At 39.6% G+C, this 72,089-nt stretch overlaps 2 protein-coding genes across 2 annotated transcripts; both read left to right on the top strand.

The window, feature by feature from the left end:
* Positions 1-35,940: 35,940 nt before the first annotated feature.
* Positions 35,941-38,340, top strand: LOC147009819 (uncharacterized). Its single transcript, XM_085862424.1, has 3 exons — positions 35,941-36,340; positions 36,438-36,614; positions 36,712-38,340. Exons 1-3 carry the CDS (start codon positions 36,248-36,250, stop codon positions 37,744-37,746), a joined length of 1,305 nt encoding a protein of 434 aa, XP_085718550.1. The 5' UTR covers positions 35,941-36,247; the 3' UTR covers positions 37,747-38,340.
* A 17,947-nt stretch (positions 38,341-56,287) lies between these two features.
* LOC147009818 (uncharacterized) lies at positions 56,288-59,595 on the top strand. The gene is made up of 3 exons (XM_085861150.1): positions 56,288-56,530; positions 56,863-56,875; positions 58,150-59,595. The coding sequence occupies exons 1-3, from the start codon at positions 56,468-56,470 to the stop codon at positions 59,121-59,123; spliced, it is 1,050 nt and encodes a 349-aa protein (XP_085717276.1). The 5' UTR covers positions 56,288-56,467; the 3' UTR covers positions 59,124-59,595.
* Positions 59,596-72,089: the final 12,494 nt, after the last annotated feature.

Genomic DNA, 72,089 nt, shown 5'->3' with positions numbered 1-72,089 from the left:
TGCCGGCGAGGGATCGAGGGAAGGCTGATGGGAGTTGTCCTTGGTTATTGTCGTAATGGTTATTGTCAGAGTGATGTTCATAGTGGTTGTGTTGATTGGAGTGGTTGTGATGGTGATGGTCAAGTAGAATTTTAATTGTATTCACTGCATTGATGATAAGCTTGCAGTAATTTCCCTTCATTGTTCAATTGAACTTGATTGCACTTTCCTGCACTTTTGAGATGCCCTGGAAAGAGTTTACACATTAAAGATGCAAAATAGTGGGCGTGGTCAAAGTTTAGCATTGGTTGTTTGTGGTAACAATTAACAAAGGGAATTCTAACAACAATGGAAAGGGTGATATAAGTAAAGGGCGTGGTCACTGTCCATTGTGACGTCAAACAATGAAAAACAGAGCGTTGAATCGCCAGTTCGTGGGTTGGCGTGCAAAGAGATGCGGATTCCTGTTGCAGTCTTGCTTGTCCTCAGTTGTGGAATATCTCAAACATCCCAAAAGGTAATTGGAGGTTGCAAAAGATCATGTACAAAAGAAAAGTACAGATGAAAGGGCACAACTTGGGACTTCTTCAGGTGGTTTAACAGGAATTCTTTTTTTGATGTTTTTCCAGGGTCGGTGGGAGGGCTATTTTGTTTTCACATATCTGAGTTTGATTCACCATGTAATCGGATTCGTCCATAACCTGTCAGGGTGGTGCTTCATCATGGAACGGTCAGCTTTTCATCCCATCCTTTCAGAGAACAATCAAGTTGGCTGTCCTAAAGGCTCATTCTTGTCGAAAGCAAAGATTCTAGGAGTAGCCTTTGAAAAGGAGAAGCCCATTGTGTGTCGGTACCCAGTTTAAATTGCATATTTCTGCTTCGTGGTTTGTCCATTCAGTTGTGCAATCTCTCTTTGTTGTGATATGAGTTTATCTTTGGTTTGATAATGCAGGTAAACTTTCCCCACTGCACAAAGTTTGAGTTTCTCTCTTCAAGACAATACTCTCCTTCATGGTCGTGTTCATCTTCACAAGACACTTCCATGTAACAGGTTCCACATGTTGCACTCATTGGACATGGGCTGGCAAGGAATACCTGGAAAAGGCTTCTCAAAGTTGGGTCTGAACTCCGATTTATAATTAAAACTTAATTTCAAACTGAACTTTTTCATGAACATTTTGTGAGAAAATCGAATCTTATTTCCAACCAGCAAATAGTACAACCCTTTGCTTCGCTGACAGAGAGAGAGGGAGAGGGTGAGGGAGAGGGAGAGGGAGAGGGAGAGAGGAGGCCGAGGAGAGCGGGGAAAGGAGGTGGCCGAGGAAAGCGGGGAAGGAGGAGAGCGGGGACGGAGGAGAGCAGGACCCCAGGAGGCCGAGTAGAGTGGGGACAGAGGAGAGCGGGGACCGAGGAGAGCGGGGAACGAGGTGGCTGAGGCGAGTGGGGACGGAGGTAAGCGGGGACTGAGGTGGCCGAGGAGGGTGGGGAACGAGGTAGCCGAGGAGAGCGCGGACCGAGGAGGCCGAGGAGAGTGTGGACCGAGGAGGCCGAGCAGAGCACGAACCGAGGAGAGCGCGGACCGAGGTGGATAAGGAGAGCGGGGACCGAGGAGGGTGAGGAGAGCATGGAATGAGGAGGCCGGACAGAGGAGGTCGAGGAGAGGTTGAACCTTGGAGGCCGAGGAGAGCAGGTACCGAGGAGACTGAGGAGAGCATGGACCAAGGAGGCCGAGGAGAGTGGGGACCGAGGAGGTGGAGGAGATTGCTGGCCGAGGTGGGGGAGGAGAACACAGGCCGAGGAGAGCACGGACCGAGGAGAGCGCGGACCGTGGAGGCCGAGGAGAGTGCGGATCGAGGAGGCCGAGGAGAGCGGGGACGAGAAAGTGGCTGGCTGCCTGGCCACGAGCACGCGGCTCGACGTCCACACCTTCCCGGAGCACCAGTCGTCAAGAACGGACCAAGGGCAGCCGACACACACCACGCCAGTGACGAGATGAGCCGGGAACCAGAGCACGCCGGCGACGAGATGAGCGCAGAGAGCCAGACCACGCCAGTGACGGGATCAGCCGGGAAGCAGAACACGCGCTGGTGAAGACGGAGCACAGATTCTTTTCTACCTGCTCGAGCAGATCCACCCGATTATTTGCTCTCTGTTCCTTTGTCCCCTTTTCGGACGCCGTTCGCTCATCGTCACCCGCTCTCCTTGGGACACGACACATTCTCTTATTTGGCGCGCAGCCAAGCGAACTGGTTTATGACCATATTTGGGAATGGAATTCCATCCCCGAATGAATTCCGAACACACCCGCATACCAGCGAGCGCGCGGAGAATGCCGGGAGCAGAGGGTTGTCGTTGCTGTTGTTGTAGATGTAAAAATCCTAACTATCAAAATAACTCTGCAGCGCATGAACATTTAATTACCCATTAAACAAGGGAAAGGGAGCTATCTATCCACATTTACTTATCGGAATAACTGAGCTATTATATGGGGACCTGAATATCTGTGTGCACAAGGCTTCCAAATTCGTTACAATATATTGTGATAAATCACTTAATCTCACCAAGTCATTCGCGTCAGTCGGGCTTGGATAATTTATTAATTTATAAGCATTTTTCATGTTAATATTTTTTGCTATCCTATATTTCTGTTGTTCAGCCTGTTCCTTTGTGTAATAATTTACACAATCAATATCCAGTTTTTGGGATACACCAAAGATAGAACCATCTTTTCCAACATAAGTCGCTTATTTTACATTAAAAATAATGTCATTCAAAAAATTATTTTTGTTGAGTTGAAATAACACATACAGACATAATTGACCACAACACTTGGAATTTAATTCTTGGACTTGAAATGTTTCATAAACACCATTCTGTAAGAATTGTATTACTTAAACAGGTGGTGGAAGACCAAATCTCTCAAAATAATATTTGTCTTGACTATTAAAAATATAAACCCAATGAGAACCGTTCCCACTATTATCTTCTAAGTTCATAATAATATTCTTTGTATGTTTAGACACGTTTGTTAATTCATCTCTCATACAAATAACCACATTATGAATTTTTAATTTATTACAATATTTGATGTTCTAAATTTGATGTTGTATTCTTTCCAAATTCTTTAAACCACCCATCAATGCTCATTTATTTATTACAAATACATAATCCATTACCACTTTTAGTTAATGTTACACCTGTTTGTGCGATAGAAGAAAGTATATCTCCAACTAACAATCTCGCTTTATCAGGCAGACTTTCAAGTTTTTCAGCAAAATCTACAATTACACCACTTGCACTAATTTGTTTCTCCAACTCTTTGTTCTGTCTTTCCAATTCTTTTTGAGCCTGGAGTTGAGCCTTCCTTTCGTTGGCAGTTTTCACCGCTGCTGAATTACCACCCGTCAATGCTCCAGCCGCACTTAAACCAGCAAATAAAGGAATTAGAAATGGGAGAAATCCTCCACTTGTCTCTCTTATTGAATATTTCTTCAACATTGGTTTTGACATTTTAATTTTAAGTGAGGCAGTATCGTTAAAGATTTTCACCTGTTCTCTTGTGAGCAAAACATCAATTCTTACTGCTCCTTTTCTCTGAATTGTATTAATGTTAATCATACAAGGCCTTTGATTTTGAATACAAGATGATAGTTTATGAAGATTGATTTGATTAACATATACCCCAGTTGGCACTTTACTACTCATTTATTTATCAAAAAAATTATGTGAGACTAATCATAACACCATTATCTGTATTAATCTGTAATTCTGTTTCTTCCAAAAGCAAATAATATGCATCAACTTCTTCACTTGGATTGGATTGGAGTCAGGTCAGGTTCGATCTGTGACCTGCTACAGGTACCATGTAAACCTGTACTAACCTGTTCCATGGTCGGGTTGTCGGCGACTAAACCGTCTCCCCCACCAGGTTTTCTGGTGAGGAGGGTGTTTGGATATGGACACCCAGCAGGATTAAAAACAAAACCTGTCAAAGGGCGGAGGAGCTCCTTGTGAGCCAACGGCCATCCATATCTAGTGCCCAACTGTGTCTGCGGACGTCCTCCTGCAGTTGGGTTACTTCTTATTAGGAGGTTGGTGGCAGGATTTGCACTCCAGCCACTGTAAAACCCTTCATTCCGCAAAACGTAAAAACGCAAAAAAATCTGAAAACCCACTCCGTGGGAGTACCTCCTGTGCAGCTTCCCTTCGCAGGGCAGCTCACCGGATGACGGGATTGGGGCAAAGCCTTCGGGACCCCCAATCTTTGATCGGAGGGAAACCACGGGGTAACATCCCTGGGTCAGATTACGGGAGAGTGTGTCGGAGTGGTGCTGAGGTGTCGTCCACCAGACGGCGGTCTCCTTGGGTTAACCTGAGGTGGTCCCTTCGGGTGGGTGCCTGGAATGTCCTATCCCTAAGAGAGGATGATCACCTGTCTCTGTTATCATCTGAGCTCAAGCGTTTGGACATCGGGATTGCAGCTCTCTCTGAGGTTCGGAGACCGGATTGCGGCGAGATAATGGTGGGTGGTTACACCTACTATTGGTCTGGTCGCTCTGATGGTTACCATACCCAAGGAGTTGCTGTCGCTGTGTCCAATAAGCTGACCCCAATGATAATTGAGGTAACACCGGTCAACGAGTGTATTATGAGATTAAGGATTCGTCACTCCTTGGGTGTCATTTCCCTGGTCTCTGTTTATGCTCCGACTGAGGCGAGTGATCTCACCGTGAAGGATGCATTCTACGCCACACTCGAGTCTGTGGTTGATCAGTGCCCCAGACGAGATACACTTCTAGTCTTGGGGGATTTCAATGCATCGACTGGAACTGAGAGGAGGGTTATGAGGTGTGTGTTGGTCCCCATGGGTCAGGAACTATGAACCAGAATAGCACTAAGTTCCTTGACTTTGCAAGAAGTCATGGACTTAGGGTGGCTGGTTCATGGTTTCAGCGCCCACAAGCTCATCGCTGGACTTGGTATTCCAACGCTGGCGGTGTGGCAAAGGAGATTGACCATGTCCTCATTGACGGTCGTTGGAGGATGATCCAGAACTGCAGGGTCTACCGGAGTGCTCAGTTCCTCAATACTGTCCACAGGCTTGTTGTAGCAACTCTAAAGCTGCACCTTAAATCCTGGAGAATGGTACCATCCCAGCCTAGGCTGGATGTTGCCAAGCTCAGGGATGAGAGAGTAGCTGAGGAGTTTGCGAACAGGCTGAGTGGACACTTGGGGGGTCTGGGGGGTCCTGAAGAGTTGTGGAGCGCCTTCAAGACCACCGTCCTTGATGTTGCCGGTGGATGTCTTGGAACTCACCGCAGGGCAAAGAAGAATTTTGTCTCTCGAGGGACACTGGATACCATTGATCAGAGTCGCAGGGCCAGGCTGAATGGCAGAGCTGAGCTGTTCAGGGAGCTGAGGCGTAAAACTGTACGTGCACTGAGGGTGGACAAGGAGGCCTATGTGCGAGGAATCTGTGAGGGGGTAGAGCATCACCTGTGGACAGGTGATTCTCGTCCCGCTTACAGGGGAATTCGCGCATTACGTTCATCCAAGCCAATCCCTCGGAGCACTGCAGTTCGAGCAGAGAGTGGTAGGCTCTTGACAGAGGAGTCTGAAGTGAAGGCCCGCTGGGCCGGTTACTTTGAGCGGTTGTACCAGGCTGATCCCCCAGCTATCGAGTTGGACGTCAAGGTTTTTTACATTCCCTGTTGCTGACCCTCAAATCAACTGTGGTCCACCTTCGCTTGTGGAAACACGGGCTGCGGTGAACCAGTTGAAACGGGGCAAAGCTCCAGGGATCTGTGGCATCCTTGCCGAACTTCTCAAGGCTGGTGGAAATGCTGCACTCGTGTCGTTGCATGCAGTTTTGTGCTCTGCCTGGAACACAGGCATCATCCCAACTGACTGGAAGAGGGGCCTTGTTGTCCCTCTCTGGAAAGGGAAGGGTGATCGCCAAGACTGCAACAACTACCGAGGGGTGACGCTGCTCTCAGTGCCGGGCAAGGTCTTTGCTCGGATAATTCTTGATAGGGTTCGCCACCATCTGCTTGAGCACCAGCGTCCAGAGCAGTCAGGCTTTACACCAAAGAGGTCAACGATTGACCGTATCCTTGCACTTCGTGTCCTCACCGAACGCAGACGAGAGTTTCGGCAGGGGCTGCTTGCAGCCTATGTTGATCTCTGTAAAGCGTTCGATTCAGTGAATCGGGATGTCCTCTGGAGGATTCTTGGTCTTCGTGGGGTGCCACCAAAACTGATCGATCTGATGTCTAACTCTACTCTGGTACTGAGAGTGCTGTGAAGTGTGGTGGTACCACCTCTGACTTATTTCCAGTTGTTGCAGAAGTTCGTCAGGGATGTGTACTTGCCCCCACACTTTTCAGCACTTGTATGGACTGGATTTTAGGGAGGATGTCGGAGAGATCAAGTTGCGGTGCATCGTTTGGGAATGTCAAGATCTCGGACCTTGATTTTGCAGACGATGCAGTCATCTTTGCGGAGACTTTAGACATCCTTTTGGGGGCCCTCGAGGTGCTGAATGTGGAGTCGGAGCCGCTGGGATTACGGGTTTCTTGGGTCAAAACTAAGATCCAGGCTTTCAATGACATTTTGAATGCTGCTGTCCTGTCTGTGTCTGTTTGTGGTGAGGATGTTGAGGTCGTGGAGAGATTCACTTACCTTGGCAGTGATATTCATGTCTCTGCTGGCTGCGAGTCAGAGGTCAATAGACGTCTGGGTCGGGCCTGGGGAGTCATGGATTCACTGGATCATGGGGTGTGGCGCTGCCGGTACCTGTGCGGGAGGACGAAAGTCCGAGTCTTCAGGTCCTTGGTACTTCCAGTCTTGCTCTATGGGTGCGAGACTTGGACTCTGACCAAGGATCTGAGACGGAGACTTAATTCCTTTGGTCCAGGTCTCTTCGGAGAATCCTTGGCTATCGCTGGTCGGATTTTGTATCCAACGAGCGGTTGCTGAGAGAGACTCGGATGAGATTTGTTACCTGCATAGTCCGTGAGCGTCAGTTGCGGCTGTATGGACATGTGGCTCGTTTTCCTGAGGGTGATCCTGCTTACCAGATTCTCTCAGCGAGGGAGTCTCATGAGTGGAGGAGGCCAGTGGGCCGACCACGTGCCTCATGGTTGCAGCAGGTTGACCATCATCTCAAGGAGATGGGGATGGGCCTGGCATCTGCCTGGGGGATGGCCAGACGGAGGCCCCTGGAGTACCGGCGGAAAGTGGACGCAGCGACGCGCTGTTCTGGCACATGCTCCCATACCTGACCTGAACTTCTTCACTCTCTTCTCTTTCAATGTATAGGGAAGTATCCACTCGATTAGACTTTATAGTTTCCTTTTGAGCACTCAGGTCAATCGCATAGATTGTATACAGACTTTTAAATGCTGTCATATCCAAAATGGGTTCTTTATTTCCATTGCTTTCACACACCTTTTGGTAAGACTTGTATGCTTCAGCATAATCATTTTTTTCCCAATTAATTTCCAATCTATCTCGTGGATAAAATGTTCCATCTAGAGAAATGCGAAGTTGTTTCACCTTAGCATTATTACTCAATGCATTATTCTTATCAGGAGCAGTATCACCATCTGGTTTTAAAAAAATGAGCCACAGATATCGTGGCTTTCCATCCAGAACACCCAAATTACACGTGTAAGTGGTTTGGTTCAGTTTAACGTGTTGGCATCTTCTTTAAAGGTATGATACATTGAGTGGCTTCTTTGAGTTAAGTCTTCCATTCAACATCTCTTCTGTTTTAAGATAAGGAATATATTCACTAACATACGAACTAATTTCATCAATTAGCAATTTATTCTGATCAGCAAAAGCATTAGCCACACCAAAAAGTAATCTATTTTCATTATCATTCCTTTGCAGTTGAAATCTAATTTTAAGACCATACAGAACTTTATCATGATCACAAAATTCAAATATACCTTTAAGAGGAACTGCCACAGTAAAACTATTAGCTGCTTTTGTATCATCATTATACATTCCTCTCCTTTGACTATATCCAGGGTCTGTGTTTGTTCCCGTTGCCATATCAGGAATAAAAACTTCGACAGCTCCCTTTCGAGCACTAAATGAATATAGTGTAAATTTCATCATTTCAGATGTAGCAGAAACATAATCAACTGCTTCAACTTCTTGTGTTATAATGTACAAACGAACACTATCAAACATTTTCCAGAAGAAATCATTTACGAGTGTAGCATTTGTGTTATTCGCAGCCTTAGTGAATGTAAATTTACACAATAAATTTTTGGCGAGATTCAAATAAGTTTGTTGATTATTTATTTCAAAACTTTTTGTTCAATTTGCATTCCAGTCTATTCCAGTTATTGCATTTACCTTGAAGTAGTCTTTTTTAGTGGAGTTTGAGATAACAATGGTATCATCCAAAGAATAGATACTATCAATTGCTTCCATACTTGTATTTATTTAGGAAAAAAGATGTTAAAACTTTTGAAACCCTGATCCAAGTATTTGAATTATTTTCTGTCATTCTTGGGGAGACAACTGAGTTTTGCCTTTCTTAATTTATTTTACTGCTTGCAATTTATGAGATTCCTTTTGGGCATCTTTTATACTCTTTATAGCACCTGCTACATTTCCCACAGCAGAAGCAGTTGAACCAATTAGGTCTTTATGTTTAAGAATAGTTGAACCTACACCCATTGGAGTATCAATTATCCCATCTCCTTTTTTTCTAAATTGATGTCTGACACCCCTTTGTCTCTTAGGTTTATAGTATCCTCTACCAAGATACATACCTTCACCCTTGTAGTATGGGGAAAGGAACATCCCATCCCCTGTAATTATTATATACTTTCCCAACTCGTATTTCCTCACAATAACCATCCTATTTATTTATTGGAAAACTTCACGTAGGTGAATTCTGATGGATATAATTTCTCCATTAAAAGAAATCATGCGATTATCTTGGTCGGTTATCCTAAACTTTACTCTGTATATGGATTTTACTGATACAGGTAGATAAACCAGATCTTTGGGTTCCATATTGAATTTATAACCAATTGGGGTTGCGTATGCACTGAATGAAAATATTGTATTTGTTCTTATTCCATCATTATAAGCGCCATCAATCAAATCACAGTGAATTAATACCGAATTTATGCCTGACGATATTTGAATGACATTATCACTGTAAAACGTCCCATTAGTTTCAATCTTTTTTGAGGAGAAACCCAATAAAGTTTAATCGTTGATTTTGAAGTGTGTTTTTGAATATCTAAAACAATATTTTTTGGTTCATCGCCCTGTTCTTTCATAAGGCGAGCAATTTCGGAAGATATTTGAGAAATATCATATGCTCTGGGTGAAACTGTTATCGTTTTGTATCCACATCCCGGATTATAATTGAACTTGTCATTTTTCTTGATGATATTAAATAAGGTATTACACGTTTCCATAGACAATAAAGACGCCTCATATTCTTTTGTTGCGTCAAGTTGTAGTGGGTATGGGAATGAAGATGTGTGGTCGCTTGTTGTGAAATTAAAACTAAGGATTGTGCTTCTCATCTTATTTAACATGGGATAAAATGTCTTTTAATTGACATTTATTAATTATTTTCATGTTCATAAACTGGTCTAAAATGACTGATGCTTCATTAAAACAATTGTTATTTCCAACCTTCTTCCTACCTCACAGCAATAACAGTCTATTAACTATGATGGGTCATTTGGAAGAAAACTAACACCTGAACCAAGCCTACTTAAAGCCTGAATAATGTTTTTCTCCTTCTCATTCTTCCTACTTTTACTAGATAGACTAACCCTATAATTAAGAGAGTCCAGCAGATCAATATATACTCTATCATCCTTATTTTTCATATCCAATGGTTTCTCAAAATACTTTGATTCATCCCTCACAGCTGAACCTTGTTTTCCATCTTTTGTTGGAAGAAACATTAATCTCGGAGTTAGTTTAACAGGGGGTTGAGCAGAACTCAAGAACCTTAATTCATCATTAAATATCAATCCCTTTTCTTGAACAAGATGAAATATTGCCGGTTGTTCTGTTGGAATGAGTCCTGCCTTGGTTTTTGAACCTGCTGAATATTCATTGTTTTGAAGAGCCTTCACAATATAATCAGGGGGTTGATTAATCTCTTTCAGTTGTTGAAATAATCCATCATCATATTCTAATTATCCTACATGCTCTAATTCTTCCTGTCATTTGACTGAAATCTTTTAACATTTGAAGTTTTTTTAGGAGTATATTCTATTGTGGGAACTGTGGAAGCATCTATAATTTTTTCTTGGGAAGTTTTTAAAAGTGGTTAAAAAAATTTATCTTGTTTTTTTTCAAATGCTTCTTCTCCCTTTCGTTTTTGCCTGCGTTTCTTCTTTATGTCTTCCTGTTGTTTTACAACTTTTGAAACCAACTCTTGATGCTCCTTAAATCTTGCTCTTTCTTTCACATCCATTTACTTATTGGAAAATATCATTCACTGAATTATAAAGGTCAACAGGGAAATTTTCCTTTTCTTCATCATTAAAGTAGATGTGTTCCAATTAATCCTTTTCTTTAAATATTTCATCAGGTTCTTTATTAACATTAATACGAGTTGTAATTTCTTCTTCACTAAAGGCCCAGTCACACCTTGACGTTTTAGCCAACGTATGCCGATTTTTTAATTTTTTTTCTAAAACGCTGGCACACGTTGAATACGTTATGGGTAAGTTTTGATAACATTGAGAGCACGCTGAAAAACACTGCCATACGTCGTTGTACGCTGGCTTTAAACGTTGTACTTTTCGGTTGTCCTCAAATTTTTGCATGCTTGAAATTTCACGACGTATGCCGGCGTATGACTCACACGTTCCGCTACGCTGGCCACAAGTTGTATGCACGGTCTGCGATCGTTGACAGACGTCAACACATGCTACTTGTAAGTTAATCATAAGTTGAGACATGCCGAGGTAATGTTTAGCGTACCCGAAACTTATTTCTAACCTATGATTAACGTGTTGTTGGCACGTTACGCGATCGTTGCCACACGTCGACAGACGTTACTTTTAAGTTACTCATAGGCTGAAAGACGTCGGTATAATGGATTGTCCTTGCGTCAGCGTCCACGGCCACGGCCAGGACACTTATTTGCAGCATTCTTCAAACTTTTCTTCGGCATGACGAGGATGTTCACACTTCGATGTCTAGCTTGGCTATGATTCCAATTGTCCATCGGCAGCGTCTATTTAAAATAGTCGAGTTTGAGCGTTTCAACACGTTCAGAAGAAACGCTTCAAATTTCCAAACCCCAACGTCAAAAAACAAAGGCGAGTGACAGCAATTTAAATCGTTCAATGTAAACAATGAAAATAGTTGAGTGGTACCGTTTAAAAGTCGTTGAGTGTAAAAAAATCCAATTGTTGAGCGCAAGCGTCTACTTTCAATAGTGGAGTTTGAGCGATTTAGCACGTTCAATAGAAACGATTAAAATTTCCGAGCGCCAGCGTCAAAAAACAAAGGCGAGTGACAGCAATTTAAATCGTTCATTGTAAACAATGAAAATAGCTGAGTGGTACCGTTTAAAAGTCGTTGAGTGTAAAAAAATCCAATTGTTGAGCGCAAGCGTCTACTTTCAATAGTGGAGATGCAGCCATTTAAATCGTTGAGTGGCAGCCTATGAATAGCAAACCCCACGTCACCGGCAAAGATAAACTGCCGCACGATATGGATAAGTTAGGCTATCGTTGGGCATAGTTTGTGAACGCCGGCTACACGATAATTATTCGTTGGTATACCGTATCTATAAGTTATCGAAGCGCTCTATGCACATTATTAGTTCATTGTGCATTTGTCCAACCCGTTATGAATAGACCTAAATCGTAAAAACAAGCCATAGCTCATTGTTGAAAAAGCCCCATAAAAAATTAGCCGCGAAGAACTTCGAACAATGGTGCAAAGATGTCTCCTACCCGTGGACACACAGACGCAAGGAGGATCCATCATAACCCACACCCTCCCCCTCACACTCACCTACTACTGCCAACATGAACAAACTACTACTAATACTGATACTGATACTGATACTGTTACTGCTGACATGGACATCGACTCAAAAAGGACTCGAAAACACTGTTGGGTTCCCCTTTTATGAACACCATTTTTATATACCAATTCCCAAAATCGCTGGGAACACGTCTTTATATGGCAGTTGTAAGTTAGAAACACGTTCATTTATTTTTTTTGTCGACCGGAAGACGTCATTGGAATACATCTACATACGTCAATGTGTGTTGGGACTACGTAAAGAATTGGTTCAAAGCACGTCAAACATAAGTTAGAAATAAGTTTCGCGTAAAAAAGACATTACCACGACGTGTTTCGACTTATGAGTAGCTTATAAGTAGCCTTTGTGGATGTGTGTAAGCGTCCGCATATCGTGTGTACAACTATTCCCCATCGCATGCGGAACGTGTGTCATACGCCAAGTACGTCGTAAAATTTTGAACATGTTTAAAATTTCTTGACGTACTCTACTTACTACGACGTATGATAGCGTACTTTAGCGTTCTAGTCACGTATACCAAACTTACTCATACCGTATTTGACGTGCGCCAACGTTTTAGACACATTTTTCTTAGGTCGGCATACGCTGGCAAGATTGCCAAGGTGTGACGGCGATGTTGACACTTCCATTTCTATGGCAGTTATGATTCGAATCGTTCTGCATCAGCCTTTTAATAGGCTACGTCACGACATCGTCGGCGATGCGTGCAACGCGCTATGCCTAAGTTAGACTATCGTTGGGCATAGGTTGTGTAGGCCGCCAACAGGTTCAGCATTCGTTGGTATAAGTTATCTATAACACAACGAAACGTTCTGTGTCCATTACTAATGCGTTATACATAAGACCAAGTCGCTATGAATACGTCCGAATCTTTAAAAAAAAAAACATCAAAAGTTCAACGTAAGCCAGTGTTTTACATAAATTTTAATACGTTGCCATCGCTGGCTAAAATGTCAAGGTGTGACTGGGCCTTAATACTTGTATCTCTGCTTTTCATACGTTTGCGTTGAGTTTCTTCATCAACATCAAAACCGAATGATAAAATCTTAACCTCATTTCCACTTAGATGTTTAATAATTTGTCTCTTTCCTTCTGGATTAGTTTCGAATATCCCAAGACCCCCAGATATTAGTTTCTTTAACTCACTCTTACAATGTGAATATTTTGTTGTACCAAGAGAAACCTCCTCAAATATTTGACCTTCATTCCTCAATCGCATATGTTCCTCGACTGAAATATAGTAATAATCTTCACCTTCTACTTCTCCAGGTCTTATTGATCTAGTTGTTGATACAATACGAACTACATGGTGCTTTTTAAGCAAATTTACAATATTTTCACTTCTACTATTCAAGAACCTTGATTTATGAGTTTTTTCCAGAAGCAATTTACCCACAAGATTTATAATAATAGTTGTCATTTATATATGTAATTGTTTGTAAAATAAAAAATGTATCCCTTAATATCTCATCTTGTTTCACAATAATATATTTATATTTTTCAGTCATGTGCTTCATATAATCCCCAAATTCCTTTTTACTACATAATGTAGAGCAATTGTCTCTCCAAAAATTGTTTATATCTATTGAATTTAACTTGAATAAACTAAAAGTATTAGCATTGTTTCTTATTGAGCGACGAGGGAGTTGAAAGTATGATTGACAAAGATAAATATAATTACAAGAAGAATGTCTCCCTCTTGTGTAGTAGCTATCCATTACTATTTGGTTTCTCTCATTAACACAATCATCAAAGATAACGAGGTTCTTTTTTGATTTATCCAAATCTTGGGGAGAAGGTATATCATCCGTATTATCACTAAGAATACAAGTTATCGGTTTTGATTTCTTTTTGTATCTCTGTGTATCACAAAATAGTTGTATTATATCTTCAATGTTGTAATCATTTAGTTTGTTTTGAAGTTTAAATAAACCGATTATATCTTCTTTTTGAAGACCAGCATTAAAACCTTGTGAGAGTAGTTGATACTCAGGTTGAAAACTCGACTTTGTAAAAATTATTAAATTATCATAATACAAAAAGTTGGGAGTAAGGAGCATCTTTAAAAGTAAGCAGGTTTTTCCACACCCGCTTGAACCAACTATGAGACATCTTAATGAATTTGGAAGATTTTTATGATTGTTAAAATATTTTCCCAAATGCGTAAAAAATCATTCATTTATTAATTTGGAAAACAGGTTATTTAATTTGTTGTTGGCTTTTTTGGAAACTCTATGTTTTATCCGAATTTCAGGTTTAATTTCAAGATAATCCATTATTTTATTTACACAATATCTTGTTTTGATATTTCCCTGAAAATGACAATCGTGAATAATATAAATCATCAATCCACGAAACATGGTCGTCATTTGTTCAGTCTCTTCTGTTGTAAGAAAAGGTGTATTATCACCCTCATACTTTACATTCATTTCTCAAATCAATCTTGAAAAACAATTCATTTTTGCTGTAAATCTCGAAGAATTGTATTCCTTTTTACATTTTTTATTATCATTAATTAGAAGATAAGCACAGAACATACATTGTTTATCGGCTTTTGACTCTGTGTTTAATCCCCATCTTTCACACGTAGGACAATTCTCAAATTTGTCATGTGGAGAATCAGGAAATTCAAGAGGCTCAAAATCTAGTAAACTATTCATATTTATAAAGTAAAACTTTACTTCAAATAAATTCATCTTCGGTATCATCTTCGGTACTTTCATTGGTGCTTTCACAATCATCTATAAAACTACTTTCATAACTATCATTTGAACACAAACTCTCGGTGTCATAACTGTCTTCTGTTCCAACAGAGATACTATCATCACTCTCAAAATCTTCAGTTGAATAATGACTCATTTAATTAGTGGAAAAAACATTACCATATATATATATATATATATATACTTTTTTTCATTAACAGATGCAACTACTACATTTTTTTATATCAAAGGTAATTTTAAAATGGTCCTTAACTACTATTGAACGAAATGTCATTTTACCTGATATATTAACATCCTTTATTTGATCAGGATTTACATCTTTAGGGTTGTTGAAAAAAATACAAATTTCTCCTTGCATATTACAGATGGTCTTATCTTTTCTTTCTAAAGCTTCATCCATAAGGTTTTTATTTTTTGATACTTTTTCTTGTTTCATTGCTTTTTCTCGTTTTGAATATATTGCCAGAAGGAGAGGAGAAAGCTTTGTTAGAGATACTTTAATTGATGTTCTTCCAGATATACTAAAAGCCCCTCCATTGAAGGAATTTAAGAACTCATATTATTCACCATAATTGTTTTTATCCAATAGTTGTTATATTTATCTTTATTCAATTTTACATCCTCGACATATTTCTCAGTATCTTTTACAAAAGAAGTGATTGATTGAAACTTGTCTTTTGTGTCTTGATACATTGTATTTATTAAGTGAAAAAAGTTGGAGGATAAAATGGGTTTAAGCACAGATTCACCTATAAATTAAACAGAATTTTCTTCAAGAAAATTTTATTTTAAGCAAAGTTTTGTTATATAAATATGGTGAATACAACATACTGTGATGTTTGTAATCATGAATATAAATGTTATAAAAACACCTTCAAACCAACAAACACACATTCAATCTTTTCAGACAAATATCTCCACTTGACGAAGAAACAAAACATTGTGATAGATATGATAACGATATTCTTTAAAAATATATAGAATAAACACCTTCAATCACGCAAACACATGAACAATGAAGAAAGGGAAGGTGCCACTAAATTCTCCATTGAAAACACTGATGGGGGCATTTAAAGGACATATAAAAATAAGATTGTTTCGCTTTCAAGACCCTGGACCATCTTCAATCATGGAAGTTGTTGATGTGATTAAACAAAGGCTTGAAACTATAATTAAAAACACATTAAGTGAAATTAAAACTTTTAAGTTTCATATGGGAGTAAAATTAAATATGGTAAGAGAAGGCGATGAAACTACTCCCTATATGAGGACAAACCCTCACTTTATCTCATCATTTCAAGATTTTGTAAGATGTGAGGTTTACAATGAACTCCAGAGACAAGAACAATATGTTGATAACACTGCAGTAGGTAATTGATTTACTATTACAAAAATAATATTTTCAGATATACACATCTTAAAATCAGATCCTCTTCAAGCTTCTTCTTATATTGATTTACCAAAAGAGATAAAACTTTAGAAAGCGGTTGTTAATATTCAAAACAAAGATAATAAATGGTTTCTATGGTCTGTTCTTGCTCACATCCTCCACAATGGAAACCTAAAAGGGTTGAACATTAGAAGAAATACGAAAATACATTAAATGTTAAAGATTTAAAGTTTACAATGTCATTGAGAGATATTCCTTAATTTGAGAAAATGAATAATCTATCTGTTAATTGTATATGGATTATTGGATACAAACAAAGTTCAGATATTAAAAATTTCAAACAACTAGAAAAATGATGAAACACATATTGACCTTCTCTACTTTACTTCAAAGGAAAAAAATCACATTATGCTTTCATCAAAAATTTATCAAGATTAACCAAATCACAACGATACACTAGAAAATGTAAAACGTATCCTTATAAGAGATGTCTCAACTCCTTTCATACAAAAGAACGATTAAATCAACATTCAAAATATTGTAGTAATCATAAATCAAGCATAATCAATTTACCAAAAGCAGGTTCAAACATATCATTCAAAGATTTTAACAAATCTATAAAACATCTGTTTGTGATATATGCTGATTTTGAAAGTATTCTTGAAAAGATAGATATTGTTTCTCCAAATCCAAATAAATCATATACAAATAAATATCAAAAACATACTCCTTGTGGTTTCTGTTTTTATATCAAATATTCTGTTGGTGATGAATACAAGTTAGAACTTTATAGAGGAGAAGATGCCTCAGAGGAGTTTGTAAGACGATTGGAAAAGACTGCATAAGACTAAAATAAATAATGGTTAAAACCTATAAACTAATATCATTAACAAAGGGAGAGAAAAAGGAATTTAGAAAGAACAGTATCTGTCATATTTGTGAGGAGAAAATTGTAGGAGAGGTCAAACTTAGGGATCATTGTCATCTTACTGGAAAATATAGAGGTCCAGCTCATTCCCATTGTAATCTTAATTACAAGCCGCCAAACTTTATTCCTGTCTTTCTTCACAACAACGCTCACTATGACACACATCTATTTATGAATGAACTTTCAAAGACATCTGGAGATATTTCTGCCATTCCAAACACAGATCAAAATACATCTCATTCACAAAAACAATTCATACATCCCCCATAATCCATATCAGATTTCTTGACACATACAAGTTTATGGCAAGTCCATTATCGAACTCAACATCAAATATTAAAAGCTTACCGAATCTTAAATCACATTTCTCAAATCAAGAAGAGATTGATCTCTTATCACAAAAGGGAATATATCCATATGACCACATGGATTCATTTGAGAAGTTTCAAGAAACACAACTTCCTTCAAGGGGAAGTTTCTATAGTAAGTTGAATAAAACTCATATTTCCAATAGAGATTATACACAAGCTAAAAGGTTTGGGAGAAGTTTAGTTTAATATCAGTTTAACATCAGTTTTAAGATACAAATCATGGTATTCTCCAAGATTCTTTAATCTTGGAGAATACCATGATTTGTATCTTAAAACTGATGTATTGTTATTAGCTGATGTGTTTGAAACTTTTACAAGTCTGTCAGAATAAAAATTCTTATGGATTATACCCCGCTCACCATTACACATCCCCGGGTTTGGCTTGGAGTGCTATGTTAAAAATGACAAAACAGAATTTGGAATTAGTCAGTGATATAGATATGCTTAAATAGATAGAGAAGGCTAAAAGAAGAAGAATATCTCAAGTATGTTCCAAGATATATGCTAAAGCAAATAAATATCTTCCTGATTATAATAAGAATGAGGACAACTCTTACCTGATGTATTATGATGCTAACAATTTGTATGGGTGGGCTATATCTCAATCTTTACCTTATGGAAAACTTAAATGGGTTAAAGAAAAACATTAGGAAAAAGTTTTACAAGACATTGTTGTCTCCTCTCAAAAATAATTGGATGAAGCTGAAGTTGGATATTATTTTGAAGTTGATTTAAAATATCCAGAAGAACTTCATCACAAACATAAAGACCTACCTTATGCCCCTGATAAAGAAAGTCAAAGAAAAGAATGGTTAAGTGATTACCAACAGTCATTTAATATAAAAGGTAAATCTCCAGAAAAAAAAACTACTTACTACATTAAATGATAAAGAAAGTTATGTTTTGCATCAAAGGAACTTGAGACAATATTTATCTGCTGGGTTGAGAGTGAGGAAAATTCATAGGATTTTGAAATTTAAACAAAGTCATTGGTTAAAGAAGTATATTGATTTTAATACAAAAAGGAAAACAGAAGCAAAAACAGATTTTGAGAAGGACTTTTATAAATTCATGAATAATGCTGTATTTGGAAAGACTATGGAAAATTTTAGGAATCGACAAAACATAAAACTTGTTACATCTTGGAAACAGGCTTCAAAGTTAATAAATAGACCACGTTTTGAGCAAGCGGAGGTGTTTTCAGAGAACTTTTGTGCTATTCATTTGAAAAAAAGAGAGTATTGAAATGAATAAACCTATTTATATAGGACCATCAATTCTTGACTTGTCAAAGTCGTTAATGTGTGACTATTACTATAATAATTTAAAATCAAAGTATAAGGATAATGTGTCATCGTTATATTTAATGACAAGTTTTATATTTGAAGACAAGATGACTGTTATATTCCCAAAGAAGAAATTAAGACAAGTGATGTATATGAGGATATGATTGATAATATTGATATATATGATATAAGTAATTATAAGTCAGGTGATGTGTTGTTTTCATCAAAGAAAAAAAAGGTTATTGGTAAGTTTAAAGATGAATTGGGTGGGAAGGTCATGAGTGAATTTATAGGATTGAGATCAAAGTCTTATGCTTTTACGTATATTGATAATAATAACATTGAAAGGTGTGATAAGAAGCTAAAGGGAATAAACAAAAATATAATCAAGGAAACAATAAACTTTAAACATTATTACAACTGTTTAACTTTAAAGAAGGAAGAGTACAGAAAAATGAATACATTAAGAAGTTATAAACATCAATTATATGCAGAAGAGATAAATAAGAAAGCATTAGGAGCTTTTGATGATAAAAGATATATATTAGAGAATGGAATCAATAGTCTCCCTTCTGGTTATAAGTATAAGTGTTAAGATATTGGGTTGGGAATTTTAATAGGCTACCGCCATCTTTTTACTGATTTATAAATGATAGAACCAAGCAATAACCAAACCAAAGAGTGGAGGTGTAATCAGCCATGGTATTTAAATGGGAAACAAAGAATGTGAGAAATATCAAATAAGTCTTATAGAAGAAATAACCTGGGTAAAAGTAGATAAAACAAATAAGCGGATAAATTTAATTACAAATAAGTTGGAGGATGTAAAGAAAAAAAAATCCTTGAATGGACTGAAAACTTTGATGGTTATCAATTGAACAATGGAAAAACAATTTACTAGAATCTCAAAATGATATGTGGCTCAGGAGGTTCTCAAATCAGAGCATTGAGAGAAGTTTATCATTTCATTTCTGCTCAACAAAGACACATACCAAGAACCAAGTTCCAAGTTATTCTTTGTAAATATACTCGATGGAAATGAATGTTATAGAAAAATTAAGTTATTCCCTAAAGTAGAACATGGGCAAATATTTGTTGGTTCGCTCTTTGAGTGGAATGAAAATATGAAGGGGAAGAAGTGCTTTAATCAGAAAGTCTCAATTTTACATTTGCTTTTATGGGAGGGAAGGGGATAGGGAGAAAATCAGTCTCAATTTTACATTTACTTGTATGGGAGGGAAGGGGACAGAGAGAAAATCAGTCTCCTCTTTTGGACTTTTGGGGCTTGAGTCAGAAAGTTTTCCTCCTTTTCCCCATTCATTTGAATGGGAGTCCCAGAAACCCCATTTATCATCCACTCACCAAGGACCTGAAGACTCAAACTTTCGTTCTCCTGCACAGGTACCGACAGCACCACACCCAATTATCCAGTGAATCCATGACTCCCTAGGCCCGACGCAGACGTCTGTTCTCCCTCGGCCTGACGCAGATCCCAGGAGATTTACCCCCTTTCAACTGGTTTACCGCAGTCTTTTTCTCCAGAAGCGAAGATGGATCACAGTTGATTGGAGGGTGAGCAAAAGGAATACTAACACCACTAACATCCAACTCAAAAGCTGGTGGATCAACCTGGTGCAGCTGCTTAAAATAACCAGACCAGTGAGCCATTGTTTTGGACTCCTCTGTCAAGAGCCCAGTACCCTCTGCTCTAACTACAGTACACCGAGGGACGCCCTTGAAGGGATGCAATGCTAGAATTCCCCTGTAAGCAGGATGTGAATCACCTGACCACAGGTTATGCTCTACCCCCTCACAGATTCCACGCACATGCGGAACGTGTGTCATACGCCAAGTACGTCGTAAAAAATTTTTATGCCTTAGGTTTTATGCCTTAACTTCCTGAACAGCTCAGCTCTTCCATTTAGCCTGGCTCTGTGACTGGTCAATGGTATCCAGTGTCCCTTGAGAGTCAAAATTCTTCTTCAACCTCAGGTGATTTGCAAGACATCTACCAGCAACATCAAAGATGGTGGTCTTAAAGGCACTCCACAACTCTTCAGGATTCCCCAAAGCACCTCGACCCCCCAAATCCCCACTCAGCTTGTTCGCAAACTCCTCAGCTATCCTCTCATCCTTGAGCTTGCCAACATCCAGCCGAGGCTGAGTTGGTACCATTCTTTCAGATTTAAGCTGCAACTTCAGAGTTGCTACAACCAGCCTGTGGTTACTATTGAGGAACTGAACACCCCGGTAGACTCTGCAGTTCTGGATCATCCTCCAGCGACCCTCAACGAGCACATGGTCATTCTCCTTTACCACACCACCAGCGGTGGAATACCAAGTCCAGCAATGAGCCTGTGGGTGCTGAAACCATGAACCAGCCACCTTAAGTCCATGACTTGTAAAGTCAAGGACCGTAGTGCTATTCTGGTGCAGAGTACATGTCTCAAAACCATCCCGATCAGTTCCAGTCAATGTATTGAAATCCCCCAAGACTAGAAGAGTATCTCGCCTGGGGCACTGATCAATCACAGACTAGAGTGTGGCATAGAATGCGTCCTTCACGGGGAGATCACTCGCCTCGGTCAGAGTATATACAGAGACCAGCAAAACGACACCCAAGGAGTGACGAGTCCTTCGTCTCATAATACGCTCATTGACCGGTGTTACCTCAATTATCATTAGAGTCAGCTTATTGGACCAGCTGCAGAAACTCCTTGGGCATGGTAACCATCAGAGCGACCAGACCAACAGTAGGTTTAACCACCTGCCATTATCTCACCACAATCCGGTCTTCGAACCTCAGAGAGTGCTGCAATACTGATGTTCAAACGCTTGAGCTCAGATGACAACAGAGACAGGTGATCATAATCTCTTAGGGATAGGACATTCCAGGCATCCACCCGAAGAGACTGCCACAGGTAAACCCGAGGAGACTGCCTTTTGGTGGACGACACCTCAGCATCACCCTGACACACACTACCACAATCTGACCCGGGAAGGTTACCCTGTGGTTTTCCTCCTATCGTCAAAGAGGGGGGTCCCGAAGGTTTTGCCCCAATCCCGTCATCCAGTCAGCTGCCCTGCGACTGGCAGCTGCACAGAAGGTACTTCCACGGAGTGGGTTTTCAGATTTCTTTGCTTTTTACCCCTCAGCCCGAATTGGCTAAGGGGTATTGTCATAGGCGTTGTCCGGGCGGGGTCCGTCCGTCTGTCAACTTTTGATTTCCGTCAATTTCGAGGAGAACGCCTTGTCTGATTAAATCCATTTTTGCAGGGTATGTTGGGGTTGAGTAGAGGAAGGTTCCTTTCGAAAATGGGCACGCTGCGATTTTCAATGTGGCCTCCATGGCAGCCATCTTGAAATTGGTTTCCGTCGATTTTGAGGAGAACGCCTTGTCCGATTAAATCCATTTTTGCAGTGTGTGTTGGGGCTGGGTAGAGGAAGGTTCCTTTCGATATTCAGTGCGATGCAATATCCAATTTGGCGGCTAGGGCAGCCATCTTGAATTTGGTTTCCAGACAATAACTTGAGAAATGCTTGACAGATTGATTTTATTTTCATGGGGTTATAATGGGGGTGGTTAGAGGAAGGTTCCTTTCGATATACAGCACAATCTGATATCCAATATGGCGGCTAGGGCAGCCATGTTGAATTTGGTTTCCGGACAATAACTTGAGAACGGCTTGACTTATTGATTTCATTTTTGTGTGATATAATGCGGGTATTTATAGGAAGGTTCCTTTCAATATTCAGCGCAATCCGATATCCAATACGGCGGTGAGAGCAGCCATCTTGAATTTGGTTTCCGGACAATAACTTGAGAACGGCTTCACACATTGATTTTATTCTGGTGATGTATAATGGGGTTGAGTAGAGGAAGGTTCCTTTCCAAAATGGGCGTGCTGCGACTTTCACTGTGGCCGCCACGGCAGCCATGTTGAAATTGGTTTCCGTCAATTTCGAGGAGAACGCCTTGTCCGATTAAATCCATTTTTGCTGGGTGTGTTGGAGTTGAGTAGAGGAAGGTTCCTTTTGAAAATGGGCGTGCTGCGATTTTCAATATGGCCACCATCTTGAAATTGGTTTGCATCAAGGGGCTGAGGGGTTACGCCCACTTTGCGGTGCTATTTTTCATGTTTTGTGGAATGAAGTGTTTTACGTTGGCCGGAGTGCAAATTCTGGCACCAACCTCCGAAAAATAGTAACCCAACTGCAGGAGGATGTCCGCACACACAGCTGGGCACTATATATGGATGGCCTTTGGCTCACAAGTAGCTCCTCCACCCTTTGACAGGCTTTGTTTTTAAGCCTGCTGGGTGTCCATATCCATACACCCTCCTCACAAGGAAACCTGCTGGGGGAGACGGTTTAGTCGCCGACAACCTGACCATGAAACAGGTTAGTACAGGTTTACATGGTCCCTGTTGCAATCACAAATCTGATCTGGCCTGACCTGAGAAAAACAGGCCTACTTCAGACAGACACATAGCAGCCTCTTCCCTCTCTTCAGACGTTTGCACAAACTGGTCAAACATTTGGAATATATATTTTAACCCTGAAATGTTTCTGTCTCTGTCTGTCTCTCCTACTTTATTAATAACCCTCTGAAAGAAATTCATTCACTCAAACTCTTAGGTCTCTCCCTCTCTCTCAGCTATAATCTTTCTTGGGCAAACCACATTACAAAGTTTGCCTCCAAAGCCATTCACTGACTTCATTCACATACTGCTCTCCCCTCTGGGCTGGCACCCCTGCCTCACACCTTTCTCAACTTGATGCTGTGAAAAGCAAGGCCTTCAAGATCATTGGAATCTCCTGCGATGAAGCTGAGTCTTTACGCCTCTCACTTTGCCATCGCCGACAGGTCGGTGGTCTGTCTTTTTCTTCCTCCTTTCTGGTCTTGCATCTTGCACCCATCTCCATGTTTTGTCCCCCCTTTCCCCCAGGTATCTGCAGACCGCACACGGTCTACCACAATCCCCTCCTAGTGAGATTCCCAAACTCCAGAACCACTGCTCACCTCCACTCATTTGTTCCTCTTTTTTTCCTCCCACTGTGGAAGATATTTCCACACTCTCTTCAATCTCATTCTTCCCTCCACGTCTTCAAGACAGCTATTCATCACTATCTCGAATCATTCCCCATCCAAAACCATGATCTTTTCTACAGCCATTAAACCACCCACCCACCCCCCCTCTCCCACTCTCCCAAAATTTTGCTTTTGCATCCATCTTGTCCACCCCTTGCATTTTCCGCTACCCATCAGCATTGCCTGCATTCCTTGTTTGTCTGTCTGTCTTTTTTCCCCCTTCTCTTGATGTTGGTTTGGTTATGTTGTGTCCTAATCCATTCTGTGTTCTCGCTCTTCCAACGACCCTTGACTATGTACACAAAAAATCTTGTCCACCCCTTGCATTCTAGTAGGGGAATTTTGTTGGTTATGGTCAGGTCAGGTCAGGTATCGGAGCATGCACCAGCGCAGCGCAACGCTGCATCCACTTTCCGCCGGTACTCCAGGGGCCTCTGTCTGGCCATCCCCCAGACAGATGCCTGGCCCATCCCCATCTCACTGAGATGCCAATCAACCTGCTGCAACCACAAGGCATGTGGTCAGCCCATTGGCCTCCTCCACTCACGAGGCTCCCTTGCTGAAAGAATTTGGTGAGCAGGATTAGCGTCAGGAAAATGAGCCACATGTCCATACATCCGCAGCTGATGTTCACGGACGATGCAGGTAACACATCTCATTTGAGTCTCTCTCAGCAACCGCTCGTTGGACACAACGTTCGACCAACGATAGCCAAGGATTCCCCTAAGAGACCTGGCACCAAAGTAATTAAGCCTCCGTCTCAGATCCCTGGTCAGAGTCCAAGTCTCATCCAAAGAGCAAGACTGGAAGCACCAAGGACCTGAAGACTCGGACTTTCGTCCACCCGCACAGGTACCGACAGCGCCACACCCCACAATCCAGTGAATACATGACTCCCTAGGCCCGACCCAGACGTCTGTTGACCTCTGGCTCACAGCCAGCAGAGACATGAATATCACTGCCAAGATAAGTGAATCTCTTCATGACCTCAACATCCTCATCACAAACAGGCACAGACAGGACAGTAGCATCCAATATGTCACTGAAAGCCTGGATCTTAGTTTTGACCCAGGAAACCCGTAATGCCAGCGGCTCTGACTCCTCATTTAGCACCTCGAGGGCCCCCAAAAGGATATCTTGAGTCTCCGCAAAGACGACTGCATCATCTGCGAAATCAAGGTCAGAGATCTTGACATTCCCAAATGATGCACCGCAGCTTGATCTCTCTGGCATCTTCCTCAGAATCCAGTCCATACAAGTGCTAAAAAGTGTGGGGGCTAGTACACACTCCTGACAAACTGCAGTAACAACTGGAAATGTCAGAGATGGTAACACCACATCTCACAGCACTCTCAGTACCAGAGTAGAGTTCAGACATCAGATCGATCAGTTTTGGTGGCACCCCACGAAGACCAAGAATCCTCCAGAGGGCATCCTGATTCACTGGGACTATCTCATTTCCCCCATTGACTTCAATGTTAAAGGGACTGTCACACCTTGACGTTTTGGCCAGCGTATGGCAAGGTCTCAAAATTTATGTAAAACGCTGGTGTACGCTGAACTATTGATGTTTTTTTAAAGTTTTGGACGTATAATAACGTGTTGGACGTTTGCATAATGTATTAGTAACGTACACAGAACGTTTTAATTGCATATAGATAACTTATACCAACGAATGCTAAGCGTGTTGTTGCGTTCACAACCTATGCCCAACGATAGTCTAACTTATGCATAGCGTGCTGCAGCGTATCGCAGATGATCACGTGTCGTAGGCTACTCATAGGCTGCGGCTCGACGATTCAAATCATAACCGCACCAGACATCGAAGTGTGAAGCCGCTGTCACACCTTGACGTTTTAGCCAGTGTATGCCGACGTGTGAAAAATTTGCCGAACCAAGCTGGCACACGTCGAATACGTTATGGGCAAGTTTTGTATAAGTTAAGAGCACGCTGGCATACGTCATAGTTTTCTGGCATAAGTCGTCATACGTCGAGTACGTCGAGAATTTTTCAGCATGTTGAAAATTTCTCGACGTATTTGATGTATGACACACGTTCCACATACGCTGGCATAAGTTGTAGGCATGCTACGCGATCGTTGACACACGTCGACACACGTTACTTGTACGTTACTCATAAGTCGAAACACGTTGAAGTAATGGTTTGCATCAGTGTTCCAGACTCCCTGGTTTTTTTTCTTTTTTTTTTCTTCGGTATGACGGTGATGTTGACACTTCAATTTCTAGTGCAATTATGATTTAAATTGTTGAGCGGCAGCCTATTAATTATATTATATTATAACCACACTAGAAATCGAAGTGTCAACATCACAGTCATACTGAAGAACCCCCACCCCCCCCAAAAAAAACCAGGGAGTCTGGAACACTGACGCTAACCATTACCTTGACGTGTTTCGACTTATGAGTAACGTACAAGTAACGTGTGTCGACGATCGTGTAACGTGCCTACAACACGTTACTCATAGGTTAGAAATAAGTTTCGGGTACGCTAAACATTACCTCGACGTGTTTCGACTTATGAGTAACTTACAAGTAACGTGTGTCGACGTGTGTCAACAATCGCGTAACGTGCCTACAATGGCCAGCGTATGCGGAACGTGTGAGTCATACGCTGGCATACGTCAAAAAATTTCAAGCATGGAAAATTTGTCTAACACCTCGGCGTACAAAGACGTATGCCAGCGTACTACGAAAAAAAAAAGCCAGCGTACTACGACGTATGCCAGCGTGCTCTTAACGTATACAAACTTACCCATAACGTATCGACGTGTGCCAGCGTTTTAGCCAAATTTTGCATACATCAGGCATACGCTGGCTAAATCGTCAAGGTGTGACAGGGCCTTAACTCAGGGAAAAACGATTTGACCCTGTCAATAAAAAGGAGTGAATTTTTCTCACAAACAGATCTCTGACACCAACTTCTCCTTCTCCTCCCCCTCCCCTTCCACTCATCCTGCACCAGCTTCTCCATATTAAATTGTTTCTGGGACCAAGCTCTTTCATGAGCCTCGACTAAGCATCATGGATTGTTGTATGTTTTCCTTTTTCCTTTCTCAGTTGTTCTCTCCATGTCCTCTAATCTCTGTTTCCATGGTGGTGTTTGGTTACCCTTGACAATCACAAAGCCATCGCTGAGGGTAAGCCTCTCCCGGGTTACCCTTGGTGATCGCCTGCGACTTGCCCTTGGCCCACGATCCAATAATGGCCATATTTTTTCGGACCACCATGTGACCTTGATCTTCAAAATTTAGGGAAGGAGTGTAAATAAAGAAAATATGTTCGCATGTACAATGTATCTATAAAACTCAAAATCATGAAGATCAGAGGAAAATTGTCCAAGTTATGATGACAAAGGTGTTTTTTGTTAATTTGGTCACAATCCGAAAAAGGTAGGTCAAGAACACGGATCAAATATCAGGTGCACAACTTCAGCGCAGGTACGCTACGATGATGCAATATCATTTTGGAAGGCCAAGCAGTCTTTGAGATGCCACATTGGCAAAATTGAGCGATGACAAAAAAAGTATTTTTTGTCAGACCGCCATTTGACCTAACCTTTAACCCGGATAGATACGATGTAAATTAAGCTTAAAGTCAAGCTTGAACTCGGCTCTTTGGAGAAGGCAATTTCGTTCTGATCAGACAAACTTCAGTCGAGTTATGGTGACAAATGTTAAAATTTCTATAATTCGGTCACGATCTTAAAAAATTGGATGAAAGTCAATGTGTGTCAACCTTGCAGACTTTGTTTTCGCATTATTGATGCAAATTTTATTCCAAAATTCTCAGCCGGCTCCGAGATACAGGTCGTGAAGAATTGGCAGAAAAGGAAGAAAAAATAAACTGAATCGGTGGTTTAGTACTCTGAGGGGTTGAAGAAACTCTGGGGCTCAAATTTAATAAATAAACACTACAAGAATTTTAAGCCTCCCTCTATCCTATAGGAGTATAGGGGGAGGTTTAACTGATAAAGCTGACCATCAGGCAGGGATCACATCTGATGCTTCTTTGACCACCGACCCGAGTGGTCTTGTTGCCTTCAATTTTGGCTTGGATCTTCCCAACCACTACCAGCCTTTGGTGGATATACGATCAGTGAGTCACTCGTCTAAATTTGGTCTCGAAATTTAACTATGTAGCTTCCTGTCACGTTTTTACTTTAAAATGTCAAACTTGTTTGAAGGTCCTTCACATCTAGTGCCTGAGGATCTCTGAACTTTAAAATAAATATAAGGCGTGTCCTGGGTGTGTTAGATTCATGACATGATGTGGCTGTTTGACAATAATAATAACACCACCACCACCAACAACAACAGGCGGAGAAGAATTGCTGACATCACAACATGAAGATAGGGATAAAATAAGGGCAATACCCCTGGGTGCTCACCTGGTAGAATAATGATACTGACGAGGAAGTCAGCATGGGACGGTATCAGCAAAATGTACCAATGAAACAATGTTGTGGACTGGTTTATTTATTATTAATTTTTACTGTTGTGAACAAACTTTGGTACATCATGGGTGATGAAGGTTGTGGTCAAGTTTCGTCGAAATCGTGTGTGCAGTTTCTGAGAAAAAAGCAAATACCTATTTTGGGAGGCAACTCCCCCCTAACCCCCATCCCCGCTAGACGCCATTAGGGCCCGATATTTTTTTATGTTGTGAACAAACTTTGGTACATCATGGGTGATGAAGGTTGTGGTCAAGTTTCATTGAAATTATGTGTGTCGTTTCAGAGAAGAAGTTGTAAGTGTTTACGGACTGATGAACGGACGACATTCCATCCCAGAACGACGTTCCAGCTGAGATAAAAAACAAAAGATAGGTGGACGTGGAGACCTTTAAATTTCATCCCTGTGGGGGGCACGACCATCATGGAAGGCACCTGACCATAAGTATATTGAACTATGTTCTGGCTACTTCTCAGGTGTGAATTAACTTGAAAACAAAATGTGAAAACTGCCAATGGCCCATAGTCTAAATTAATTTATACACTCAAGCAAGAGTTCTTCGATCTTTATCCCAAAGGATTCTTAGTTTGCATGACAGTAACTGTGTCAGAACAAAAGCATATGGTGAACAATCAATTTCACATATTGCACCCAAATTATGGAACTCACTGCCAGAGACTTTGAGTAATGAATCATCACTGGACACATTCAAGAGCCAATTGAAAGCAGATTATTATTATCTTGCCAAAACGAAGTTTTTGCAAGATATGTTAGTCAGCTTGTATGTTTTTTTTATTTATAATTTTTTTGTTTGTCTCTAATCACGTATAAAAAATTCTGCACAGCACAGTTATCGTTGGAAATTTTTGTAACTTCGCATATCAGAGGCCTATAGAGGTCCCTTTCAGCACATAAAATTTTGAAGGTCAAGGTCAAAGGTCAAGGTCACTTTGTCGCAAATCAGGGGAGTCGACGAAACCCTTATTTTTTGAGTAATTTTAATCTAATCGTCTCCAAACTTTATGGGAATGTAGTATATGGTCTGGCGCTCAGCTAATTAGTTTTTGGTGGCGATTGGCCTTGACCTTCATGGTTAGCGCCTGAGGTCAAACTTTCAAGTTTTAGGAACCATATCGTGTAGTACCTCAAATTGAACACCTCGATGAGTGCTTTCTAGAAATGTCAAGCTTGAGACATTATGACGTCATTTGGTGGCGTTATGAGGCAAACATATTTTTCATGGTTACTCTGTAGAACGATTCTCATCGGAATCTCTCGTAGGCAGATATTCCTCAAGGAGTCGCTCCTGGTGGATAGCAGCTCTGCTCTATTCACCTCAGTGTGACCTTAAAGAAGTCACACGTGGTCACCTTTTGGCAAGATACGGGTCACCCTGCGGGTGACATTGGTTTATTTTTTTATTGCATTGTTATTTTTTAAGATTGTACATACGATGTAAAATGTGTGTTTGAGTTTGTTTTGCTATAAACTGTTTCATTTTTTATTTTCATTCTCACGAGAGGGTATTGTATTTAGGTCCATTTGTTAGTTTGTCTCTCTGACTGTCTGACTGTCCATCCGCACAGAATGTGCTCACGTTGGCCGGAATCGCCTCCTGATGGTAGCAAGTATTACATGTTATCTTAAAAAAACAAAAAACATGATGTACATTGAACAATAATAATACATGTATTAAATATGTACAATTACAACGTGAGTATGTCTATAAAGTATGCACAATTAGAATGTGAGTGTCTATAAAGTTTGTACAATTAGAATGTGAGTATACAATTAGATATCTATAATGTACGTACAATTAGAACGTGAGTATATCTTTAATGTAGGTACAATTAGAAGGTGAGTATATCTATAAAGTATGTACAATTAGAACGTGAGTATATCTATGAAGTATGTACAATTACAACGTGAGGACATCTATAAAGTATGTTCAATTAGAACGTGAGTATATCTATAATGTATGTACAATTAGAATGTGAGTATATCTATAAAGTATGTACCATTAGAATGTCAGTACGTCTATAAAGTTTGTTCAATTACAATGTGAGTATGTCTATAAAGTATGTACAATTAGAATGTGAATACGTCGATGAAGTTTGTACAATTAGAACGTGAGTATATCTATAAAGTATGTAGAATTAGAATCTAAGTATGTCTATAAAGTATGTACAATTATAATGTGAGTACGTCTATAAAGTTTGTACAATTAGAACGCGAGTATATCTATAAAGTATTGTTGCGGGCCAGGGGTCGGGTGAGAAGACCACCAGGGAGGAAGCTATCTCAGGTTCCCACCAGACTCCATGGAATTGCAGGTCATCGCACATGGATAATTCCGTGATGCGGCGGGTCACTAACTGACCATGAACGCCAATAACTCAACCACGTGACCTGGGGTCCTCCCGCGAATGGGTTACCTAATTAATCACGTGACCTAATTACCGGGGGACACGCCCTCGGTACGCCTTGTCCGAACCGGATCACTTTACCAGACCGGATGCAGCTGAGCGACACTGCCAAGGACATACCGGCTAAAAGAAACGGATCGTTGTGAATAAAGTCTCGGCTCGGTTAGGATACGGACCATGCTGGATCAATGAAAGAACAGACAAAACGAGCTAGGAACATTTCTACAAATGATTTATTAACAGGCAGGCGAGGAAAGATATGTGGCACAATGAATGTTGTTTCTTGTTGTCTGTAGCAGGAATAGGAAAAAATGTGAAAGGTGTGGCAAGATACAAGCAACTTACAAAAGCAGACACAGAGCAGAGTTATCCCGATATAATTCTTGTACAATCTTAAATTAAGCGAGCACAGAAGCCATGACATACGCACGCACGCACGCACGCACACACACACACACACACACACACACACACACACACACACACACACACACACACACACACACACACACACACACACACACACACACACACACACACACAACCCGATGAAGACGAGTTAATGAAGAGAAAAAAGGGGAGGAGATGAGGCTAACGGTCTCTCAATACCTTGCACGATTGCCCAACCATGCCACCAATATGTTTTGGGGGATGCTTCGCCATGCAATACCTCCCTGACAGCTGGCGCATCGTCTCTTGCTTCGTGGCACTCGTGTAGCTAGCGTCAGTCCAGAGGATGAGACATGACCATCGGGCATGAAGGGAGGGACTTGGGTGGAGTCAGAAGCCAATGGGCCCCCCCCCCCAGGACCGAAGCAAGTGGGCAGAAAAGGGCGGCGAGGTGGTGAAGAAGGTGGAGTCAGCAGGCGAATTGGTAAAGAAGGGCGGAGCCAGCAGGGGAATGGGCGGACTGTCGATCCCAAGCCAGACAGAACGAGCCGACAGGAATGAAGACAGGAACAATGGGCAGGAACGACCAGCAGGAATGATGAGCAGGAACTACGAGCAGGAAAGACACACACTAGTGGCTCCGCGACCCGTCCTTTTATAGATCCCATGGTGCAGGCGGGGGTGACGACCCGAAGCGATGTGTCGTCATCCGAAGCGGGCGCTCTGATTGGGCCCCAGCCAGCACACTGGCCGGCCGCCATGACCGGAAGTGGCTCCACTTTACTTCCGGTCAGATGGTTCCAAGCTGCGGAATTGTCTCCCAGCACAGTGACACAAATCGCCCTGCACCGAACTCCGTGATATTAAATCGCCTTGCCTTACCCCGTGCCTTGTTCCGGCGACCCGCAGTTGCCCCAGTCAATGTGCCTGCTCCGTGCTGCACCATGCGACCCAGGTGATCCGGCTGCACAGCATGCCTCTGCCTGGTAGCAGCTGCATCGAGGCGGAGGTGCGGGAGGATGTCTGCCGTTTGCGGGAAGCATTTGTGGCCATCATGGTGAGCGAAGACCGACGGTAAGACGTTATTGTAACCCTATGCGCAGACCCGACCAAAGATGTGTGTTATTCGTGCCCCATTCTTTACAATTATAAAGTATCACGGGCTGCGCGCGAGTCCGCTATTGTACACGTGGTCAGTGTGCAGGTCTGCCCGCCATCGAGCATGCCACGTACAGTGCGCGCGAGTCCGCCATTGTACACATCGTCAGCGCGCAGGTCCGCCCGCCATCAATCATGCCCCGTACAGTGCGCGCGGGTCCACCATTGTACACGTAGTCAGTGCGTGGGTCTGCCCGCCATCAAGCATGGTGTTTGCGGTTATCAGAGGCAGTGGGATGCACGGTGTCAGCTCTGATCTGCGTCAGGGAATTGAGGGAAAGGATTGGATATAATTATTAGATGGAGATTCGGATTGAAAAGGGGACAGATATATTTATTAATGGAGATTTGGATTGAAGAAGAGTGCGCCGCGTGCATACTTTATGTTGTTTACATTTGGTGTGTTGGTTATGCCTCTGATCGCCTGAACAGTGGGTGGGGGTCATCGTTGTGCTGCACATGCTCCATGCAGCGCTGGCGTTTAATGTTGGCTTCGACTGCTGCCCTTGGTCTTCTGTGAGGACGCATTCTTACGTGAACGGCGCGGCTGTGGTTTTTACAGATGGGTCTTGAGCGTAGCGCCTGTTGGCTCACGCGAGGACCATTTGGATTTATCTCAGGAATAGAGAAAAAAAGAATAGGAATGAGGTTCAGAGGTTTAATCACACTTGGCTATGAGATTTACACAATGCACTGTAGGGGAGTATCTACGGAGGGTATCCGTGAACAACCCCCCCCCCCCCAGGACTTTACCAAACCAACTTTTTACCAAACTTTACCAAACCAAACCAACCAAACCAACACACCCCTCAAATGTGTAATAGGTCAAGGCCAGGAAGTTGTTAACTTGTTGGTTAAAAAGTTGGTTTGGTAGAGTTCTGGGGGGGGGAGAGGGGTGCACGGATACACTCCGTAGATACTTGACGACTGTCCCGTTCGATCCACGAGACAAGAAGGGACTATCTGAACGTACATTGATGAAATAACTGACTGGGGACCACTGCACGTTGGCTGCTATTGGTGTTGGAGGGATGCGGGTTCCAGAACCGCAACAGTATGTACAATTATAATGTGAGTATATCGATAAAGTATGTACAATTAGAATGTGAGTACTGTATATCTATAAAGTATGTACAATTAGAATGTGCATACATCTAAACTCTAGAATGTGCAGAACGTGATTACGTCTATACATACTATTGGAACATGAATCTCTGCAATATAACCGAAAAGGTCTAAAAAATACGCCACATAAAACCACACAAAACAAGTCTTGGCGAGGATCTGCAATATCTAATTGCTCTTTCTAGTTACCCTTGCCTAAAGAGAGGGTATTGCATTTGAGTCTGTTTGTTTGTTACCTGTGCCAAAGAAGAGGGTATTGCATTTGAGCCCATTTGTTTGTTTGTCTGTCTGTTTGTCTGCACAGAACTTTCATGTTTTTCTCCACAACCGCTTGTCGGACTGAGACTAAATTTTCACCATTGATGCGAATACTCATGTAGAATGTTTCATGGTAATTATGACATCATAGGTTACGTGGTGTGGCAGCCAAATTGGAAAAATGGAAAAAGTTTGGACCTCTGTATTTCTGAAACAGCACCAAGGAAAAAAATTGAAACTTGGCACACAGCAAGTACTCCTCATGGGGGATCAGTGTGGTTTTTTTTTTTTCAAGACGTCATAGGTGCCTTCATTATGACGTCATAATTGCATTTGCAGAATGCCACATGCGCTCAGTATGAACATTTTTGAGGGTCATCTCGGGATAAAATGGTCCACAGAAAAAAATGTGATGACGTCATTGGTCACGTGTTTCCGCAGCCATATTCTTTTTTTTAAACCTCAAAAAAAATCTTCTCTGAAATGGCTGAACAGATCACGCCAAAACTTTTCATGTATGAGCGCCTATACATGAGGAACAAAAGGTTCACACACGTGATGTCATAAGTCACGTGGTTTGGCAGCCATATTGGATTTACCCTAAAACATCTAAAAAATCTTATTCTCCAGAATGGCTGGACAAATTGAGGGGAAACTTCACACAAATGTTCCCCCAAGCCATCAGTATACAAGTTTGTTGAGGAATAATTGAGAGGTCACATGGTTTGGCAGCCATATTGGATTGAAGTAAAATATTAAATAATGTTTTCTCTGGAACTGCTTAATCAATCGATGTGAAACTTCAAACTTATGATCCAGTGGTGATGATCTTTCTAGTTACCTGTTTTTTTTATTATTATCCCGCCCCCCAGAGGGAGGGAGCGAGATATTGTAATCGTTGAGTTTGCTTGTCTGTTTGTTTGTCTGTCTGCTAGCAACTTTACGGCAAAACGGCTTTAACAAACACTATCAAATTTAATCCACAGGTGGGCAATGAACCTTGGACGACCCCATTAACTTTTGGGTCCAGTTGGATCAAAGGTCAAGGTCAAGGTCGCGAAAAGATCAAAATCGTTTTTCACTCATAACTTCGTCAAAAATGATCTGATTTACTTCAAACTAAGCTTATAGTGAACCTTATTCTATTTGTCACTTATAATCTTACCCATTCCTATAGTGAAAAATGCATATTTGTGAAGATCGGTAGGGTCCGAAGTTTTGGGGGTCATGGTCATCGGTCAAAATTACAAATTTTCCATTAAAACTAAAACATGGTTACGAAAATACAACTTTACGGGAAAACGGCTGGCTCAAACACTGTCAAATTGCATCCACAGGTGGGTAATGAACCTCAGACGACCCCATTACCTTTATGCTCCAATTAGGTCAAAGGTCAATGTCAGGTCACAAAAAGGTCAAAATCATTTTATGGCATAACTTCGTCAAAAATGGTTTAATTGACTTCAAACTAAGACTAAAATATTCCTTATTCTATTCTTTATAATCAACATTCAGGTTAAGGATGTATCAAATTTAAATTTGATCCCCAAAATAACTTTATGTCTTAAATGGGCGGGATTTGTTGTGCCTAGCACCACTTTTTGGTTCACGAAAAATATTTTCACGAAAAATATAATTGGTTCACGAAAAATATTTTCACAAAAATATAAGTGACCACTATATTCGTTATTGTTGTGTGTCTGTCTGTCTCGAGCATAGCTCCGTGGGTTTTGATCCGATCCTGATTAAATTTTGGTGTGAGGTTTATATCATGATCTAGTTGTTTTTTTCCTGAAAATGGGCATGAGTAGGGTAAGAATACTGATTCTGGCTCACTTTTCCCCATGTAAATGAATGGGGGATTTTCAGCGATTTATATTTTTTTTCCCTAAAAATAAATCCCCTTTTTATCCCAAGGTATATTTATTTGTCTCCCCTTTTAACTTGGAGGTTGAACCTCATTGAATTGAACAGCTCACTCATTGAACCTATAAAGATTTGTTCATTCTCAAATTCCTTCAATAGTTTAATTTTCTTTGCACAATAATCCCCATCTAAAATATTAACAAACAAAACATTTGAATCTTTATATTTTTTAAGATACCCCATTTGTGCCATTACGAAATGATAAACTTCTCTTAATGCTCTTGTTTGACCACCTCCTGAGCCACAGGTTATTTTTTGTTAAGCCCCGCCCACTTTTCTTTAAGCCCCGCCCACTTTTGCTAAGCTCCGCCCACTTTTCATAAGGTATTTTTTCTAAGCCACGCCCACTTTTGCTAAGCCCCGCCCACTTTTGATAAGCTCCGCCCACTTTTCATAAGGTATTTTTTCTAAGCCACGCCCACTTTTCCAAAGCTCCGCCTACTTTTGCTAAGCCCCGCCCACTCTTACATCATTTCCAGTTCATCTCTGACTCACAAAGAAATCACTAGAAAATTACAGGATGTTATGGTTTTGAAAAATTTCCCAATGAAGGCTTGCCTAGGCTTGCCCAGGGAATTTCCAAAGGAAACCACACCCACCAGTCTTTCTCTATAAAAGCTTCAAACCCAGGCTCCATTTTAAACATTTGTTCTTGCTGGCAATGGTGTGCTGTGTGCTTGTCTCAAACTCTCTGTCTTCTATGGAACTAAACCTTCAAGTTGATGAACTGGATTCAAACCTCTTATCTATTGAGGTAAGATTTTTTATTTTCCTATTTTCAAACTTTGATTGAAGCATACTCATTTAATAATTAAATAACTTAATTAATACATTATTATTTTCTCTCACAGGAAATTGTGTCTGAAATACGAAATGAAAATACTGCTTTTGCTACAACTTGGGGGGAAATTGTTGGCTTGGTTGAAGACCTTGAGTGGGATGACTTTAGTGTTCCTTGGAACTCTCTGTCTTCTATGGAACTAAACCTTCAAGTTGATGAACTGGATTCAAACCTCTTATCTATTGAGGTAAGATTTTTTATTTTCCTATTTTCAAACTTTGATTGAAGCATACGCATTTAATAATTAAATAACTTAATTAATACATTATTATTTTCTCTCACAGGAAATTGTGTCTGAAATACGAAATGAAAATACTGCTTTTGCTACAACTTGGGGCGAAATTGTTGGCTTGGTTGAAGACCTTATGAGCGACCAAGACCCACAGAACGAGTTCGTCCTTGATGACCCAACCAAAGAGTTATACCTTGGAGACCAGCAAAATCCTGAAAAAGAGTTTTACAGCAATAGTACTCATTGTGAGTTATCAAGACAATACCCACTGAACAAGTTATACGTTGATGAGCCAGAATACAAGTTTTACCTTGGAGACTCACAAATTTTGGAAAAATCAGTAAATGAGTTCTGCCTTGATGGTTTAAATAACTACCTTGGAGACTCAGGAAAAGGGTTCTGCCAAGATGGTTCTAAATATGGGGTCTACCTTGGAGACTCACAAATTTTGGAAAAATCAGTAAATGAGTTCTGCCTTGATGGTTTAAATAACTACCTTGGAGACTCAGGAAAAGGGTTCTGCCAAGATGGTTCTAAATATGGGGCCTACCTTGGAGACTCACAAATTTTGAAAAAATCAGTAAATGAGTTCTGCCTTGATGGTTTAAATAACTACCTTGGAGACTCAGGAAAAGGGTTCTGCCAAGATGGTTCTAAATATGGGTCCTACCTTGGAGACTCACAAATTTTGAAAAAATCAGTAAATGAGTTATCCTTAAGAGACTTTGTAAGTTGGTTTTACTTTGAATACTTGAAATGTGGGTTCTGGATTGATAACTCACAATGTGATACATATCTTGGAAACTCAACGGGAATGTGGTTATACCTTGAAGACTTGGAAAGTTGGGTTTATGTTGGACACTTGAAACTTTTTTGGGGGCTTTTATTTATTTATTTATTTATTTATTATTATTATTATTTTATTTATTTATATTTTGGAGACTTTTGGAGTTGCTATCACTCTTTGGGATCTAAACCTATCAAGAAAGTTCTTACTCCCTCTTTCTATGTCATCAAACCTGAAAGCCTTAAAAGACAGAATTGGAAGAAAAAAAAAAAAAAACGTAAAATATATATATATATATAGGTGGAAATCTCATTTTGAAAAAGACTGTGTTGGGTGAGGATTGAGTTGGGGTTGAGATTTTGAATGTGAGGGTTGGGGTTGAGATTTTGAATGTGAGGGTTGGGACACACACACATACACACCAACAAACAAAGTTAAGCCTTGACTATTCAGTTGAGGATTCTGTGTTTGGGGTTCACAGATCTAAGAACGTCCCCCTTGACACACATTATATACTGTTATACACCTCGGACTTGGCCCTCGAGTGTCCACAAAGGTGTATTATCTGCTTAGTTTTGTCTTTTGTAATTCCTGTGAATAAAATGAACCTAAAATCTCTTCCCCTTCCAAATCATATATTTTATAAGTCCAAGGAACTGTATCTATTACATCAACAATTTTAAAAAGTTCTTTCGTCCATCGTTCAGTAAAACCCTTTTCAAAATGAGATTTCCACCTATATATTCTTACGATATCACCAACTTTGAACTTAGGTTTTCTGACATTAATCTCTTTTTCATATTTTAATTTTGTAAATGTTTCTGATGGCTTCATATTCGTTGATGTGTGAATCGTGTCATTATACTTATCCACAATATCCTGAATAAAAGATGACCATTGTTGTGAACCGAGTTGTGTGAATTTTTTATATAGTCTCTCTTTTAAGGTACGATTAAAACGTTCAACAACAACTGCCTTCCCTTCATTAAAGGTACTGTATAATGTAATACTGTTATTTTTTAGAAAATTCATAAATGTCTTGTTATAAAACTCTCTACCCTCATCAGTCCACAATTTCTTAGGTTTTCTCTTACTTTTATTAAATATCTGTTGAAAAGCTAACATAAGAGTATTACCTGTTTTGTTTTTTAAAGGGACAACCCACGCATATCTACTCCTCAAATCAATAACGGTTAAAGCATACTTGTACCCCTTATCATTATTGAGTTCAATCAAATCAGCAGACCAGATATAATCAACTTCCTTGGAATAAACTTTCCTTCTCTGAAACTTTGTGAATATTGGTTTATGTAATTCATCAGCTAATTGCTCTTCAGTCTTAATAGCATCATTAGAGCCTATAAGTTTTTTGAATTTCCAAGTCCAAGTTTCAATTTAGCACTAATCATCTTCTTCACGATGAACCTATCAACTTTTTCTCTCAAGGTTGGATTTTGTATCAGAGACAAATTATATAACATTTCTCTATCGGCTTCATGCTTTTCTTCCAACGTTGTGGTATTCCCATAATCAATATCGTGTCTCATGCACACTTCATCAACTCTATTGATTGGTTTACTCCAGGATTTAGGATTGTCTGCCTCATCTAATCTTTTATCTAAGTTTGTGCCTGGACCACAGAAAGAATAACCTGGAAGATGTAATTCCCCTGGTATTCCAGTAGTTGTAAATTTACTTCCTGATAAAAACTTTTGTATATCTCCTCCGAGTTTGTGTTTGGAGATAAATTGATTTTTTTTTGAACCACACACCGAACATATACCTTTTTGTATAACCCTGTTATTTTTACTTTTAATATATGAAATATTTTTAGTATTAGTTTTCTTTTTACATTTGAGACAATAACTCATTTATTTATGAGAAAAATTTCTGTAGAGTGCAAAAACCTTTTTAGTTTCCAACATGCACATTTGAATCTTAATTTTTAAAACATAAAGAATCCTTAGAAATGCCTTCACTCTCTCCTCCATTTATTTAAGAAAAAACTTGAATTAAAATCTATATCTTGTCGATGTTAATAGTCTTGTCGAAAGTATTGCAAATAGACTTGTCAATTCTTTGTTTTCCTCCTCGGTGGGTTGAGTTATTTTCTGTAATACCTCTATTCTTTTTTGAATCTCACTGGTTTCCATATTTTGATATTTATTCATTCTCTCTCTTTCCTCCCTCTCTCTCTTCTCCTTTTCCTCCTTCTCTCTCTTCTCTCTTTCCTCCTTCTCTCTCTTCTCCTTTTCCTCCTTCTCTTTCTTCTCCCTCTCTCTCTTCTCTCTTTCCTCCCTCTCTCTATTCTCTCTTTCCTCCTTCTCTCTCTCCTCCTTCTCCTTTTCCTCCTCTTCCCTCTCTTCTTCAACTCCTTCCTCATCCCTTACTATACTTGAATCGTTTACACCCCATAGAATATTATACATATATTCATCAGGATTTCTTGTTATTCCTGTATCTAAAATAATTTTTTTACAACAGGATACCAATAAAATTTCTTTTGAATTTCTAAAAGAGCCTTACCTTTTCTTAACCTTATAATTTTTTCATTATTTAACATTCTAATTAAATCTAAAGTTGTTGGTTTATCAACATCAGCATAATGCCAATCTTTTATTGAAAATACCTCATTCTTATGTTGTAGAACATATTTATTAAAATACCGAATACCCTTTTCTTGAAGGTATGCTTGAACACAGAAATGATAATTTTCTTGAAGCCTTCTTGCTGTCATTTATGTATTAGAAATATATGTTAGAATAATATTATGGCACGAAACACCTCCCCATCTTCCCATAGTTAAATCATTTTGTATTTCCTTACTTATTATATATAATCCTGTTTTTTCTGTTTTCATGAGATAAACAAGGGCAAAACCATTATTATATTTACCCTTATTAAATTCTTTTATTTGTTGTTTACTAATCGTGGCTCCACAAAACTCATTCTCGATACCAAGTGGATAATATTCTTCCTTACGAGACTGATTTAATTGTTCCAGGTCTTCGAGGTTAATTTTAAATGACCAATTATACCCTAAATCATTCATATCATACCCCCATTGTTCTATTCTCATACAAACGATACGCCCTTCTTTATAAAAATTTATTTTAATTCGAACTGTGAATTCTGTATGACCTGGAGATAATATCAACACTTCTGTATCTTTAGAATACACAGCCGTTTTATTTAAGTATATATATTGTGATAAATCGCTTAATCTCACCAAGTCATTCGCGTCAGTCGGGCTTGGATAATTTTTTAATTTATAAGCATTTTTCATGTTAATATTTTTGTTTATATTATATTTATATCGTTCAGCCTGTGCCTTTGTGTAATAATTTGATAAATCAATATCCAGTTCTTGAGATACACCAAAGATAGAACCATCTTTACCAACATAAGTCATTTATATTAGATTAAAAATAATATCATAAATTTTTTTATTTTTGTTGAGTTGAAATAACACATATAGACATAATTGACCACAACACTTGGAATTTAATTCTTGGACTTGAAATGTTTGATAAACACCATTCTGTAAGAATTTTATGACTTCAACAGGTGGTGGAAGACCAAAACTATCAAAATAATATTTGTCTTGACTATTAAAAATACAAACCCAATGAGAACCGTTCCCATCATTATCTTCTAAGTTCATAATAATATTCTTTGTATGTTTCGACACATTTGTTAATTCATCTCTCATACAAATAACCACATTATGAATTTTTAATTTCTTACAATATTTGGCAAGTTGTAAATTTGATGTTGTATTCTTTCCAAATTCTTTCAACCACTCATCAATGCTCATTTATTTATTAGAAAGATATAATCCATTACCTCTTTTCGTTAATTTTACACCTGCTTGTGCTATAGAAGAAAGCATATCTCCAACTAACAATCTCGCTTTATCAGGCAGACCTTCAAGTTTTTCAGCAAAATCTACAATTACACCACTTCCACTAATTTGTTTCTCCAACTCTTTGTTATGTCTTTCCAATTCTTTTTGAGCCTGGAGTTGAGCCTTCCTTTCGTTGGCAGTTTTGACCGCTGTTGAAATACCACCCGTCAATGCTCCAACCGCACTTAAACCAGCAAATAAAGGAATTAGAAATGGGAGAAATCCTCCACTCGTCTCTCTTATTGAATATTTTTTCAACATTGGTTTTGTCATTTTAATTTTAAGTGAGCCAGTGTCATTCAAGATTTTAACCTGTTCTCTTGTGAGCAAAACATCAATTCTTACTGCTCCTTTTCTCTGAATTGTATTAACGTTAATCGTACAAGGCTTTTGATTTTGAACACAAGATGATAGTTTATGAAGATTGATTTGATTAACATATACCCCAGTTGGTACTTTGCCACTCATTTATTTAACAAAAAATTATGTGAGACTAATCATCACACCATTATCTGTATTAATCTGCAATTCTGTTTCTTCCAAAAGCAAACAATATGTATCAACTTCTTCACTCTCTCCTCTTTCAATGTATAGGGAAGTATCCACTCGATTAGACTTTATAGTTTCTTTTTGAGCGCTCAGGTCAAACGTATAGATTGTATACAAACTTTTAAATGCTGTCATATCCAAAATAGGTTCTTTATTTCCATTACTTTCACACACCTTTTGGTAAGACTTGTATGCTTCAGCAAAATCATTTTTTTCCCAATTAATTTCCAATCTATCTCGTGGATAAAATGTTCCATCTAGAGAAACGCGAAGTTGTTTCACCTTAGCATTATCACTCAATGCATTATTCTTATCAGTCGCAGTATCACCATCTGGCTTTTTAAAAATCATCCACAGATATCGTGGCTTTCCTTCCAGAACACCCAAATTCCACGTGTAAGTAGTTTGATTGAGTTTAACGTGTTGACATCTTCTTTTGAGGTATGATACACTGAGTGGTCTCTTTGAGTTAAGTCTTCGATTCAACATCTCTTCTGTTTTAAGATTAGGAGTATATTCACTGATATACCAACTCATCTCCTCAATTACAAATTTATTCTGATCACCAAAAGCATTACCAACACCAAAAAGCAATCTATTTTCATTATCATTCCTTTGTAGTTGAAATCTAATTTTAAGACCATACAGAACTTTATCATAATCACAAAATCCAAATATACCTTTAAGAGGAACTGCCACAGTAAAACTATTTTCTGCTTTTGTATCATCATTATACATTCCTTTCCTTTGAATATATCCAGGGTCTGTGTTTGTTCCCGTTGACATATCAGGAATAAAACCTTCGACAGACCCCTTTCCCATTCTATCACTGAATGTATAGAGTGTAAATTTCATCATTTCAGATACAGCAGAGACATAATCAACCGCTTCAACTTCTTGTGTTCCAATATACAATCGCACACTATCAAACATTTTCCAGAAGAAATCATTTACAAGTGTAGCGTTTGTGTTATTCCCAGCCTTAGTGAATTTAAATTTACACAACAAGAAACTTTCGGAGAGATTCAAATAGGTTTGTTGATTATTTATTTCAAAACTTTTTGTACCATTTGTATTCCAGTCTGTTCCAGTTATTGCATTTACCTTGAAGTAATCTTCTTTTTTAGTGGAGTTTGAGATAATAATAGTATCATCCAAATCATAGATACTATCAATTGCTTCCATACTTGTATTTATTTAGGAAAAAAGATGTTAAAACTTTTGAAACCCTGATCCAAGTATTTGAATTATTTTCTGTCGTTCTTGCGGGGACAACTGAGTTTTACCTTTCTTAATTTCTTTTATTGCTTGTAATTTATGAGATTCTTTCTGAGCATCTTTTATACTCTTTACAGCACCTGCTACATTTCCCACAGCAGAAGCAGTTGAATCAATTAGGTCTTTATGTTTAAGAATAGTTGAACCAATACCCATGAGAGTATCAATTATCCCATCTCCTCTAAATTGATGTCCAACACCCCTTTGTCTCTTAGGTTTATAGTATCCTCTACCAAGATACATACCTTCACCCTTGTAGTACGGGGAAAGGAACATCCCATCCCCTGTAATTATTTTATATTTTCCCAACTCGTGCTTCCTCACAATAACCATCGTATTTATTTATTGAAAAACTTCACGTAGGTGAATTCTGATGGATATAACTTCTCCATTAAAAGAAATCACACGATTATCTTGGTCGGTTATCCTAAAATTTACTCTGTGTATGGTTTTTCCTGACACAGGTAGATAAACCAAATTTTTAGGCTCCATATTGAATTTATAACCAATTGGGGTTGAGTATGCGCTGAATGAAAATATTGTATTTGTTTTTAATCCATCATTATAAGCACCATCAATCAAATCACAGTGAATTAACACCGAATTTATTCCTGAGGATATTTGAATGACATTATCACTGTAAAACGTCCCATTAGTTTCAATCTTTTTGAGGAGAAACCTAATAACTCTCTAAATGAATTATCAATTGTGAAATCAACCTTGTAGTTATTTTTAACTTTAATCGTTGATTTTGAAGTATGTTTTTGAATGTTTATAACAATATTTTTTGGTTCATCACCCTGTTCTTTCATAAGACGAGCAATTTCGGAAGATATTTGAGAAATCTCGTATGCTCCGGGTGAGACTGTTATCGTTTTGTATCCACTTCCCGGATTATAACTAAACTTGTCATTTTTCTCGGTTATATTAAATAAGGTATTATAAGTCTCCATGGACAATAAAGATGCCTCATATTCTTTTGTTGTGTCAAGTTGTAGTGGGTATGGGAATGAAGATGTGTGGTCGCTTGTTGTGAAATTAAAACTCAGGATTGTGCTTCTCATCTTATTTAATATGAGATAAAATGTCTTTATATTGAGATTTATTAATTATTTTCATGTTCATCAACTGGTCTAAAATGGCTGATGCTTCATTAAAACAATTGTTATTTCCAGCCTTCTTACTGCCGAACAACAATAACAGTCTATTAACTAATTGCGATGGGTCATTTGGAAGAAAACTAATACCTGAACCAAGGATACTTAAAGCCTGAATAATGTGTTTCTCCTTCTCATTCTTCCTACTTTTACCAGAAAGAATAACCTTATAATTTAGAGTGTTCAGCAAATCAATATATACTCTATCATCATTATTTTCCATATCCAATGGTTTATCAATATACTTTGATTCATCCCTCACAGTTGAACCTTGTCTTCCATCTTTTGTGAGAAGAAACATTAATCTCGGAGTTAGTTTAACAGGGGGTTGAGCAGAACTTAAGAACCTTAATTCATCATTAAATATCAATACCTTTTCTTGAACAAGATGAAATATTGCTGGTTGTTCTGTTGGAATGAGTCCTGCTTTGGTTTTTGAATCCGCTGAATATTCATTGTTTTGAACAGCATTCACAATATAATCAGGGGGTTGATTAATCTCTTCCAGTTGTTGAAATAAACCTTCATCATCATATTCTAATTCTCCTAAATGCTCTAATTCTTCCTCCGTCATTTGACTGAAATCTTTTAACATTTGAAGCTTTCTAGGAGTATATTCTACTGTGGGAACTGTGGAAACATCTTTCATTTTTTCTTGGGAAGTTTTTAAAAGTGGTTTAAAAAATTTCTCTTGTTTTTTCAAATGCTTCTTCGCCCGTTAGTTTCTGTCTGCGTTTCTTCTTTATGTCTTCCTGTTGTTTTACAACTTTTGAAACCAACTCTTGATGTTCCTTAAATCTTCTTGCTCTTTCTTTTGTATCCATTTATTTATTGTAAAATATCATTTAATGAATTGTAAAGATCAACAGGGAAATTTTCCTTTTCTTCATCATTCAAGTAGATGTGTTCAAATAAATCCTTTTCTTTAAATATTTCATCAAATTCTTTATTAACATTAATGCGAGTTGTAATTTCTTCTTCACTAATCCTTGCATCTCTGCTTTTCATACGTTTGTGTTGAGTTTCTTCATCAACATCAAAACCGAATGATAAAATCTTCACTCCGCTCAGATATTTAATAATTTGTCTCGTTCCTTCTGGATTAGTTTCTAATATCCCAACACCACCAGATTTTAGTTTCTTTAACTCACTCTTACAATGTGAATATTTTGTTGTACCAAGAGAAACCTCCTCAAATATTTGTCCTTCATTCCTCAATCGCATATGTTCCTCCACTGAAATATAGTGATAATCTTCACCTTTTACTTCTCCAGGTCTTATTGCTCTAGTTGTTGTTGATACAATGCGTATCACGGGGTGTTTTTTAAGTAAATTTACAATATTCTCATTTGTACTACACAAGAACCTTGATTTATGAAAGTTTTTTCCAGAAGCAGATTTACCCACAAGATTTATAATAATAGTTGTCATTTATATATGTAATTGTTTATAAAACAAAAAATATATCCCTTAATATCTCATCTTGTTTCACAACAATATATTTATATTTTTCAGTCGTGTGCTTCATATAATCCTCAAATTTCTTTTTACTACATAATGTAGAACAATTATCTCTCCAAAAATTATTGATATCTATTGAATTTAACTTGAATAAAATAAAAGTATTAGCATTGTTTCTGATGGAACGACGAGGAAGTTGAAAGTACGATTGACTAAGATAAATACAATTACAAGAAGAATGTCTCCCTCTTGTGTAGTAGCTATCCATTACCGTTTGGTTTCTCTCATTAACACAATCATCAAAGATAACGAGGTTCTTTTTTGATTTATCCAAATCTTGGGGAGACGGTATATCATCCGTATTATCACTAAGAATACAAGTTATAAGATTTGATTTCTTTTTACATCTCTGTGTATCACAAAATAGTTGAATTATATCTTCAATGTTATAATCATTTAGGTTTTTTTGACGTTTAAATAAACCTATTATATCTTCTTTTTGAAGACCAGCATTAAAACCTTGTGAGAGTAGTTGATACTCTGGTTGAAAACTCGACTTTGTGAAAATTATTAAATTATCATAATCTAAAAAGTTGGGAGTGAGGAGCATTTTTAAAAGTAAGCAGGTTTTTCCACATCCACTTGAACCAACTATGAGACATCTTAATGAATTTGGGAGATTTTTATGGTTGTTAAATTTTATCTTATTTTCCCAAATAGGTAAAAAATCATTCATTTATATATTTGAAAAACAGGTTATTTAATTTATTATTAGCTTTTTTAGAAACTCTATATTTTATCCTAAGTTCAGGTTTAATTTCAAGATAATCCATTATTTTATTTATACAATATCTTGTGTTGATATTTCCCTGAAAATTACATCCATGAATAATATACAACAACAATCCTTTGAACATTTCTCTTATACGTTCAGTTTCTTCCCTTGTAAGGAAAGGTGTGTTATCATCCTCATACTTTACATTCATTTCTCTAATCAATCTTGTAAAGTAATTCATTTTTGGTGTAAATCTAAAAGAATTATTTTCCTTTTTATATTTTTTATTATCATTAATTAGAAGATAATCACAGAATATACATTGTTTATAGGCTTTTGACTCTGTGTTTAATCCCCGTCTTTCACACGCAGGACAATTCTCAAATTTGTCATATGGAGAATCAGGAAAGTCTAGCATATTTATAAAGTAAAACTTTACTTAAACTGAAATTCATCTATACTTTCAGTTGTATATTACCATCGATATCGATATACTTTTTTTCATTATCAGATTCAACGACAACATTTTTTATATTAAAGGTAATTTTAAAATTATCGTTAACTACTATTGAACGAAATGTCATTTCACCTGATATATTAACATCCTTTATTTCATCAAGATTTACATCTTTAGGGTTGTTGAAAAAAATACAAATTTCTCCTTGCATATTACAGATGGTCTTATCTTTTCTTTCTAAAGCTTCATCCATAAGGTTTTTGTTCTTTAATACTTTTTCTTGTTTCATTGCTTTTTCTAGTTTTGAATATATTACTAGAAGGAGAGGAGAAACTTTTGTTAGAGATACTTTAATTGATGTTCTACCAGGTATACTAAAAGCCCTTCCACTGAAGGAAATTGAAGAACTCATATTATTTACCATAATAGTTTTTATCCAATAGTTGTTATATTTATCTTTGTTCAATTTTACATCCTTGACATATTTCTCAGTATCTTTAACAGATGAAGAGATTGATTGAAACTTGTCTTTTGTGTCTTGAAACATTGTATTTATTAAGTGAAAAAGTTGGAGGATAAAATGTTTTTAAGCACAGATTCACCTATAAATTAAACGAAATTTTCATCAAGAAAATTTTAGTTCAAGCAAAGTTTTATTCTATAAATATGGTGAATACAACGTACTGCGATGTTTGTAATCACGAATATAAACATTATAGAAAACACCTCCGAACCAACAAACACACATTTAATCTATTTCATCAAATATCTCCTCTTGAGTTGGAAAGAAAACATTGTGATATCTGTTCAAAGGATGTTTTGAAGAGTAGTTATAATCAACATCTTCAATCACAAAAACACAAGAAAAATGAGTTTAAAGTAAAGGGAGACTATTATATTAAAAACACTGATGAGGCATTTAAAGGGCATATAAAAATAAGGATTTTTCAATTTGGAGAACCCGGTCCATCATCAATAGCTGAATCAATTGAAATAGTGAAACCCGATGTTGAAAAATTTATTAAAAAGACATTAAAAGAAATAAAAACTTTAAAGTTTTATATGGGAGTGAAAATGAATATGAAAAGACAAGATGAAGAACAAACTCCTTATATGAGAACAGATCTTCATTTTATAACATCATTTCAAGATTTTTTGAATAGTGGGGTTTATGAAGAACTATCAAGACAAGAGGAGGATGTTGATAATACAGTGGTAGGAAGTGGATTCAATATTAAAAAAATCATCTTTTTAGATATACACATTCTAAAATCAAACCCTCTTAAAGCTTCTTCTTATATTGAATTACCAAAAGAAATAAAACTAAAGAAGGCAGTTGTTAATATTAAGAACAATGATAATAAATGTTTTCTCTGGTCTGTTCTTGCTCACTTACATCCACCAAAATGTAATTCAGAAAGAGTAAAACAATATATGAAATATGAGAATACCTTGGACATTAAAGATTTTAAATTCCCAATGCCACTAACAGATATTCCTAAATTTGAGAAAAAGAATAATCTTTCTATTAATGTATATGGATTAACGGATACAAACAAAGTTCAAATATTAAAAATTTCAAACAACTATAAAAATGAAGAAACACACATTGACCTTTTATATTTTAGTGTTGGAAAGAATTCACATTACACATACATCAATAATTTATCAAGATTAATCTCTTCTCAGGTATTCAGAACAGCAAACAAAATATATCCTTGTAAGCGATGTCTTAATTCATTTCATACAAAAGAACGATTAGAACAACATTCAAAATATTGTAGTAATCATAAATCAGCTGTAATTACAATGCCTAAACCTGGTGAAAAGATTTATTTTGAAGATTATAATAAATCTATCATGCACCCATTTGTGATATACGCTGATTTTGAATGTATCCTTAAAAAGATAAATACTGCTTCTCCTAATCCAAAAGAACCATATACAAATAAATATCAAAAACATATTCCTTGTGGTTTTTGTTATTATATCAAATCATCTGTTGGAGAAAAGTATAACAAACTTGAACATTATCGTGGAAAAAATGCTTCACAAGAGTTTGTAAAACGATTAGAAAAGGATTGTATAAGACTCACTAAATTAATGAAAGAAACAAATGAACCGATGAAATTAACCAAAGAAGAAAAATTAGAATTTAGAATGAACAATATCTGTCATATTTGTGAGGGGGAAATTAAGGAGTTTAAAGTTAGAGACCATTGTCATCTTACTGGTAAATATAGAGGTCCCGCTCATTCCTGTTGTAATCTTAATTATAAATTACCTTCTTTTATTCCAGTCTTTCTTCACAACAGCGCCAACTATGATACACATCTATTTATAAATGAACTTTCAAAAACACCAGGGAATATTTCTGCTATAACAAACACAAGTCAAAAGTATATTTCATTTTCAAAAATGATATTCACAAAACCTATAACTCGTATTAGGTTTTTAGATTCTTACAAGTTTATGGGAACACCACTAGCCTACCTCGCATCAAATCTAAGCTCCACAGACTCTTTTCCAAATCTTAATTCATTCTTTCCAAAAGAGGAAATTCTCACTAAAGAGGAAATTCAGATTAAAGATGAAATTCTGATTAAAGAAGGAATTCTTACGAGAGAGGAAATTCAAACAAGGAATGAAATTCAAAGTAAAGAGAAAATTCTTACAAGTAAGGGAATTTATCCTTATGATTATATGGATTCATTTATGAGATTTAAAGAAACACAACTTCCTTCAAAAGAAAGTTTCTATAATAACCTTTATGAAGAAGAGATAAGTGATAAGGAATATAAACACGCACAAGAAATATGGAAAATATTTAAGATAAAGAACCTTGGAGAATATCACGATTTATATCTAAAAACAGATGTTTTATTGTTAGCTGATGTGTTTGAAGCTTTTAGATCACTCTGTCATAATAAAAATTGTTATGGGTTAGATCCTGCCCACTATTTCACAGCTCCTGGTTTAGCTTGGAGTGCAATGTTGAAAATGACAAAACAAGATATAGATTTAATCAGTGATGTGGATATGCTTTTGATGATTGAGAAGTCCAAGAGAGGTGGAATATCACAAGTATGTTCAAAAGATATGCTAAAGCAAATAATAAATATCTCCCAAATTATGATAGTGAAAAAGATAGTAATTATTTGATGTATTTTGATGCTAATAATTTGTATGGATGGGCAATGTCTCAATCTCTACCTTATGGTAAATTAGAGTGGGTGGAAGAAAAGAATTATGAAAAGGCTTTGATGAATATTGTTATTTCTTCTCAAGAGGAATTGAATGACGAAGAAGAAGGTTATTATTTTGAAGTTCATTTGAGGTACCCGAGTGATCTTCATAATAAGCATAAAGATCTTCCTTTTGCATGTGAGAAAGAAACTCCAAAGAAAGAATGGTTAAGTGATTATCATAAAAGTTTTAATATTAAAGGTAAATCAACAGAAAAGTTATTAACAACATTCTATGATAAAGAGGGATATGTTTTGCATCAGAGAAGCTTAAAACAGTTTTTGAGAGAAGGATTGAGAGTAGCTAAAATTCATAGAGTTTTAAAATTTAAACAAAGTCCTTGGGTGAAAAAGTATATTCAATTCAATACAGATATGAGAGCAAATACAAAAGTAAAATTTGAAGGGGACTTTTATAAATTAATGAATAATGCTGTATTTGGAAAGACTATGGAAAATGTTAGAAACAGGCAAAACATTAGATTCGCAACATCTTGGAAAGAAGCTTCGAGATTGATAAATAAACCAAGTTTTGAGAGAGAAGAGGTTTTTTCAGAGAACTTTTCTGCAATTCATATGAAAAAGGAAAGTATTGTAATGGATAAACCAATTTATATTGGAACAGCAGTTCTTGATTTATCAAAGATATTGATGTATGATTATTTGTATAATGACTTAAAGAAAGAGTATGGTGAAAATGTTTCATTGTTGTATATGGATACTGATAGTTTTATCCTAGATATAAAAACTGATGATGTTTATGAAGATATGAAGAAAAATATTGGAGTATATGATACAAGTAATTTCAGCAAGAAGAGTGAGTTATTTTCCAAAAAGAATGAAAAGGTTATTGGTAAGTTTAAGGATGAGTTGGGTGGAAAAGTAATGAGTGAGTTTATTGGATTGAGAGCAAAGGCATATGCTTATAAGTATGGTGAACAGATTGATAAGAGGTTAAAGGGAATAAAGAAATATGTAATAAAGAAATCAATAACTTTTAGAAATTATTATAATTGTTTGATGAATAAGAAAGAAGAATATAGGAAAATGAATACAATAAGAAGTTATAAACATAACATATATAGTGAAGAAGTAAATAAAAAGGCATTAGGAGCCTTTGATGATAAGAGATTTATTTTAGATAATGGAATAGATTGTGTTCCATATGGATATTGTATGATAGAGTGTATAAAATAGATTATGTTTTAACGATGGGAAGATGGGTTAGGGTTTTTAAGGGCTACCGCCGCGTTTTTTCACAATATATAAATGGTTAAACCAAGTATTAATCAAACTAAAGAGTGGAGAAAATCTCAGTCTTGGTATATAAATGGAAAACATAATGAATGTGAAAAATATCAAATAAGTCTTATTGAAAAAATAACTAAAACAAAGGTAAATAAAACAAATAAGCGAATTAATTTAAAAACTAGTAAGTTAGAGGATGTAAAGAAAAAAATGAATATCCTTGAATGGACTGAAAACTTTGATGGTTATCAATTGAACAATGAAAAAACAATTTACTATAATCTCAAAATGATATGTGGCTCAGGAGGTGGTCAAACAAGAGCATTAAGAGAAGTTTATCATTTCGTAATGGCACAAAAGGGGTATCTTAAAAAATATAAAGATTCAAATGTTTTGTTTGTCAATATTTTAGATGGGGATTATTGTGCAAAGAAAATTAAACTATTGAAGGAATTTGAGAATGAACAAATCTTTATAGGTTCAATGAGTGAGCTGTTCAACCCCCAGGTGTTCAATTCAATGAGGTTCAACCTCCAAGTTAAAAGGGGAGACAAATAAATATACCTTGGGATAAAAAGGGGATTTATTTTTAGGGAAAAAAAATATAAATCGCTGAAAATCCCCCATTCATTTACATGGGGAAAAGTGAGCCAGAATCAGTATTCTTACCCTACTGTCCGCCCATTATGGGTGGAGCCACGCCCAAAAAACGTGTTTTTAGGGGGTAGCCGATTTCAATTTGCATCTTCTCCTCGGGATTTTGTCAAATCTGACGGGTTTCGGTATTTGGTTAGCCCAATGGCATCTGCATAGCCCCACGGAGATCGATTTGTCATTTTCGTCCCAAGGTCAAGGTCACAAGGTCACGAACTTAGAAAATTGCGATTTTGACATTAAAAAAAATTCTTCTCCGAGGGGTTTGTCGAATCTGGCAGGGGTTTCAGTATTTGGTTAGCCCAATGGCACCTGCTTAGCCCCACAGAGCTCGATTTTTCATTTTCGTCCCAAGGTCAAGGCCACAAGGTCACGAACTTAGAAGATTGTGAATTGTGTTTTTCGGGGGTAGCCAATTTCAATTTGCATCTTCTCCAAGGGGGTTTGTCGAATCTGGCAGGGGTTTCGGTATTTGGTTAGCCCAATGGCACAAGCATTGCCCCACGGAGCTCGATTTTTCATTTTCTTCCCACGGTCAAGGTTACAAGGTCACGAACTTAGAAAATTGAGATTTTGACATAAAAATTCATCTTCTCCGAGGGGCTTGTCGAATCTGGCAGAGGTTTCGGTATTTGGTTAGCCCAATGGCACCTGCATAGCCCCACGGAGTTCGATTTTTCATTTTAGTCCCAAGGTCAAGGTCACAAGGTCATGAACATAGAAAATTTCGAATTTTGACATAAAAATCAGACGACCGCCAAAACCTTGAGAGCTAGGATGACAAAATTTTATAAGCATAATCTTGAGGTCATTCCCCACCTAAAGTCTTGAAACCATTTTGCTCTATCTCGAACACCTTGCCCGTGGCGCCCCCTACAAGTTTGTTTTTACGCTGATTTCATCAAAGTATGGATATATAATCCGAGGAGTGCGAAATGCCATATAGCCTATATGACGTTATATTGTTCCTGGAATGTTCCAGAGGAAGTTTTGCACCAAAGGTCATAATCCTTGACCGTTGACCTTTAAAGTTCACAAAGGTCAAATTTTCAAAGTTGTGGGAATCGAACCGGGTTTTAGACCTTCTTCGACGAACTAACTCCAATAAGCTATAGCACGTATCCTGTTTCTTTATTTTAATGTCCACAACATTGTTTTATGACCTTTAAAGGTTATGCAAAGGTCAAATTTTGAAAGTTGTTGAACGAAACCGGGTTTTCAACATTTTGCAGCTAATAATCAGTCACTCGTACCACATTATGTTGATCATTTTTATAACTTGGTCAAACATTATCACATTGTCTCATCCTTGACTTCTGAAACCATCTACGTCGTCAAATACGGCTCATGAACCATCGTCGTCTTCAGACTTGTTCTTGTTATATTTGCTTTTTGTAAATGGCATGGATATGTTTTATTCAATGTTTTACATGCTATAGACCTAAATTGTCATTATTTGAATCTCAAACTCCACGAACCTGACTCGGTGGTGTCATGGTTTGACTGTGAGGTCGATGGTTCAAACCCAGGAACATACCAAATACTTAAAAATATACATACCGCTTCCATGCTTGTTGCTCAGCAATGAAAAAAAGAATAGAACATGGCCAAATAACCATAGGTTAGAATACAGAGTGCAAGCTTTAAGGGCTCTCAGGGCCTCCTACTGCGTCAAGTTCCTTGTAAGGGAACTCGTATTAATTATTATTATCATCATCATCATCATCATTACACCGTGCACCTGAAGAGAAAGGCGGGGTTGAGGAATTGGTTCATTTCTGGCTGTCCGTCCATCTGTGAATGTCAGTTTGTAATCGAGGAACAACTTATTTAAATCAAAAGTTTTATTTTGAACACGAATTGGAACATGAATATAAAGACGAGCGTTTCGTTTTACCTGCATTTGTCTCGATCGTGTGTGCGCTGAGAAGAGTGAGATTGTATTTTTTAATCTGTCTGCCTGCCTGGTAGTCAAACAAAATTGAAAATCATTCCAAGTAGGAAACTTACTGTTTTTAAGGATGTCATAAAGGACACAAACAACAGGTATGAAGAACTAATATAACATGTTAGAAAGGGTGGTGTCATAGACAATGCAGCAATGGTGGCAAACTTCCGGAATTTATTTATTTATACGACTTTTACAATCTTTATTTTATTTTAATTGAATTATATACTTGAACACTGTAGAACACAAATTGCCTTCTTTTCACTTCCAAGACACTCCAGTTTTTCAGTACTTGGACATGTTCTATAGGTCAGGCCAGGTCAGGCAAGCGAGCATGCGCCAGAGCAGCACGTCGCTGCATCCTCTTTCCATCGGTACTCCAGGGTTCTCCATCTGGCCTACCCCATCTCCTTGAGATGCTGATCAACCTGCTACAACCACAAGGCACGTGGTCGGCCCATTGGCCTCCTCCACTCACGAGACTCCCTCGCTGAGAGAATCTGGTGAGCAGGATCAGCGTCAGGAAAATTAGCCACATGTCCATACAGCCGCAGCTGACGCTCATGGACTACGCAGGTAACAAATCTCATTTGAGTCTCTCTCAACAACCGCTCGTTGGACACAAAGTCCGACCAGCGATAGCCAAGGATTCTCCGAAGAGACCTGGGACCAAAGGAATCAAATCTCCGTCTCAGATCCCTGGTCAGAGTCCAAGTCTCACATCCATAGAGCAAGACTGGAAGCATCAAGAACCTAAAGACTCGGATTTTCGGCCTCCATCACAGGTACCGGCAGCGCCACATCCCCTTATCCAGTGAATCCATGACTCCCCAGGCCCGACCCAGACGTCTATTGACCTCTGACTCACAGCCAGCAGCGACATGAATATCACTGCCAAGGTAAGTTAATCTCTCCATGACCTCAACATCCTCATCACAAACAGGCACAGACAGGACAGCAGCATTCAAAATGTCATTGAAAGCCTGGATCTTAGTTTTGACCCAGGAAACCCGTAATGCCAGTGGCTCCGACTCCTCATTCAGCACCTCGAGGGCCCCCGAAGGGATATCTGGAGTCTCCGCAAAGATGACTGCATCATCTGCGAAATCAAGGTCAGAGATCTTGCTATTCCCCAATGATGCACCACAGCTTGATCTCTCTGGTGTCTTCCTCAGAATCCAGTCCATACAAGTGCTAAAAAGTGTGGGGGCCAGTACACACCCCTGACGAACTCCAGTAACAACTGGAAATGTCAGAGATGGTACCACCACATCTCACAGCACTCTCAGTACCAGAGTAGAGTTCAGACATCAGATCGATCAGTTTTGGTGGCACCCCACAAAGAACAAGAATCCTCCAGAGGGGATCCTGATTCACTGAATCAAACGCTTCACAGAGATCAACATAGGCTGCAAGCAGCCCCTGCCGAAACTCTCGTCTGCATTCAGTGAGGACACGAAGTGCAAGGATACGGTCAATCGTTGACCTCTTTGGTGTAAAGCCTGACTGCTCTGGACGCTGGTGCTCAAGCAGATGGTGGCGAACCCTATCAAGATTATCCGAGCAAAGACCTTGCCCGGCACTGAGAGCAGCGTCACCCCTCGGTAGTTGTTGCAGTCTTGGCGATCACCCTTCCCTTTCCAGAGAGGGGCAACAAGGCCCCTCTTCCAGTCAGTTGGGATGATGCCTGTGTTCTTGGCAGAGCACAGAACTGCATACAACGACACGAGTGCAGCATTTCCACCAGCCTTGAGAAGTTCAGCATAGATGCCACAGATTCCTGGAGCTTTACCCCCATTTCAATAGAGTTTTATAGAGTGGTCTGTAAGAGTGGTTGGCGTATAAGATTGTTTCAATCGCGCTCAACTTCTGGATCATGTTTTTTTTTAACCATCTTTAAAAGGGTTATTTTATTTAAATTGAAGTATACACCTGAACACTGCGTGGGGTATCGTGCTCTCTGAACTCTGGTTGTTCTGTCCTCCAATTACACTCCTTATTAAAGGAAGTCTCAGTTGTTGCTCTATGTTGTGTTGCTTGCTATTTACTCGATATGAATGCCCAATAAAATAGGTCACAAAATTCCACCCCTCTCCACACCCCCCCCCCAAATCCTTGAGCGATTAAGTAATCAAATTTCTTTGAACCATCATCAAATGGGTTTTCCGACACACCCAGCTTGCAAGCCCAAGGCAAACATTCTTTGTCGAGCAGGTTGTGCAGCATTTGTATACAAGTGAAATAATTTGCAAACACGACAAATCCCTATAAAAGGACGCAGTGCGAGGCATTACCTTTGTGGTACCTCATTGCAGGTATATCGACTGATTAGTTCGTACACGATGTGGACCGCTCACCTGCTCTCAGCGCTCCTTGCGCTCACCCTTTGTGACTTGAGCCTTCAGGTACGAAATCTTGTTCATACTTATTACACCCGTACGACTCTGGTAAGAGTTCAAACCAACCTGTGCTTTTGTCACGACAACTCGACAGTGATTTCATTTATTTATTTGTTTGAAAAAAAATAAAATGTTTGTCGTTCAATACTCTTTGTTCACATGTCTGTTCAACATTGAGCTGATGAACTGGCAGGTGGTATACCTGCAGGTGCTCAGTAATGTCTCAATGCTCAGTAATGCTCAGTAATGCAGGTGCTCAGTAAAATACTCAATGAAAGTAATGTCTCATTTCAACCTCTGTTTGATTTTTTTTTTTTGTGTGTTTCTTTGTTTTGCAGATTTCATTGAGCTGTAAGTATTACTCTATTTCAGCAATGGTCTGTGCCGGTTTACGGGTGTGCACATCTTTGTGAAACTCATCATTGAAATGGTGTCTATTAAAAACAATTAAATATATTTACACGTCATATAATGTTGACTTTTATCGTCTATTTGTTTCGCCTCTCATCACGTTGCAAAAGCGACAGGATAAGTCCGAAAATGACGACACTGGATGGTTTTTGTAATATTGTAGTTTAAATGAGTTTCGAAACGACAAAATGACGCATCTTTCACAGACCCAGGGTTGATCAATATGTCAGTGGCCTTATAAGGGGAGGTATAAACGGCAGATAAAGCAGTATCATCAAGTGTGCCCGATTGTAAGAGGCGTTTCAAGGTGTCATCTACTTATTACGTACGCAACGATGGCGATGGTGGGGGTTTGGTCACTGCCCCACCAACGGCCCGTACATGCCCCTTCTCTCCCACGATCTCTTCCCAAACTTATTTCCATTGTTTGCCCACTCTGCTCACCTGATGGTTCCTGTCTCCAGGTACCTGCTTCTCTTCCTTTTCTCAAATCTTAATCATCTCAATTTGGCACACCTCTCCATATGTACGAAATAAATGTATCAACCCACATCTGCCTCTCATTGTGGTTGGAATAAAGGGGTGTGAAGAGTGAAAACCCATTCATTTGGCCGTAAGAGGGTAGTAGTAGTAATAATAGTAGTAGTAGTAGTGTGTAGCTTGCCCTTTTTATCTGAAGGCCGTTCACATGAACAACGTAAGCTATCTCGTCAGTCTGTTTATAGTTCATGGACCGCAACCACACCATGAGATAGCAAGCGGTGTAACCTGGTGTCACGGAACCTCCAAGAAGACCAGACCACTTGCTACCCGCAGTACAGGCAGGAATTTGTAATTGGTTCAAGATTCCGGAGATAGCTCGCCTACTCTTCACGGAGGAAAAAAAGTTTGGTGGGTTCTTTAACATCCACCATCTTATGCTAGCAAGATGGGACAGCCGTCTTAACGTCGTTCCGATGGACGGTGCACGCAGTGATGCATCGGCCTGCATGCGAAACACCAGGATGGCGGTTTATCGGTGCGCTGAGATTCGAGCCCAGGTGACGCAGCTCAGAGCATCGTGTCGTGGTTAATGCTACACATGTGTCTGTCAAGGAACTGTAAACTTTGATGTAACAGATTGCTCTGGCAGAGAGCAACTACTGTACTTTTGTTACTTTGTCATGGAAAACTTGGTGCAGTTAATTCATTAACTCGCCCTGTTTGTATTGCAGCCGAGTTTGTCTGTCCCACTGGTGCCGCTGGCAAGTTTGCAGACCCCGGAGACCCACTGTCGTATTACAACTGCAGTTCTGGAATAGCAAGAAAACGTTTCTGCCCAGTCGGTGAAAGCTTCGACTTCAATCTCCATCAATGTGCCCCCTTCGGCAGCAACGGCGAGTGCAGCGGGCAGGCGAACGGTGCCCTGATCCCCCACGCACTCAAAAACAAGTTCTACAAATGCTTCGGCGACGTCGCTTACCAAATCACCTGCCCAACAACCCTCGTGTTCAACCCCGCCAACAACGTGTGCGACTGGAACAAAGAGCCCGTTGATCCTGTGGCCGTTTGCGCCGGAACTCCCGACGGGGCAATCCCCGACAACGCAGATCCCACCAAATTCTACGACTGCATCAACGGAAATGAGGTTCCTGGCGACTGTCCTTCCGGCATGAGCTTCGATCCAACGATCAAAGAGTGCGCCGCTTTGAACAACATCATTTGCAGTAGTCTGAACACCGGCGACTTGGTCGCTCACGCCGATGAAAATCGATTCTACAAATGCGCACACGGAGTGGCCTACCAGATCACCTGCACTGCACCCCTGATCTTCAAATGCAGCATTTGCGACTGGGTCTGGTCTGAAAGAGAGTGCAACCCCATTTCCGTCCAGCAAAATCCTTGCGAAGGGGAAACAACCGGCAGGAAGGTCGCCAATTCTGTCGATCCGAAGTCGTACTTTCTCTGCAACGACGGCAACTCCGTCGCCGTCACGTGTCCGGCCGGGCACTCCTTTGACACCCACTGCCAGTGTTGCTCGGTACTAAGAAAAGTGTGCGCCGACTTGCCTGACAACACAATGGTGCAAGATCCCATAGATCCCCAAAAATTCTTCGTGTGTGTCCAGAATGTCGGCTTTCAGCGTACTTGCCCGGGAAACCTAGTTTTTGACGCCAACATCGGCGTTTGCAAATGGCCCGAGGAGTAGTCGTCGTCGGCGTATGTAATGTGAAATAAAATGTACTCGCATGTGTGCTAACGCCTAACAAGTGTAATAATAACCCCGCGTAAAGTTCGAGCGTTCGCACGGCAAGAGTTCGTGTTCGCAATTCCAAATCGACTCCATCCCTCTTTGGCGAATGTGAACGTGACCTTTGGAAAACGGCGACTCGAACTTCATTCTCATGCTTCGTCTCCTTCATAAAGCAATACCGACAACTCGTTGGGATTTCCTTCCTTCTCCACTCATGCCTCTAACACACTTTGTTCTTCACCTGTACGTGGACTCCCAAACTTCCTGTCTCACCTGAATATATATATATATATATATATATATATATATATATATATATGTATATATATATACATACACATCATCCTTTGTTTAAAATCCTGTCCAATAATCAATCGGGTTATCCTGTAATTGAATGTCATCAATAAAGCTTGCTTGTTGCATTATCGATGTGTTTTACTCTTGTTTTTTTGTGACGTCCACACTCGATGAGGGGTGGGGTGGTGGAGGGGTGAAGGGATGGTTGGAATTTCCAGGTGGTGAAGACTTAGGATCGGTTGTATTGCACAAGGGGTGAGGGTGAGGGTCGGTTTGATGTTGGGAGAGATTCGACCACCATTTTTAAAAATTATATTAATATGCGAAGCCATATTTTGTGGACGTATCTCCTCCGAAACTGCAGGATGGATTGTCGCCACTTTCGGCATGTGGGTGGTCAGTGGTCTAATGTACATCATGGTCTATGTGAGATCGCGCCAGACGAACAGGTTTGGGAATTTTTGGCGATTTTCTAATTTTTACATTCGTTTGCATGACGACGTTTAATGTCACCGCTGAGGCGTAATGGTCATTCGCTGACGTCATTACGTCTGTCGTCGACAGACCATCACCCGCTGAGAGACGTAATGCCACTCCGAGAAAGCAGCGTCTGCAACGTAAAACCCTCTTCTGCACGTGCTGACGACCTCAGAAGGTGCGTTTGACACAAAAAAAAAATGTAACAAGAAACATTGTATATAAAGAAATTCGATAAATCACATTGTGAACACCGGATATATTGACGTCATAAAGCGGAGCGCGCATTTGCCTTGTGTACGTTGGAAGCGCTGCCCATGAAGCAGAAGCCGTGATGCTCGACCCGTCATGCGTGCAGAACACGAAACTCCGGAGAAATCAAGCACGTGGGGTCGGCTTGAGGAAAGAAGAGGAAGAGGCAGATCTTGTAACTCTTGTACCAGATGGATGGGATAAAAGCTGCAACCAAGCTGTCTCTGCCAGATCTTTGGGAAGCAGAGCAGGATAAGGATGTTGGAAGTATGAATCTGAGGGTGAAAGTCACCACAAGTCAGCGATGACTTGACGGAACTAGATAAGTATTTATCAATCATCGAATAAATTAATGTTGGCTTAATATGAATGATAACAAACTCATTTTGTCTTGATAATGAACTTCTTTAACGGCCACGACAAACCCACCTTTTATTGTGGGGTCAAAGGGAAGCTTGGCCCGAGGATTCACGACCCGACTTGCCAGGCTTGATGTTCGACTAGTTCGGGCAGGAATTTGTAATTTGGCCATGGTGCCTGTGATAGCTCGCCGACTTTTCGTGGACGCCATACAATCTCACATCCACCAACGAATGCTGGCAGATGTGTCACCCAGTTTAACGTCCATCCGAGGGATGGCACACACATTGATGAATCACCCTGCCTGTAAAACACCGGGATGACAGTTTATAGCTGGGTCGGGATTCGAACGCAGGGTGGACAGCTTCAAGGCGAGTGTGCACACTTCTCGGCCATCCTGCAGCCATTCATCTTGATAATGAACTCATGAGTTCGCCCTGAGAGCCGCCTTTAGAATAAGAATGGTCGCTACTCAGGCCTTCAGATAAAGGGCTACACGAACTACGTACACCTACACCTCCATCCCTTCTTGCTTTCTTGTTGTAATTGCTCAGGACTTTGTTGATTAACTCGAATGCAGTGTGTTCTTCAGTTGATGTGTTCATTGGTTCATTTACATGATCAGGCAGAAGGTGATTCCTTTCAGAATACAAAATTATATTCCATGAAGAAAAGGAATGCTCAACCATCACTGTTGTGATTGGAAGTTGCAAAGTATTGTTGCGGGCCGGCGGGGTCGGGTGAGAAGACCACAAGGTGGGGGAAAGCTTCATCGATTCCCACCAGACTTTCCAGAATTGTAGGCCGTCATTCACGGATAATTCCGTGACGCGGCGGGTCGCTTAACCGACTGTGGACGCCAATAACTCAACCGCGTGACCTAGGGTCCTCCCGCCTATGGGTGAATCGGGTTACCTAATTAACCACACGGTTTAACCACCGGGGAACCACGCCCTCGGTACGCCTTGTCCAAACCGGATCAGATGCAGCCGAGCGGCACTGCCAAGGACGTACCGGCTAGAAGGAATGGACCGTTGGGAATAAAGATCCGGCTAAATCTGGATTCGAACCATGCTGTACGAATGAGGAAAAAGACAAAGGCAAGCTGGGAACATTTCTACAACAATTATTTATTTACAATAAGTGAGGAAAAGCATGTGCCACAACAAAGGGTTATTGGGTGTGTAATGCAGGGAAAGATGAGAGGTGTGGGGTGTGGCAATTTTACAAGCAACTTACAAAGCAGACACAGTGCAGACATGACCCGAGATTAATAAAGCAACAATCACAACAATAAAAGATCTTATACAGGCTTACTTAATGGACAGGCGCCAACACTCTCACACACACTCAGACAAAGTAAACCCAATTGTGAAAGGGACTTTTGCAGCCAGGGAGGGAGGGAGTTGAGGTTACAGTTTCTGGGTACCTGAGCGTTTCGGGAGAGGGATGCTTCGTGGTGTGGCACCCGACAATGGTTGAGTTGTTCAGCCACAACCGTACGTGTGGAGATCGTGTCTGCAGGAGGGGCTCAAGTGGAGAAGAGCGGAGTCCAAGGGGGGGGGGGGAGATGAGCAGCAGGCAGGATCATGCAAGAGGCCATTCGTCGAGAAGCAAGGGACGGTTCAACGTCGTGTCGGCGGAGACAAGTGGCAGGAACACTCACTCTCAATGACTCCTTCTCTCCTTCTTCAATACTCAAAAACCTCTCTCAATTCTCCTTCCAACCAACTTGCAATTCTCTTCCCAACCCACTTGCAATTCTCTTCCCAACCAACAACTACACGGAGGTCCACGCTTTTTAGAACCCGGAGGTCGGGGAGGAGCCTTGCCGAAACCTGACGTCATTGTCCGAGCCGAGCATGCCGATTGGACCGGCCCTTCACGTGGTCTGCCTTTCTGGGCTGGGTTTCAGCCAGAGGCCAGCCTGGCCCGCCCACTTCTGGCCTTGGGAAGATGGTTGGCGGTGCAGCTTATCGCTTGTGTCCAGCCGAACGTCGGGATTTTGCCTCTGAAAACGAGTCACTGGGTAGACGGTGGTATGCTGTGGCCAGCAAAACGAGGGTAGCAAGCAAGGCAAATGTATCACAGCAGTGAAAAGCGGAAGAGTGGGAAGTGGAATGGAAGGGAAAAATGATTTGATAACCTAATAGCCCATCCCAACACACTCCCTCATCTTCCCACTAGACCAGTGTTTCTCAAGGTGGGGTGTGGGGGGCATGAGGATTCAAAAGTCTTTTCAAGATCAAAGGAACCATGATGTGGCTCTCTGAGGAGAGCGAAAAGAAATACCCAAACTCGACTACTTTGGCAAGGGAAGTGTTGATAAATTTTCCATCATCTTATTTAGTCGAATGTGGATTTAGTGTTGTTACCCATTTGTTGCAAGCTCAGAGAAATTGACTGGAAATCACGAAACGTGGTGATTTAAGGCTGAAACTGACAAAATCGGTTCCTCGAATCAAACAAATCTGCAAGGGTCAAGGGCAGGGCTCCCATTGAAGTGAGCAGCAATTGAATAAAATTTGCAATAAAGTTTTAATAAAGCCTTTTGAATACATGTTCTTCTTCTTCTTTCGGCTGCTCCCGTTAGGGGTCGCCACAGCGGATCAATGATCCACATAATGATTTGGCACAGGTTTTACGCCAGATGCCCTTCCTGACGCAACCCTGGTCGCCTCTTACGACACACAGGGATATGGTACACCTATTCTAACCGGGGCATACACCGGTACTCATTTCGCCGACCTCGGAAGGATGACAGGCTGAGTCAACCCCCTGGTGTTATATATATATATATATATATATATATATATATATATATATATATATATATATATATATATATATATATATATATATATATATATATATATATATATATATATATATATATATATATATATATATATATATATATATATATATATATATATATATATATATATATATATATATATATATATATATATTCAGTGGCCCAACGGGGTTTTTGAACTCGACCTTTTGGGTCCCAAGCCGCTGCCCGAACCACTGCGCCAACACCAGGCTATGGAAAAAAAAAGCCTTTTGAATACATATGAAGTATATACTGTAGTCTCCAATCATGGTGGGGCGTACAATTTATTTTTCTGGTTTTCATCAATGATCTCTCCGACTCTCTGGAAAATCCTCTATATCTGTTTGCTGATGACTCCACCCTCTGCCGTACCATCTGTCATCCCTCAGACCGGCATGCAGCAGCTTATTCACTCACGGCAGATCTGGATAAAATCACAAACTGGTCCAACACATGGAACATGTCTTTCAATCCGGACAAATCTCACACTCACTATGTCTCTTCGAAAGGACTGTTTAGAAAATCCCCCCATCCACTTTCTCAACAATCCTCTGGAAGAAGTCCTTTCTTTCAAGCTTCTGGGTCTCACTATCTGCCATGACCTTTCCTGGGAAAGAAACATTTCAAACCTCACCTCCAAAGCCAGTCACCGACTGGGAATCCTCCGTTGTGCAAAGTCCTTCCTCGGCCCACCTGAGCTCCTGACCACTTACAAAGCTTTTGTCCACAGCCCGATGGAGTACTGCTCTCCCCTCTGGGCTGGTGCTCCTGCCTCCCACCTTTTTCAGCTTCACGCTGTAGAAACTAAGGCATTTCGGATCATTGGCATCTCCCGCAATGAGGCAGAGTCTTTGGGCCTCTCAATCAATCACCGCAGGTTGCTCGGTGGTCTTTCTGTCTTCTACCGTCTCCTCTCCAGCCTCGCCACCCCCCCCCCAGCTCTCTCTGTGCTTTGTCCCCACCACATTTCCGCAGGGCGCTCAAGGTCCACCAACAACCCCCTTCTGGTCAAACTACCAAAATCACGAATCACTGCTCACCTTCACTCTTTCATTCCTCTTTTTTCCCGCCTTTGGAATAAACTCCCTCACTCTATTCATTCGCATTCTTCCCTCCAGGCCTTCAAAACAGCTGTTCACCACCACCTCTTATCATCCCCCATCCAAATCCTTGATCTTTTCTACCCCCGATAATCCACCCAAGCCCACCTCCTTCAAATTCCCTGCTTTCCTTCCTGAAAGTCCCTGTAATGTCCATCTTCTATTCCCCATGTTCCCCGTCCCATCCCTCTCCCTTCCACAGATCTCCTAATGTCTCTGTTCCCCACTGTTTTGTCCTTCTCACTCTCTCCTCTCTTTTCTCATGTCCCCCATGATGTGCGTTGTGTGTTAGCTCTCACACGAGCCTCGACAAGGTATGCAAAAAAATAAAAAATAAACCAAGACCCGTATCTTGCCAAAAGGTGACCACGTGTGACTTCTTTAAGGTCACACTGAGGTGAACAGAGCTGCTATCCACCAGGAGCGACTCCTTGAGGAATATCTGCCTACGAGAGATTCCGATGAGAATCGTTCTACAGAGTAACCATGAAAAATATGCGTTTGCCTCATAACGTCACCAAATGACGTCATAATGTCTCAAGCTTGACATATCTAGAAAGCACTCATCGAGGTGTTCAATTTGAGGTACTACACAATATGGTTCCTAAAACTTGAAAATTTGACCTTGGGGTCAAATATGTTTGACCTTAGGCGCTAACCATGAAGGTCAAGGCCAATCGCCACCAAAAATTAATCAGCTGAGCGCCAGATCATGAACTATATTCCCATGAAGTTTGAAGACGATCCGATCAAATTTACTCAAAAAATAAGGGTTTCGTCGACTCCCCTGATTTGCGACAAAGTGACCTTGACCTTTGACCTTGACCTTCAAAATTTTATGCGCTGAAAGGGACCTCTATAGGCCTCTGATATGCGAAGTTACAAAAATTTCCTATGATAACTGTGCTCTGCAGAATTTTTTATACGTGATTACAGACAAAAAAGAAAACAAAACATACAAGCTGACTAACATATCTTGCAAAACTTCGTTTTGGCAAGATAATAAAAAAAAATCACTTTCGCCCCAGAAACAACAGTCAATCTGAACCACGCTGGCCACTGCTCAAACGCCATGACCAAAGACCACTGCGCAGTTCTGCTGCGCAGCTCTACTGCGCAGCTCGGTTTAAGGTGACTCGGCATTTTGGTGCGCGTGCACGAAATTATATTTTGAAAATAAATGCCGACGTTTACATTTCGGGTTTTGAAACTTTTGCACCTTCGGCGGAAAATGTATAAATATAAAAGGCTAAAAATGTGTTTTATATTTATATTTCATTTCGGCAAATATACCATCGGCGGATCCGTAAACCAAGTTGTAAAATAACTAAGGCCTAAGCTTGGTGTTTACTTGTTAATATTATCATCCTGGCAAGAAGCGAATATGAAACCATTTGGCTCGCACCGTTCTAAAATAATTGTATTGTGATTTGGGAATGCTGTTTTTAATCTTTTATCCCGAATTTGCTTCTTACCCAGGGTGTGGCATGAACCCATCCTGGCATTCTCTTTCTGTGAGTTGGTTACTGATCTTAGCAAGACTTCGACCTTGCCAGAATCTACCGGCAGTGACGAGTGGCTTCTGGCATTTAATAAGCTTCAACCCATTGATGGGAAGTGGAAAATGGGGGAGGGGGAAAAAGGTCTTCGTTCAGTCTTCAGCTTTGGCTCCATTATTTTTTTGCTCGTCGTCTTCGGGCGTTCCGAGAAATGTGTGCACAATAGCTTCGATGCTTGTGGGAAAGATTATGAAACTTTTCCACTTGTATAACTCGTTTGATTATAGATTTATTTTATTTATTTTATTTTGGGAATTCCCTTACAGAGTTCGAGGTTCACGGAAAAGCTTGAACACTATGTACGACAACAAGGGTGGACGAACGGTTGGACAGAATGGAGAAAGTGAGCTCAGGATATTGAATACCCGGGGTTGTCGTATTTCGAGCAACTTCCAAGGGCAACGTTTGGTTTAACCTCCCAATTCTCGTTCTTTTTATCCCGGATAAGGTTCTTAGTACGACAAAGTTATCTTTCCACGTAAACCGAGCTGTAATGTAGGACGCACATGACATTTCCTCAACACTGTACATATTTGTGAGCTTGCAGTACTCGCGTACAATCTGATACGTAGTGCAGGGTTGAAGGTTTTGTCATCGCTGAAGGTTTCCTGTTGGTGTTTCACATTCAGGGTTTTTGCTGGTCACGTGGTCGAGGTAACATCGGGCTTGTCATGCCTATTTTGAACTCTATTGACTTGAGCAACGCATTCGAGGCTTTACGTTGTATTCTACATTCCAATAATGTTGGTGTGATGATTTTCAAACAGGTTTCTGGTTTTGGTGTTTTGATTTATGGGTTTATTTTTGTTGTTTTATTGCTGCTTCAGAATGCACCATTCTCAATGCTGTCAGAGTGCATGCATTTTTATATATATATATATATATATATATATATATATATATATATATATATATATATATATATATATATATATATTTGGGTTTGATAGACTTGGCGATGAGGAGCGGCTGAAGGAGACGACTTTATATGTGAGATAGGAGGTGATTACGAGGGGAGTTGATTGAGATGTTTAAGATGATGTAAGGGATAAACAGTGTAAATGCAAACAAATTTTTCAGTAGAATAGACAATGACAGGACCACGGCCATAACCTTGGAGTAAATACAAGGAGAGTTCTGATCTGATGCCAGTAAGAGAGGGGTCTTTCACTCAGAACCGTTATTACATAGAATGGTCTCCATGGAAAGCTAGTGGCAGCAGATACAGTATATAGGTTTAAAATGGAATTAGATGCATATTTAGAGGCATTGGGGATAGAGGGGTAGATGGACATTGGCAGAAACTGGTAGTTCGTTTTAGGTATGGATAGGTTATTGGATACATGTGGAGTGATCAGGATGTCTGTGAGAAGGCCTCATCAAAACGTGATGGTGCTGCTGCTTCACCCCCCCCCCAACCCCCACCTCTCCCCGTTAATAGTCTGTTGATTGAATTGATGATGGTGTTGGATGAAGTTCAGGCATGATGAACCAAATTGTCTTGCATATTATGTCCAAGTTCCTTGGGAATCCTTCTAAATGATGTTCGTGTTGGCATGGAAATTCCCACCCCAATCCCATCCCCTACCAGTCTGGTCACATGTTCAGCCTTTGACAAAACTTTCCAGTAAATATGTTTACTGTCTCCTCATGTGATTTGACTGCCGTGCTCGAATTGACAATTTTGGAGGGATGTTTGAGTTGACGAATGGAAATGCCACGATGAAATGAACTGAAATGGTATGGAATGGTTGGTTCTTATCTTACCTGATGTCTCTCTCGAGGGTATGCATTGGGAGATGTCGGAGTTTGAGGAAATTTCTGATTTAATGTTGGAACACTTATTGGATGCTCTTTGTGCTAAATGTAAATAATAATAATAACAATAACAGAGGGGACTTTGGAATCGATGACAACTTTTGTTATGGGATGTTTTCTGAATACCTGCATCTTCACTTGTGAGTTGTACAGGTACAAGGAAAACTGCAGTTTTGTAGTTCCTATGTTTAATAGATTGATATTTTTTCATAAAGTGTGTGTACAACGCCTTCAGAAAGTATTCACATCCCTTGACTTTTGTCACATTTTGTTGTGTTCCATCCTGAATTTAAAATGGTTTAATTTAATTTAAAAAATGTCATCGAAATTCAAAAAATACCCCATAATGACAAAGTGAAAACATGTTTTTAGAATTTTTTTACAAATTGATCAAAAGTTAAAAGCTGAAATGTTTTGCATCAATAAGTATTGAACCCCTTTGCTATGACACTCAAAATTGAGCTTGCAGGTTAATCCGATTTCCTTTGATCATCGTTGAGATGTCTCCACAACTTGATTGGAGTCCACCTATAGCCAATTTAATTGATTGGACATGATTTAGAAAGAGGTACCTTTCTGTATAAACGTCCCACAGTTGAAAGTGTATGTCAGAGCAGAAACTCTTCCATTAAGTCCAAGGAACTGTCTGTAAAACTCCGAGATAGAATTATGAGGAGGCAAAGATCTTGGGAAGGGTATAAAACAATTTTGAGTATTGAAAGTTCCCAAGAGCACAGTGAGCTCCATCATTTGGAAATGGAAAGAATATAGAACTACCCAGACTCTTCCTTGAGCTGGCCGTCTGACCAAACTGAGCAACTGGGCAAGAAGGACCTCAGTCAGGGAGGTGACCAAGAACCCAATGGCCACTCTGACAGAACTACAGAGCTCCTTGGCTGAGACGGGAAAACATGCCGGAAGGACAACAATCTCTGCAGCACTTCACAAATGTAGGCTTTATGGGAGAGTGGCCAGAGAGAAGTCATTCCTGAGAAAATGGCTGACGACAGCACGCCTGCAGTTTGTGAAAAGGCATGTGAAAGACTGAGCGCATGAGGCAAAAGATTATGTGGTCTGATGAGATGAAAATTGAACTCTCGCCTGAATGCAAAGCGCTACGTCAGGTGGAAACCAAGCTTAGCTCATCACCCATCTATCACCATCCCTACCCTGAAGCATGGTGGTGGCAGCATCATGCTATGGGATACTTTTCAGTGGTAGGGACTAGGAGGCTTGTAAGGATAGGGGGAACAATGAATGGAGCCAAATACAGGCAAATCCTTGAGGAGAACCTGCTTCAGAGTGCAAAAGATCTGAGACTGCAGTGAAGATTTATGTTTCAGCAGGATGACTGTGCACTCAATGACCCTAAAGCATACAGCATACGGCCAAAACAACACTGGAATGGCTTCATAACAAGAATGTGAAAGTCATTGAGTGGCCCAGCCAAAGCCCAACTTGAATCCTATTAAGAATCTGTGGAAAGACTTGAAGATTGCTGTTCACCAACACTCCCCATCCAACTTGATAGAGTTTGAGCAAATCTGCAAGGAAGAATGAGAGAAAACCCCCAAATCCAGATGTGCAAAGCTGATATGGACATACCCAAAAAGACTCGAAGCTTTAATCGCTACCAAAGTCGCTTCTTCAAAATATTGATGCAGGGGGTTGATTACTTATTGACGTAAAATATTTCAGCTTTTCATTTTTAATTAATTTGAAAAAAATGTCTAAAAACACGTTTTCACTTTGTGAAATTATGTATTTTATGGTATTTTATGTTGATTGGTGACAAATTTAAATTTAATCCATTTTAAATTCATGCTGTAACACTACAAAATGTGAAAAAGTTGAGGGGTTGACTGTGGTTGACTGTTGACTGTGGTTGAGGGGTTGACATTATGAAATATACTTTCTGAAGGCATGGTAAATGTCCAAGCTGTTTTCCTGGATCTCACCTTTCATGACTTTTTCTTTCTTGATATGCAGCACAAGACTACTGGGTAGCGTCATTGGCTGAGGTTGCGGCTGTGCTGCTGATGCAGCCCTCTAGGTTCGGGCAAGAATTTGTAATTTTTTTCAGGCCTGCAGGTGATAGCTCACCTACTCTTGACTATGGAGCACAGTGGGATCTTAACGTTCACCACCTAATACTGGCAGATGGGATACCCCTGAGTTTAACATCCATCCGAGTGATGGCACACACATTGATGAATCGCCCTGCTTGTGAAACACCAGGATGACAGTTTTTAGCTGGATCCAGATTTCAACCCAGGCGAGACAGCTTGGAGACGAGGCTGCGTACCTCTAGGCCATCTTTCCAGCCCATCTTGCGTAATGACCTTGACATACCTTTTATTTTTGGCATGAGAAGCACCCTTACCTACTATTTTATTTTTCTACATCAAATAGTATGAGATCCAGCAATTGTATTCGTTTGTCAAATCATTTTGGTGCATTTGTGGTAATGCACATGCAGATGCACACGACATCACAGCTTGTACCAAGTATGGCAAATGTTGCTTTATCGTATATCTAGGTTTGAGTTCAGAGTGCATTTTTGAAAATTACTTTCTTGTTTTATTCCTTATATTTGAAGGAGCTTTATGATGCGATCCGCACACTCACAAGGTTTGCCGCGATCCCTTGCCAGTAATGCTGTCTGTGCACATCCGGACATCTGGACATTATCGAGCACGGCACCACTGTGTAAGGCAATGCTTTGTCTTTCCTTTGCTTAGCTTTTCTTATCGTAGATAAGGGATGAAACAAATTCAACCAAACCTCGTGTAGGATTCTTTCTCTGCGGCAGAAAATTCAAATGCACACAAATCTAAAATGTGAGGCTCCTTCCGAAAAGATATCATTCACAGATGAAAATGCAATTTGATTTTTTGCAAATTGGGAAATCAGATTTGGAGATATTACCAGATGAATAAAGGAACCTCAAAATCTAGAATTAAAAAATAAATGAAGTTCAACCCTCAAACGACTCCAAAGGCAACAAGACCCTCTTTGCCACAAGTATAATCCTACGATTAATTTGCAATTGGACACTGGCTTTGAGACGAAAATTTTTTTATTATGGACCCGAGGCAACAAAAACCTGCATATATCGAACAAAAGGTTTCAAATGGAGCAGCTCGCCGTCATTAGAGCATTTAACTTGTATCAGATGTGGCAATAAATGTGAATTGTTGCTCCCTGCTTGCCGGCTCGATGACAGAAGATGCCATTTGCATTTTTGCCAGCAACATCCCTACCCCATTTCGAACAGCACTGGCAACCTGCTCGTAAACTCAAATGATGTACACACACACACACACACACACACACACACACACACACACACACACACACACACACACACACACACACACACACACATATATTATATGAAGCATTTTACCCGTTGCTTTGCTGGTGGATTTAATCAGAAGACAACAAGTTGTACTTCACAAACATTCTGCTCTATTCACTCTATAATTTGCATGAGGTCATCTTCCATCTACAATGAAGTCAGCTGACATTGCCTTCATCAACCAACCTTGTTGCTTATACATGTCGTGAGCAAAAAGAAGCCTTTTGACAATTTTTAATTCCTGTATTCTCACTCTGATTTCACCATCACCGCAATTCATATTGCCTAATTGTTGAAATTTTCTTTATACAAGAAGTCGATGATTTGTAATATCGGTGGTGCTATACGATACACATTTACGTTGAGAGAATTGGGTCTTCCCTCACACTAAACCTCCGACACTAGATATGCTACCCTGACAGAAACCATACTTGGGATACCCTTTAGCAATATGCTAAATTTAGTTCAGTAGTTTGAGTTTTTGCAGTGCGTATAAACAAACAAACAAACAAACATATACAAGTATATAATTTCACTTTTACAGTATAGATTTTATGTATAAACAAAAGAAATGTAATGTAGGCTCATTGAATTTGTAAATACCAAAGAAAAAGCATTTATTCATAAATTTATTTATTGTTATTATTATTATTATTATTATTATTATTATTATTATTATTATTATTTATCGTAACCATGTACACTTTCATGATGTGTAAAACCCAGGAAGGGGAGGGGGGCTTGGCTAGGTAGATGTGTTGTGGACCCCAAATTGAGCATGACCAATGTATTGTTACTCCGGTTACGTTGGCCAATCAGTCCAGAATCACCGAGCCGGATCGAAGGCCAAATCACTCC

Source organism: Eptatretus burgeri, chromosome 17 (genome assembly GCF_056783735.1).
Source record: "Eptatretus burgeri isolate ZD-2024b chromosome 17, Ebu_testis_v1, whole genome shotgun sequence".
NCBI lineage: Eukaryota > Metazoa > Chordata > Myxini > Myxiniformes > Myxinidae > Eptatretus > Eptatretus burgeri.
The sequence above is the reverse complement of the archived record's forward strand: the minus strand, read 5'-3'. Positions and strand labels throughout refer to the sequence as shown.

What these genes read in the sequence shown, in the direction of transcription:
- LOC147009819 (XM_085862424.1), top strand. Translation starts at nt 36,248, where the DNA reads ATGGTGTGCTGTGTGCTTGTCTCAAACTCTCTGTCTTCTATGGAACTA. An exon ending in CAAACCTCTTATCTATTGAG is followed by an intron (nt 36,341 to 36,437) that starts GTAAGATTTTTT and finishes TTTCTCTCACAG; the next exon opens with GAAATTGTGTCTGAAATACG. An exon ending in CAAACCTCTTATCTATTGAG is followed by an intron (nt 36,615 to 36,711) that starts GTAAGATTTTTT and finishes TTTCTCTCACAG; the next exon opens with GAAATTGTGTCTGAAATACG.
- LOC147009818 (XM_085861150.1), top strand. Translation starts at nt 56,468, where the DNA reads ATGTGGACCGCTCACCTGCTCTCAGCGCTCCTTGCGCTCACCCTTTGT.